The 54,150-nt window shown below is 40.9% G+C and overlaps 3 protein-coding genes across 7 annotated transcripts; 1 reads left to right on the top strand and 2 right to left on the bottom strand.

Moving 5' to 3' along the window:
* Positions 1–2,761: 2,761 nt before the first annotated feature.
* LOC101978393 (transmembrane protein 14C) lies at positions 2,762–9,560 on the bottom strand. Its single transcript, XM_005327475.3, has 6 exons — positions 9,410–9,560; positions 8,368–8,433; positions 7,955–8,031; positions 6,925–7,026; positions 4,110–4,197; positions 2,762–3,233 (listed from the first exon to the last, which is right to left on the bottom strand). Exons 2-6 carry the CDS (start codon positions 8,388–8,390, stop codon positions 3,179–3,181), a joined length of 345 nt encoding a protein of 114 aa, XP_005327532.1. The 5' UTR covers positions 8,391–8,433; positions 9,410–9,560; the 3' UTR covers positions 2,762–3,178.
* Positions 9,561–21,541: 11,981 nt separating this feature from the next.
* Pak1ip1 (PAK1 interacting protein 1) lies at positions 21,542–31,515 on the bottom strand. 3 transcript variants are annotated; one of them, XM_078020533.1, is made up of 10 exons: positions 31,345–31,515; positions 28,984–29,149; positions 26,665–26,785; positions 26,515–26,589; positions 26,013–26,065; positions 25,513–25,658; positions 25,331–25,428; positions 23,233–23,332; positions 22,180–22,303; positions 21,542–22,023 (listed from the first exon to the last, which is right to left on the bottom strand). In XM_078020533.1, exons 1-10 carry the CDS (start codon positions 31,426–31,428, stop codon positions 21,827–21,829), a joined length of 1,164 nt encoding a protein of 387 aa, XP_077876659.1. In that variant the 5' UTR covers positions 31,429–31,515; the 3' UTR covers positions 21,542–21,826. The 3 variants fall into 3 exon arrangements, with proteins under 3 accessions (XP_077876659.1, XP_077876658.1, XP_077876660.1); XM_078020532.1 differs by having other exon boundaries at positions 28,984–29,152; positions 31,345–31,514; XM_078020534.1 differs by having other exon boundaries at positions 28,984–29,238; positions 31,345–31,479.
* Positions 31,516–31,764: 249 nt separating this feature from the next.
* C8H6orf52 (chromosome 8 C6orf52 homolog) lies at positions 31,765–49,413 on the top strand. Of its 3 annotated transcripts, XM_078020535.1 has the most exons (7): positions 34,226–34,314; positions 35,000–35,217; positions 38,386–38,467; positions 38,778–38,868; positions 42,767–42,812; positions 48,653–48,801; positions 49,178–49,413. In XM_078020535.1, exons 3-6 carry the CDS (start codon positions 38,397–38,399, stop codon positions 48,793–48,795), a joined length of 351 nt encoding a protein of 116 aa, XP_077876661.1. In that variant the 5' UTR covers positions 34,226–34,314; positions 35,000–35,217; positions 38,386–38,396; the 3' UTR covers positions 48,796–48,801; positions 49,178–49,413. The 3 variants fall into 3 exon arrangements, with proteins under 3 accessions (XP_077876662.1, XP_077876661.1, XP_013215100.1); XM_078020536.1 differs by lacking the exons at positions 35,000–35,217; positions 38,386–38,467 and adding an exon at positions 31,765–32,518 and having other exon boundaries at positions 34,227–34,314; XM_013359646.4 differs by lacking the exon at positions 35,000–35,217 and having other exon boundaries at positions 34,227–34,314.
* The last annotated feature ends 4,737 nt before the right edge of the window (positions 49,414–54,150 follow it).

The raw sequence follows: 54,150 nt of genomic DNA, 5'->3' as shown, positions 1-54,150 counted from the left end.
AGTTTCATTTCTCTATGCCTTTGGTGAGAGTAGCACATCATGCAGGAGCATGTGGTGGAAGAGATCTCTCACCTCATGAACCAGGAAAAGGAGGAAGAGGCCAAGGTCCCATGATGCCACAGTTCCTTTTTAGGGGCACTCCCCCAGTGACCTAAGGACTTCCACTGGACCTCACTTATTAAAAGTTCCACCGCCTCCTAATAGCACCACCACTAGAGCCAGGCCTTTAACACACGGCCTTTGGGGACACATCCAAATTCTGGCAGAGGGCAGTAAGTCACAACTGAGTCATCTCCCCTTGGTCTGCACACAGTGGAAGTGTCTGGGGATACAGGTGTAAAAATGAAGGCCACCTTCCCACGCCGCCCCCTACACGCCCAGCCCAAACCACTCAGGAACACCCGTGCCATCTCCAGGTGTTCCCACCATTGTGATACTCAGGATCTCAACCAGTTGTTTCCTTCCTCCCAAATACATGTCCATAAAAATCTATTTTTAAAATATCCAAAGGACAATGAGGCATTTGCCTGACTTCTTCTGCCCCTTTTCCTTTATTCTACACAGGACCAACATTTAGAGAAAAGGTCTATCTTGCCTGGCTCATGGATCTGGAAGTTCTAGTCTAATCTGACTCTCCAGGGCAGGAAGCTGAACTCACACCACCGAACTGTTTACAAATCAATTTGTGTGTGTGTGTGTGTGTGTGTGTGTGTGTGTGTGTGTGTGTGTGTGTTGCTCGGGATCAAACACAGGCCCTTGCACATGTTAGGCAAGTCCTTTACCACTGAGTTACGTTCTCAGCCCTTGTCTTTATTTAAACTGTCGTGTTCCTATGACTAAAACACTCAGGGTCACTCCAGAACTGAGCTGCATGAAATAACCACACAAGAAGCAGAGATACCTTTTTCTTTGGGGTCCTGTGACGGCTCCTCTGACCTTACGGGTCCACAGGAAGAGAGCAAGACAGCACCACGTGCTGACCCTTTTATTGAGGAGAAGCCATTCAAATGAGGCCAGGGGTCAGGTTTCAGGGGGTTGAGTCTAGCTTCCTGATGTCTGCTGTCAGTAGGTTGACTGACATCTAGGAAGGCCACACCCAAAGGCAGAGCAAGAGAAGGGGACACCCAATGGGCATTTCCATGGAAACTTCTATCCCAAACAGGGCAAAGGGGTAGTATTACAAAGGAAGAGTGTGTAGCTCAACTCCATGGGTGACACGCCCACATCTAAAGACACACCCTCAGCCTTCAACTTCCTGGATGGGGACAACATCCAGGTCAAAATGTAGTGACTGGCCAAAGCCTCTGGCTTCAGGATGGAAGGCGCAAATCATTCAGAATGGCTCCCACATTAAACCATGAATTTGGTACAACTAACTATATGATGAAAGGCAATTCAAATTAGAAACTGTGGGACCATTTCTAATTTAAAGTATTTGCAAGTGTTTGCCATCAACCATCAATCATTTCACTATAGTGGCCACTGTCCATAGCACCTGGGGTCCCAGGAGACCAAAAGCTTAATGAGTCAGTGTTGTGATGGGGCTGCCCAAATTCTCATTTTGTTCTTGGCTACATTAACAGAACTGTATATCCAGAATACAGTACCCTGGTCACATCCCTCACAAAGTTCTAGGCACTGTGGTAAGGACGGCCTTGTCAAGCAGCATCCTGTCCGGAGAGCCGGAAGGTGAAGGTACACATTAAAAAAGGATGTCACATTAAAAAAGGATGAGGGAACTGGGGCCACTTTCAGGCTCAAGGTGGCTCAGCAATAGAACACTTGCCTAGCATGCCCAAATCCCTGGGCTCGGTATCACAAAAAAAGAAAAAAAGTTTAAGCAAATTATCTAAGTACCTGAATTACACATTCAATTCAACCAATGTAAGAGAGAAGTAAGTACCCACCCCCCCTTTTATTGGTACTGAGGACTGAATCCATGGGCACTTTACCACTGAGCTACATCTCCATTCCTTTTTAAAATTTTTTGAGATGGTCTAAGATGCTGAGAGTCTTGCACAATTATTATAGCTGGCCTCAACCTTGTGATCCTCCTGCCTCAGCTTCCCAAGTTGCCAGGATTAGGTGTGTGCCTCCCTGCCTGGCTAGCCTTTCCTTTTTTAAAGAGGGAAAAACTACCTGGTGGTGTGCGACTATAATCCCAGCTACTCAGGAGGCTGAGGCAGGAGGATTGCAAGTTCAAGGCCAATGTGGGCAATTTAGCAAAACCCTGTCTCAAATGAAAAGAGCTGAGGAAGTAGCTCAAAGGTAGAATGTTCCTGGGTTCAATTCCCAGCACTGTAATTAAAAAAACAAACTGTAAAAAAAAAAGAAAGAAAACCAAACAGGGGATAAGGTTACTAGGTTAATTCTCAATAATGAACATATTAAAGTAAAGCAAAATAAAATGTGCCAGTATCCAGCCACTGTGTCCAATGCTAGGTAATTCAAGCTCTGGAGAGGTCTTTCAGTTCCACATTTACAGATGAACTACTTAAGCAAAATTTCTTTCTTTTTCTCTTTTTCCTTCTGATAGTTCTTAGAAATCCTCAGAGATCATTATTAAAACAAACTCCCAGGCAATGTATACCAAAATAACTATCCTTGGTCCTTATTCAAAATGGGCAATTTAAAAACTTTCACATTTACCTCCTTTTATACTTCCAATATCCTTCTATATTTCTATCCAATCTCCTTCTATATTTCTAACCAATCTCTTTCTATATTTCTGACAGCTCTGGTAAAGAAGACACCAAGAAAGTGTTATTTATAGTAAAATTTATTTTCACTGATATTTCCTTTTACATAATCTCAGAGTAGGTCTGTGCTGTAAAATGAAAAAAGAACACACATCTGAAATCTCACCATGACACTTTTTCACACTGTTTCAGGACTCCCAAGGTTGACACCTCACATGTTACACCCTGATCTCATCACTGAATTGAACCATACAAAGGAGCCAGTATGGTTGTGCTATCTATGTCCTTGCCACCTCTGAAGGGCTGTGACAATAATGACTAATGTTTTCCCCCCAATGAATTCGGTGTTGTTTTGGTTTGGTTTTTGAAGTAAAATGTCAGAGCATGTAAATATGCTGTACTTCTTTCCCTCAATACACTGAGAACAGTGGAAGTCTGGAGATTTTTAATTCTTCATGAGTCGAAGCTGGGATGTGACCCTATGGTTCGGGTCTATTCAACATACTAATTCCAAGTTTGGCAACCATCAGCAAACTGTTCAAAAGAAACACAAACAAAGAACATCAGGAAAAGGACAGAACAGGTGGCCATTTTTTAAGGGACTAGTACTCTGCAGGTCACAGCTCTCCCTCACAGCTGCACAGGTAGGGAGGTACCAAGGTGGAACAATCCTCCCTGGGCAGAAACCAGAAAAAGAAAACAGCACCACACAGCAACACTGCACTTAGGTCTGAGAACAGCATGTGGTTCCAATCCAACTGCCAATGACATGAAGAGATGAAGAAATTGAAGGCAAGCAAAATTAAGGCCACCCAGGTCACAGAGCTAATTAGTGCAAAATCTCTAGTCAGTTTACAGCCCTTGCTTGACAGCGTACTACGACCAAAGATGGGGACCATAACATTTTCTGAATCAGATTTTTAAAAATTCCCTTGCCTTCAGGATGTCTTTATTATATATAAGGACTATTTAAGACAGTTGTGTTTGTTTTTGATAATAAAAGTTGATTACAAAACAGAGGAGTCCATCAGAATTTCCTTTTAGCAGTATTCTCAGTATCAAAGAACAAGTATACAACCAAGAAATGTGGAGCCCTGGCTGAAAGCCATGTGGCAGCCACAGTCACAGCTTTACCCTGAGGCTTCTGCACCCTAGGAAGGCACCTGGACCACCAGAGAGCAATTTAAAAGCAAAACCATTTCCATAGTGAATGAAGATCCTTAGACCGTTGTGACATATAAATCAATAACTGCTCTTGAAGCCTGTCCTATTTATGTATGAATTAATTTGAGTTGACATCTAGGATCAGGTAAAATTTACTCAAACATGTAAATTTCTGAATGAATAAAGTAGCTCTGGCAATAAACTGAACAGTGTCCTGGTAAGGAAGAGCAACAGAATGCAACATACCTGGCCCCTGCGATTAAACCCGCAGGCATGAACTTCCCAGAATGGTAGAACCTCATCCCCATGATGCCAGCCAAGGTTCCAGATGTAGCTGGTGAAAGAGAGTCAAAAGTCTTTGCATCTTCTAGAAGAGCATTGGAGTGCCAAGAGTCCCACCCTGCTTTCAAGCCCTGACTCCATCCTGCACTTCCTCCTCCTGCCTCAGGCGGGGCAGCTCCATGGCTGCCCACATTCTAAAGGTCTAGGCACAAATTCTGGCCAAAGAAGACCCTTCACAACCTGGGCCCAGCCTGCCTTTCTGGCCTCAATTTCCCAAAACTCTTCTGCAAAACACACACTTTAGCCATAAATGCCTTAGTTTTGTTCAAAATGTTACAGTATTTTTTTATGCCTTGTGTTTCTTCCCTCTCCATCTTGCTGCTGGGGATCTAACCAAACACCGACGACTGCTAAGCAGAGCACTTGGTGCTTGAGAAGACAACCGTATCAACAGGGTCTCTACCCTTTCAGAGAGTCTCAAGTCTGCGGGGCTACACCAGGGTAAAGAATCACACAAACCAGCCACCCATCAGCCATCGCACACCTGGAACTCCTGCTACTAGGAAGGCTGAGGCACAGGGAGTACAACCTCGGCCACTTAACAAGACCTTGTCTCAAAAAATAAAGGGCTGAGGACGTAGCTCAAAGGTAGAGGGCCTCTGGGTCCAGCCCTCAGTACCTCCCCCCCACCACACACACTCAAGAATCATACAAAAAGTAAGTAAAATTTGTATTCTGGGTACAATTAATGCTACACACATAACATAATGGGGGACCAGGCTTTCAGGGAGCTCAGGCAAGGCCGAGGGAAGAGTGTGTCACAGGCACTGTGGGGAGGAGGAACGCAGTGCACTCAAGGAAACAAAAAGAGGCTGTGGCACCCATGAAGACATGGCTAGTGAGGAAGAAGGGCCTGACCACCTGCAGCCCTGAAGGCCACACCAGACTGTGGTCCTCCTCCTAACAGCAAGCAGCCCTTCAAGGCTATTAAGCAGAGAGACATGTGAGCAGAGCTGCAGCCCCAAAATATAATTCTAGCTATGTCCAGAGAACAAACCAGAGAGAAACCAGAAGGCAGACACGCGTATCATTGAAGCAACTCCTTCAGGAATGCAGGCAAGAGGTGGGAAGAACTGGGGGTAAGAAGGTAGCCGTGGAGACAGAGTAGGGGACATTTTAGGGTACTGCTGGTATTGATAGGACTTGCCAGTAAATACCAGACAGGCTGCGGGAAGAGAGGAACCAAGACCCAAATGAAGGAAGAGAAGACCTAGTGAGTGAGATCATGCAGCCAGGTGTAGGCAGAGCCCTGAGACAGCTACAGACCTCTCAGCCAGCCAGCTGCTGGCATGGGAGCACAGCTAGGAGTGAGTCACTGGTGACTCCCTGTGAGTCTTTGGTGTTTACGAACCATCTTCCATGACACTATCAAGTCAAGAGAGTATGAAGAAGACAAAATGAGCCAGGTCTTAGGAATCAGTATTTAATGGATAGAAAGGAAGAGGGGTACACAGGAGAATGAGAAGATCAAAAGGAAAAATCAGGAACAGAAAATGACAGGTCACACGTGCTGGGAACGGCCAACAGCCCATGTAAAACGAGGACTGACAGTGGAGTCTGCACAAATGCAGGCCACTGGCAGCCTCAGGGACACCTTTCCACGGACAAGGGGGATAAAAATGGAGACTGAAGCAGGTTGACAACGTATGAGATGGAAAGAAATGAAGATGGAGTACAAATGGATTTTTAAGAGAAGTTTCTGAAAGAGAAGGAAAAGCCAGCAACTGTAAAGGGAAGTGGGTCACCAGAGGTCCTTTTGCTTTTTTAAATGGGGGAGAGATGAGCACATTTGAGCACCAATAAGAGGGATCCACCAAAAAGGGGGATCACAAATAACAGGAGGGACTCTTGACAGTGCACAGTCTGAGGAAAGCAGGGAGGAGATCAGAGCCCAGGTGGAGGGACTGCCCTGGAGAGGAGGGGAGCAGGGCAAGGGTGGCCTGGAGGCTCCCGGAGGCAGGGCAGTCTCCACCCGGAGGCCACTGGTTTTTCCCTTAAGTAGGTAGGAGGTGAGTGCTGGGAGGGGAGGATGAGATGGAGCAGAGCAGTCAGTCCAGAGCATGAATGAGGAAGCTGTTCAGCAGAGCCGAGCCCAGGCACACCCTCCTTTCTCAGCCTGTCTCCAGCCAGCCATTGCTGGGAAGGGAGCTTCCCAGGGAGATGTGCACAGACCACTGTGTGAACATGCCTGTCCTCCCTCCCACCCTCATAAGGGCCAGAGCAGCACCTGATACACTTTGGCTTGTGGAGGCACTCACATCCTGGCAGTGTCTACACCTGGGTGGAGCCCAACAAATAAGTGTCCAAAGCCACCCTGATAAGTAATCTTCCCTTTCCCCACACTCCTCCCTGCCTAGGAGCAAGGCGATTTTCAAATAGGAAAACGCAACATGGATGCAAAGCTAACTCAGACAATTCAATAATGCTCAAGTCGACCGTGGTTAATACCCAGCTGCAATGAGTAATAGATACATACTGCCTTATGCAAGTTTAAAATTAATCTCTCCGGGAAGATAGACATGAAACGCTCTCCATATTCCATACATGAAAGATAAACAGAAACCAGCACAAATCCCCATTTTAAAATTTGCCTAGGCCTTGGCAGAGGCAGGAAACTTGTGAGTGTGAAGAACCTGCCACATCCCACCAAACCAGGGCCTCCTGGTAAAAGGAAGGATGGATACAGACATGCTCTATGGAGACATCAGGGCAGACATACCTAGGAAAACCCAAATGTTCCTGGGATCCTGAGACAGCTGATATGCACCCAGGCCTGCTAAACTTCCAAAGAAGAGCCCCGCTGCCAGGGACGGCACACTACCTGGAGGGAAGCAAACACAAGGCTGTATTATGATGTCTGACATTTGGTTCATCTACCAAATCAACCAGACGCCCCTGGCCTCCAGGGGAGCAGAGCGAAGAGAAGCTTTCTTCACATGGTTCTTAACCAAGAAGTCCTTAAGCAGGAAAACGTCCATCTTACCAGAGAAGTCAGGGTCTCAAGCCCCATTCTGCTCTCCTTTAACAGTAGGGCTCTTCCAATCTAAGGAGAAATGGTCATCTCCATCCAAGAAAGGATGGATCCCTCCTAGGTGGATCTGTGGTTAGGCTTTTTCTTAACCAGCCATTAAAGGCTGATCAACCCACTACAGGCTGTGCACAGGCGGGACTTTATGAGAATCACAAAAGGGAAACAGGGTCAATCAACTATAAACAAGAGAGAATGAGAATGAGAGAACAGGAATCCCAGTGCATGCTTGCCGAGTGGGGACACAGGCAAACAAGCATACTGATACCCCCCCCATGTAGATTAATGAGGAGACTTCAAAAATGATTATGTGAGGGCTGCAGCTCAGAGGCAGAGTATGTGCCTACCATGAGCCAAGAAAGCCCTGGGTCTGGCCCCAGCACAAAACTTAAAAGAGTAAGTGAAGACCAGAGGTCTCATCCTACTCGAAAGGAGCAGAGATGGCATTCTGGGGTCAAGGCTGATGTATGGCAGGCAACGATAATAACAACCCATTACCACCCCTGCCTTTATCTTTAGATAAAGATGCAAAAACAAGAGGCCTGGCTCAGCTTGGCCAGATAAACAAAAGGCAAGTACAGAAGTCTGACTCCTTTGGTTGCACGCAAACTTTGGGGCCTAAGGCAAAGTGGCCCCACAACATTGCTGCTTTGAGAGCCTAGGGGCTCACTCTCCAATGAAACAACGAGAAGAATTTAAGCAGCTACGTGACAGTTCTTACCTGCTTTTGCATAGCCAATGATTCCACCAGTAGCGACCAGTGCTGCATAGCCAAAGCCAAAATAATGTAAAGGCACCCTGAAAATAAAAGAGGGAGAAATGAGTGTCAACTATGTTTAAAACAAATGAACAACAACAAAAAAAAAACCCCACGTATATCATTAAAGTCATGGTTCCAGAGAAATCTTACCACTATATAAGTCAAAGTAAAGCTCAGAGAGGTGAATGACTCACGGAGTCAACACAACTAGTCAGTGGCAGTGCTAGGACTCAAATCCAGGCTCCCAACCATGTGTTCAGTGACCCGCTCATACCCCCTACTGCTCTCAGGCAGTCCACTCTAGGGCTCTTTTCAGATGGAACTCTGGTTTTAGATGGGCCTGGCTATTCCACTGTCGTTGACTGTGCACTTACATTGGGCCAGTGTTCTTCTGCATTGCACTCTCAAGGCAATCAGCCAAGACTACGCCAGGCCTGCACCTGTGAAGAAGGGGCTGGATCAGAGGTGGTTAAAAGCCTGGATCTCCAACAGTCAGAAGGAGGTACAAGTTCCAGCTCAAGACCTTGGTAGCTAAGAATTAACTGGACCCTCAGGCTACACCTCTCCAAGCCTCAGTTCCAATGAAGATAACAATGGCACTAATTTCCTAAAGCTGTTGTGAGCACTGCACATGTCCGACACACAGTAAACGCTACCTCCAATGCCAACCATTTTTGCAACAAGCTCGTTTCTAACAGGCCCACAAGAAAGTGAGCAAGATTCACTGAGAGCTCTGGACAGATACCGGATTTAACCATTTTCATGAGTTAACCATTTTTATTAAATCAGAAAGCAAATACTCTGAGCCTAAAGTTCAACTATTTTTTTAATCTCTTTAGCGGGCAAGTGGGATGCTACTTTTCGTCTCTGCCCCCAAGAACTTCAATACTCAAGGCTTGTAACACTTGGAAACTTTGGATCTAACTCACTGCTCCTTAGACTGTGGGGAGGGGAAGATAAAAGAAGGAAATTCGAGCCATAATTACCTTTAACGCTGCGCCCTTAAAAAAGTTAACTCCTACCTTTCTTAAACTTTTGGCATTCATGGAGCCTAACCAGACTGAAAGCAACGCATACCCCTCTTGTCCTGTTTAAAGAATTAAGTTTCTACAGAAAGGGGAGGCCTCAGGGTCAGGCCGTGACATGGGTTTGAAGTGGCACTTTTTTAAGAAATGCGGGGGCGGGGGAATCTCCAGGAAACGGAACAACGCAGCGCTACACAGGTGAGCATTTGCTCCGAGCTCAGGAGACCGGAGGACTCCCAACCCATCTTAAGGAAAGCAGGAAATGCGCGAGGAGAAAAGCACCGAGACGCGGCCTAAAGCTCTCGCCAGGATGGTGGGGACGAAAAGCAGCTGGCAGCAGAGCGTCTTCCCAAAACTTAAAACTGGAATAAAAAATAATATTCCCGAGTACCCGAGCAGCTCTCGCGAAGGTCTGCACCGGCGGACGAGGCACACGAGCAGCAGGGACAGTGGACGCAGGTCCCAACCAAGGTCTCCGGACGTCTCGGCGCCCACTAGGCGTCCGGGGGCGGGGTGGGGCGGGGCCTAGGGCGAGTCCCGGGAAGGGGCGGGGCTTGAGGCCAGAACTCTGCGCGCGCGCCGTCTCCTGGAGGCGGGGCAGGGTTTGAAGCCTGAAGTGGCTGCGCGCGCAGTGTTCGGGGACCGCAGGGGGAGGAGTCCAGGGGGCGGGGCATGGGCGGGGCATTAAGGCTCTCGCTGTGCTGGGGAGATGGATTGGAGCTTGGCGAGTTGGGTTTGCGCCGGGCCGGTGGAGGCCAGTACCCAGCTACAACTATAGTGGACTAAAGCCGGAGACCGGAGACTGAGCGCTTAACACGCGTGTTGCGCCAGGCCAAGTGCGCTGGGCAGGGCTGAAGGTGGAGGCAGGAGAAGAGCAGAGGCTGGACTCTGAGGCCCCATTAACGGAGGTGTGAGCCAGATGCGGGTATCGGGGAGGACCGATAACCGTGAGGGGCCGCTTTCAATCATCAGAGAACATGGTGGCCTTGGGCTGAGAAATGAGGCTCGCAGCAGTGTTTCTGTTTGTTTTAGGGAGTGAGGTCATGCAAGAAACCTCTCTAAGAGGCAGACCGAGTAAGTTAAATACATCTGTGGGTCACGAGTCCACAGCATGGCTTTCTCTTTATTCCTACTACAGATTTCCTTCTCTGCGTTTCCTGCACACTCATTCACTCGTTTACTGTACACCCAAATTTAGTGTCGTCCATGACTTCTTCCTCCTTCATCCCTTACCATTATTGATATGCATAATCTCATAACCTTCAATTTAAGCATTATCATTTTTGAAGCCTTTAATATGTTGACTTTACAGATTAACAGCTCCCCCCCCAAAAAAAAAAAAATCCAAAACAAGTCCCAAATTGCAATGTTTCAAATTGGTTCATGGCTATCAAGTATCTACAATTTCAATTTCTACATTTTTTAGAAGTAGTTTATAGCTTTGTTTGAAAAGCAAAATGATCCATTCAATAAACTTTGCTCCAAGAAATTAGTAAAGAGTATGAAAAAAAAATCACCTATTTTTTCAATCTACCTGTCTGGCACATGCTTCTTGATCTAATGTTGAACCCATGTAATATCAGCATATGCACATGCCATGCTAATCTATGCTTTATATAGATTAACTCATTTAATTTTAACACCAACCCTATGCGGTAAGGACTAGGATTAGCTCCTGCTTTTCTTCTTGGAGGAAATTGAGGCAGATAGTACAAAGTCACACTGTTAAATGACAGCGCAGTCCTAACTTCTTTAGTGTGTTTGCAGTAGTGTCCACAGTATTCGTGTTATAAGTCTGACTGTGTCATTCCTGAGCTTAAAACTCTTCAGTAGGTCCTTTATCTTATGCCATGGCCTAGGAAGCCCTGAGCATGACTCAGCCCTATCTTCTCTCTCCTTCTTGCTCCTGCTGCCCCAGCCTTCTGGCTCCTGGAGGATTCATCTGCCCAGAATCCTCTCTCCAGGTAACTTCCCTGCTCATTCCCTCATCTACTTTAAATCTTTACTGTCACCTTCTCAGCAGAGCCCCTTCCTGATCGTCTATTAAAAAAAAAAAAAATGCAACTTTGGAAATAAAAGAAAAAATAATAAAAATTAAAATGCTACTTAGGAAATAAAAGAATTTTAAAAAAATACTAAAAATAAAAATGCAACTTGAGGGATGGGGTTGTAGCTTAGTAGCAGAGCACATGTCGAGCTGGCATTTATCCCCAACAACATAAAAACAAACCTTCAACTCAATTGCATTTCCCTCCACAGTATATTTTTCTTCATGGCACAGACCTCCTAACATGCTGACTTACTCATGGCAAAATTCACTTCCCCACTCCATGAGAGGGAAAACTGGTATGCAGCATTTAATGTAGGGCTTGGCACAGAATGGGTGTTCGATAAATACGCACCAGACAGACAAGGAGATGCAGAGTGAGAAGGGGTAGTCAGCAGAGGGAAGAACCAAGACAACCTGCAAAGTCAGGGACAAGAGGGAGAGATTACCCTGGCTGCACCCTCTCCCCGACTTTTCCTGCTTTAAACTTTTGATACTAAGAAGTCTCTGAAAATAAATAAGTGAGCTACACAGATGGTAGGCAAAAGGTTTTTGGACCTCCTGGAAAAAATTCCCTAACCCACCAGCAACATGTCCAAACAGCCTCTGGGAAAATGTTCACGGCACCTAAAGGGTCAGGGTGTTTTATGATAAAATTTTGAGAAGAAACATAAGTCATTTACATTGAACCCACATTGGCTAGACATAAGAGGGACAGGATAACAAAGTGTGCCAAGTCCTAGGATAGAAGGTTGGTCCATAAAGAATAGTTTTGCTACTCCTTGATTAGTTCCAAAAGTAGAATGAGATGTGGCCTTGTTGGGCAATATTCAGGATACAGGGGGAAAAAAATGTGTAGTAGTGTTTATTTGACTTGAAGCTGTGAGTTAAAATGACCTTATTTCTCTTCTCCCTGCATTCTCTGTCCTGCAACTTAATTGAAGACATCTCAGAATTCTTAGCACTTCCCTGGTCTTGGTCACACACCTGTGGCTTCTACAGATCCACTGCCACGCTTTGTTGAAGTCTAGGATAGCCAGAGGGCTTTAATTTCTTGAGCTGAGTCTTTCAGAACTGAGAAAACCACTGTGTGCCTTCTATCAAAGATGCTCTTTAATATGCCAGGCTTGGTGGCACAGGCCTATAATCCCAGTGACTCAGGAGGTTGAGGCAGAGGATCATGAGTTCAAAGCCAACCTCAGCAAAAAGCAAGGTGCTAAGCAACTCAGTGAGACCCTGTCTCTAATATAAAAACACAAAAAAAGGGCTGGAGATGTGGCTCAGTGGTCAAGTGCCCCCGAGTTCAATCTTCAATACCAAATATATATAATTATACATGCCTTTTAATATGAAAACTTACAATCTCATCATTTACAAAAAAAAAAAAAAAAATCAAGCTGCTCCTGATCACCCCAGGCCATTGCATAGAATACATTAATGCTATCCCATAGCTTTTGACCTTTGGGCAAGGATCTTATTTTTCCTTTCAGCACCCAGGATCTAGGATAGTTCCTGGCACTCCTGGTGAATACTCATCATATGGCTACTGAATTAACACTGGAAGAGGAAGATGGAGATGGCATATGGGACATTATAATATCAGGGAGAGGATTTATGATGAAAATTTGCTTCTACATAAATATTGAAGTAGATGGTTAGGAATAAATGCAAACCATACATGCCTGACAGAGACCTGACACCCCCAACATGAATTCTGTACTTTGACATGAACTGTCACATGGGAAATGCAACAGAGGCTTTCAAGTACGCTACCAGGCAGGCTCCCCAGAGGCCACTGAATACAAAGACTCACAGACTAGATTGAGAAGTTTAAATCACATAATTTATTAAATCAATTTAAAACAAAAAGGGAGCCCAAGTGACTCAGAGATTGGCAGGAACGCAAGTTTGCTGAGGCAGGATTGCAAGTTCGAGGCCAGCCTGGGCAATATAGTGAGACATTATCTAAAATGTCTCATTTTTTATTTCTAAAAATAGAAAGGACTGGGGATGTAGCTCAGTGGTGGAAAAGTTTCAATCACCAATACAAAAAAAAAAAAAAAAAGGAAAGAAAGAAAAAGAAGGAAAAAAAAGCCAAAAACAGGGAGAAGCAACTATGGAAAAACTAGTATAAGCAAATGCCATCAGTGTGTTTGCAAGCCTGGTGAAAGAGGCCTACTATCTAAATCCTGAGTTCCACAATGTCTTTGGACCTCCATCCTCCTCACACCCCTTCCCCAGCATGGCTCTCTGTATCATCAGCTTTTCTGAAGACAGATCTGAAGACCAGGGGATTTGAGCAGAGACCCTCAGGTGCCCCAAGCCAACCACACACACTTGCTGATCAGAGAAGAAGACTGGCAAACAGCTGCCCTTTGTCTGATGGCCTATGGAGCAGCCATGGGCTTTATTTAATTATTTTTTTACACAGGACACATGGGGACAAAATGAGAGATCTAATTAAGACCTCAAGACTATTGTGTACTCACCTTTTATGTATCTGACTATTCAGTGCCTCTTGAATAGTAATGTTATAAATCTTGAGTGCTTGGATATCTCACATATATTGAGTGCCTAGGAGTACTGGGTATCTTAGACCTAGTCTTACTTATGTATACCACAGGCTTCATTTACTACCCATTTATCTATTTATGCTTAACACATCCTAAAAGCTTTCCTATGTATTTTACAAAGATATTAAGCTTTACTAGAACCTAATTTTCTCAAAAGTAAATGCACTAACGTTTTTTAAATGTAACATTAAAAAAACAAAAAACACCTAAATCCTATTACCTGTCAAAGCCTAAGTTAAATAATGCAATCTGAGCCACATAATTAGATTATCAACTCCAATTCAGGAGCAAAGGAGAAATCCTAATGAATGCATTAAGGCAGAAGAGAGGAACAAATACATTTAGTAACTAGATTTTGTGCTGGTGACTTGTAAAATAGTAAGAGACAAGCTGTCATCAAATATGAGGCCTGGGAAGAGAACCTAGTCCTGTCCTTCACAAGTCTACTGGCGTGACGTCAGTCTAGTTTCACTAGACTAGCTATGTACTAGTTACAATGTGCATGAGAAAGCAATGACAGTGGGCTATCTTGTCAAGAAGTGTTTAAAAAGAATGTGAACAATTATAGATGGGTTGCATTAAAAGGCAGGTAATAGAGAAGAAAATATCTGTAAATCGTAGCTCTTAAAAGCCATGTACAGAATAAAGAGCTTCTATAACTCAAAAATGAAAAGACAACAACCCAGGTTAAAAAAAAAAATGGGCAAAGAACTTCAACAGATGATTCTTCAGAAAAGATATAAATGGCCAACAAGCACATGAAAAGATGCTCAACATTACTAGACATTAGGGAAATGCAAATCAAAACCACACTGAGATTCCAATTCACACCTAGTAAGATGGCTATAATAATTTTTTTTAAGTGAAAAAAAGTGCCAGTGAGGATGTAGAGAAATTGTAACTCTCAACACATGACTGGTCAAAGAGTAAAATTGTACTGCCACTCCAGAAAACTGGCAATTTCTCAAAACATTTTGATATAAGATTGCCATGTGACCCAGCAATTCCACTCTTCAGTATATATCCAACAGACTTGAAAGCTGGGACTCATGCAGATATTTTTATGGCAATGTTCATTACATTATTCATAATTTCCAAAAGCCAAAAAACATTCCAAGTGTCCATCTATTGATACACAAAGTAAGCTATCTACATACAATGGAATATAATTCAGCATAAAAAAGAACCAAGTTCTGAGACATGCTACAACATGGATAAACCTTGAAATAATGCTAATGACAAATACTGCATCATCCTATTTATATGAAGCAGTCACAAAAGGCAACTCCATAGAGACAGAAAGCAGGCCAGAGGTTACTAGTACTGGGTGAGAGGGGAATGGGAATGGTTACCTAATGATTACAGAACTGCTGCCTGTAGTGATGGGAATTTGGAAATGGTAGTGGTAATTGTTGTTCAACACTGATGATTAATGTCAGTCAGTGATTTGTACTCTTAATAGTTCAGGGTGCAGTGATAGTTCCTATTTCCAATGAGACCATCCCTCTATCATTATGGATATGATTATGGTTGAGACCACCAAGATTCTGGAAGACTGGAACAAAAGGGCCCCCTAAATAAACTGGGATCTGATGGTAGGTGCAACTCACTTCTCTGCACCAGGAAAGGGCTTAAAGTCGTAATCAAATGGCAGGAAATTGGCATTCAGAATTGCTACAAAATCTTTTGACACAACAGATTCCAATTTACATTGTTATTTACATATTAAAAATCCCTAAGTCTACAGAACCTCTTTCAAAATCATACTCACCTTTTATAATAATACCGAACTTTTATCATGTTACCTCTTTTTGATTTCTAATCATACCACCCCCATTGCAGCTCCTCACCCTTTGGTATCTGTTAAGGTCTGTAAACAAGTCAAAATAACACCTGGTATTTTGCCAGAGAAATGTTAGAGTTCGTAAACAAGTCTGGATGGTGCCTGGAAAAATGCCAGAAGGAGTGGTTTGTGAAGTAACAAAAGTGAGCCATTAAGTGTGGAGATTCCTTATTGGTTGACTGATGTATCTAGTTTATGCTAATTAAGATAAGCTGTGCAAAATGTATAAATAGCTCTGTTGTCCTACAATAAATGGCTCTTACTCCTGCTGTATCAATGTACACAAGTTATTCGTCACCCCCCGGTTATTTTGCTGCAGCCGGACTGCGGCAGGTATCTCAGACATACAGGTACTTAACACCTACTGAGGAGTCATTTTTTCCAAATGACAAAATATACCATTACTATAATGATAATGGTAGTAAAAGGGCAGCCTTTGTTGAGTACTGACAATGTGCCAAGCCCTATTCTAAGGGCTTCACACATACTGATATGTTTAATCCCAAGAACAATCCCGCGAAGCAGAGAGGGATTATCATTGCCATAGTTGGTCAAACTGAGGCAAATAAGAAAAAGAGCCCAGGGCTGCACCCAGGCTCTCTTGCTCCAGGACTCCTGCAGCCAACTTTGCAACTTGTTCTATAGCCCATGTTCTGAATCAGAAATTGGGCATGAGAACAGCGATTCCAAAGCAGCAACTCTCCAATTCTCAAAGAACTGTTTCCCAAAATATGTAAAAAACGACCTCTTCCAATCCTGTTTTCCCCAAATCTTGAACCTATCTTGAAACTATCAGAAATTTTAAAGGCCAATGATTAACAGAATAATTCACTTTCAAAAAATTAAGCTGACTTTATCATATAAACCAAGAGGCAAGTCAGTGCTGAAATTTGACTGCCACTGTGGTTGGTGGTGCTGGGATATGTGGCTTTTAAAATGTGATTAGGTCTTTGCCTTTTATTGCCTTCACTCTCTCTGGCCTGGGTTAGTTACCTCAAGGGTGGGCTGCTGGCAAGGCAGCCTCCTGGTTTTCCTCAGCGCACACACTGGCTTCCTGCTTTCTACCAAGAGGCAGCATGAGCACCTCACTGTCATGCTCTTGGACCTCCCGGACTCCAGAATCAACAGATTTGGCCAATCTGTTCTTTAAAAATTACTCAGCAGGGTTCAATCCCCAGCATGGGATTGGGGGGTGGAATTATGAGGTCTCAAGTATTTTGTTAAAGCAGCAGCAAACACACTACCTGTCTCCACCCTGTGGATGTAGGCATTTCAATTAACAAAGAGCTCATGGATCAACATCAACTTCTAGCAAATGTGGGTGTGTGGGGCGGGGAGTAGAGGCTCTAGACTTCTACCCACGCATGTCAACAGGTGCCTGCCTGTCAGAAGACCAAGCAGAGAGCTGGTTCATCCTTCCATTCCCAGTAACTGATATCAAGACCCCCTCATGACTGTGGTATCAGTAGAAACCAAAGTGAAGCCCAAGCCCCAAGCCCCACTCAGAACTAAGTGAGGAATCTCTCTACCTCCAGGGGGCAGTGAAGGTTAGAGAAGAAAGCTCAGCTGTCACCAAAGGTTCACTTCCACCGGCAGTATGTCTCTTGCCCTTCCTAAGCAATGTCAGAGGAAATCAATTAACACAAAAAGTTTCAATAAGATATATAAAACACATTTCAAAAATGTCCAGGTTTCCACAGAAATCACTCAACATGCCTAGAACCAAAGACGATCAACAGATACCAATGTGAAAACCACATACTATCATCTCACAAAGACTTCAAAGCAGCCATGATACATACATCAACAAGCAATTACGAGCATGCTCGAAACAGTAATAACAGACACATCAGCAGAGAAATACAAAGTCTTAGCAAAGAAACAGAACCATGTAGAAATTTTAAAATTGAAAAATACAATAACCAAAATAAAAATCTCATTGGATGGGCTCAATAACAGTACGAGGGCGGTGGGTAGGGTTTACAAAGAATAGAATCAGCAATAGAGAAAATAGAACAACAGAAATCACCCAATCTGAACAACACAGAATAGAGAGCCTGGGGAAAAAACATGAGTAGAGTCTTAAGAACCTGAGGGACCACAAGGAAAGGTCTATTTATTATGTCAAAGTCCCCAAAAGAACAAAGGCAGAGTAGAAAAGGTACTTAAACCAATGCCTAAAAATTCCCAAATTTGGCAAGAGACACAAATCTATGGATTTAAGATAAGCAAAACTTGTTAAAGGATAAAAGGGGCAGGGTACACACCTACAGTCCCAATTACCTAAGAGGCTGAAGCAGGAAAATCGCTTGATCTCCCAAGTTTGAGACCAGTGTAGGCAACATAGTGAGCCCTTGTCTTAAAAAATACAAAATAAGTAAATCCAAAGAAATCCAGAGCAAAACACCGATTAATTAAACTTTTGAAAATTAAAGACAAGGGAAAGACCTTGAAAGCAGCAATAGGAGGAAAATACAGAAGAAAAACAATTAAAATTATTTTTTTCATCAGAAACCATGAAGGCAAGAGGGAACAGCTTAAGAACTGTCAACTCAGAATTCTACATCCAGCAAAAATGTCTCCAGTGTTAAAGGGAAATCAAAGCATACTTAGATAAAGGAAAATTAAGACAATTTCACATCAGCTGACTTACCCTAAGGATGGCTAAAGGGAGTTCTCCAAATACGAAGTGATAAAAGAAGACATCTTGGAACATCAAGAAGGAAGAACATGGTAAAATCGTGTAAGTACAATAGGTCTTCCTTCTCCTCTCGAGCTTTTTAAAAGCAAAATTATGGCACTAATGCAATTCTAAACGTTTAAGACAATTTATGAGTAACATACAGGGTATAAAAGGAGGCAACGCCCTAATATCCAGAGTATACAAAGAACTAAAAAGAATTAAACAATAAGGAAACAAATAACCCAATCAACAAATGGGCCAAGACCTGAACAGACACTTCTCAGAGGAGGACATACAATCAATCAACAGTACACAAAAAAATGCTCACCATCTTTAGTAGTCAGAGAAATGCAAATTAAAACCACTCTAAGATACCATCTCACTCCAGTAAGAATGGCAGCCATTATGAAGTCAAAGTGCTGGCGAGGATGTGGGGAAAGGGGTACACTTGTACATTGCTGGTGGGACTGCAAATTGGTGCGGCCAATTTGGAAAGCAGTATGGAAATTCCTCAGAAAGCTGGGAATGGAACCACCATTTGACCCAGCTATTCCCCAATGACCTTAAAAGACTGCATTATAGGGATACAGCTACATCGATGTTCATAGCAGCACAATTCACAATAGCTAGACTGTGGAACCAACCTAGATGCCCTTCAATAGATGAATGGATAAAAAAAAAATGTGGCATTTATACACAATGGAGTATTACTCAGTACTAAAAAAAATGACAAAATCATGGCATTTGCAGGGAAATGGATGGCACTAGAGCAGATTATGCTAAGTGAAGCTAGCCAATCCCTAAAAAACAAATGCCAAATGTTTTCTTTGACATAAGGAGGGCAACTAAGAACAGAGCAGGGATGAAGAGCATGAGGAAAAGATTAACATTAAACAGAGACGAGTGGTGGGAGGGAAAGGGAAAAGGGAAATTGCATGGAAATGGAAGGAGAACCTCACTGTTAAAACAAGAGAGAGAAATGAATTTCAGTAGATGTGGAAGAGAGAGAGAAGATGGGAGGGGAGGGGGGATAGTAGAGGACAGGAAGGGCAGCAGAATACAACATACACTAGTATGGCAGTATGTAAAAACGTGGATGTGTAACCAATGTGATTCCGCAATCTGTATACAGGGTAAAAATGAGTTCATAATCCACTTGAATCAAATATATGAAATATGATATGTCAAGAGCTTTGTAATGTTTTGAACAACTAATAATAATTTTTTAAAAAAGAGGCAACATTTTTATACTCAACTGATAAAATGATAACACTAGTATACTGTTATAAGTTAGTTGTGTACTATCCGTGAGTGTTAGGGGGACAAAAAACTCTAAAATGAGATATACTCAATACCACATTTGGATACTAGGTAAGGAGGTAGCTGAGTGGCAGAGTACATGCTTAGCATACACAAGACCCTGGGTTCAATTAATACCCAGCACCCCCCACCAAAAAACCTCCCATATTGATAAACAAAAATGAAATTCTAAAAATTGCTCAAGTAACTTACTGGAAAGTAAAAACAGAGAAAAGGCCAGGTACAGTGGCACACATCTGTAATCCCATCAACATGAGATGTGGAGGCAGGAGTTATCACAAGCTGGAGGCCAGCCTCTACTCAACTCAGTGACTGTGCCTCAAAACAAAATAAAAAAAGACTGAAGATATGACTCAGTGGGAGAGTGTCCCTGGGTACAATCCCCAGTTGGGGTGGTGCAGGCTGGGTGTGTGGGGTAGGGTGCAGTCAATAAAAAAAAAAAAAAAAAAGAACAAAATTAAAATGGCAGTCTTAAGTCTAAACACATTATTAATAACACAAATATAAATGGTAAAAATATAACAATGAAAAGGCATACTATCAAAATGTATTAATAAATGACTCAAACTGGGTGTGGTGGCATACAACTACAGCCCCAGCAACTAAGGAGTATGAGGCAAGAGAAATCATTCAAGCCCAGGAGTTCAAGGTCAGCCTGGATAACACCAAAACCATTTTTCCAAAAGGGAAGTGGGCAGAGGGAGACAACTATTTGCTGCCTATGAAACTTCAGATGTAAAAGTATAGGCCAGCTAAAAGTAAAGTTTGGAAAATATCAGCTGAAGTAGACTTGAGAGCCAAGAAATATCAGACAGTGATATTACAAAATGAAAAAGAATCACAACGCCAACACAGTAAAAATTCTAAATGTGCTATATATCCCAGTAGAGATGCACAAAATGTGAAGCAAAAACCAGTGGAACTTGGCAGAAGAAATCAGCAAATCCACAACTGCTAGTTGGAGTCATTGACACACCTCCCTTCGTAATGACAGAACAAGTAGACAGAAAATCAGCAAGGACATAGAAAAACCTAACCCCATCAACAGTACAATCTCATGACATTATAGAATACTCTGGCCAACAACAGCAGGATACAGGTTCAAAATATCTACCATGACAGATAACATCCTGGGCCATGAAACCAATTTAAAAGAACTGCAGTCACATCAAGTATGGTCTCAAACCACAATGGAATCAAATTAAATCAATAAGCAGAAAAAAACAGGAAACTGAGAACTTTAAAATAATCTATGCATCATAGAGAAAAATTCAACAGAAAAAAATACATTGAACTGAATGAAAATACAGCATATTAAAATGAGACAACTAGCACAAATGATCTAAAAATGAAATCACAAAAAAGATTCAATCTGCAATAGCATAAAAAAAAGAGTTTAACAAAAATACAAAACTTAGAAGCTGAAATCATTCTTGAAAGATAACAAGGAAGACTTAAATAAATGATGTCCTTTGGCCAGGTTTTGACACGCAATATGCCCAAACTTCATCTATAGATTGAATACAATTCCTGTCGAAATGCTATCAAGATTTTTTACAGAAATGACAAGGTGATCTCAAAATCCCTATAGAAATCCAATGGATGAAATAGGCACAAAATAATTTTCAAAAACAAAGTTGCAAGAATCACACTCCTGGATTCCAAAGTTTACTACAAAGTTAAAGTAACCAAGACTATGTGACACTGGAGCTGGACTGAAATAAATTAGTGCCTTAGAACAGAATCTGAAAGTCAACCGCACACTTAGTTTTCTAAGACCACTTTGGTTAGATTACCCAAGTTAAGGTTTGATACCTGAAAGGGATGCAAAAATTATGGGAAATGTCATTTTCCTGCCCTTAAATTTTCTTGCCATTCACTGCTTGGAAGAATAGTTTGAAAAATAACCTCTATTTATCTCTAGTAAAGAATGTGTTCAGATGACTGGGGGTGCAGCAGCTTAAGAGGTACAGTGAGTGCTTGCCTAACATGCTTAAGGCCCTGGATTGGATCTCCAACACTATGTTCAAGATTTCGCATTATTTTAAATTGCCATATTTGGGGAAAGAGCTTTATTTTATACACAATAAAAATTACATATTATAATTAACATATATACCTCTCTATATAATTAATAACATGTAGGTCAAAGGTGCCAAAAATAATTTTAGCACATTAAAAAAAACATCTAAAAGTGGTATTCCAAGCTGTACATTTTCTCCAGGAAAAAGAAATTCCTTGCCTTTACTCAGAAAAAAAAAATTTAGATATATTTAAAAGATGATTCCATTAAAAAAAGGAGTTCTTTTGGGAACCAATCAATCTGGGATTCAGTGCATAAGTTATATTTTCTTTTTTCTCTTCTTCTTTTCTTGCATTTCTACCATCTTCCTCTTCCTGGCAGACAGGATATTTCCTTTCACTGGCTTATTACTGACACCACTTAAACCACATTTCTTTGAGTTAGGTTTTAATGTGTCTTCTTGTTGCACCATGTCACCTGAGTCCTTCTTGCTGATCTTGGACTGTTCTGTATTAACTAAAACACAAGAGACAGCACATTTAAAGACTGTTTTCCCTGTTTATTAATGAATTAAACAGGCTAACAATAAAGTAACATTGTGTGGATATCCGCCACTTCAACAACTCAAAAGGTAACAGAATTTGAATTTTTTAAATGACCAATTTCACTTACCAGAAGAAGGCTCTGCTGCTGGAGGAGGCCTCTCTTTTGTGTCTGTTCCTCTGTCTAACCATACTCCAAGACACGTCAGCCTGGCATTTGTGTTCACTCCACAGAGTAAAGATGGGGGATCGTTCTAAAACAGAAGAGGGGAAAACTCATATCTAACAGAGGAATTCTGAATAATTATTTTAAAGAACCAAGATATCTTAATTTAAAATTTATTGTACAATTATACACAGTAAAACAAGGTTTCAATCAATGACAGACTACATATACAATGGTACATGCCACAGGGCCTAGCTCTGTGGTTGCCTCTACCGTTCAGGTTTGTATATACTCCATGATGTTCACAAAATGCTAAAATCATCTACAACGCACTTTGTGGAATATAACCCCACCATTACAAGATGCATGCCAGTATTTTCTTGAGCATAAAACATGCTATTTAGAAATAATCTTTTGTTTTGATTCATGATTGGTTCAACTCTGTTGTTCACAGAGCAAACTTCTGAGAAGTATCCAGAAATTACAGATTCTAAGGAAACAGACTATGCCTTATTCATTTCTAGATTTAACAGAGAGGCTTGCAAAGTGCTCCCACTTGATAAACCATATCCACAGAATAGATATCAAAGAATGAAAAATAATAAACTAGATCTACAGAAGGAAATTGAATTTTTTAGTTATTTGGTTCTAAGCTACTGTTAGTTCCATAACAGACTAGAACCTTCCCAATTGTTTTCAGTAGTGGCAGTCCTCCCACCTAATACCTTACAGAGGACCCTAATACATTAAAAAAAAAAAAAAAAAAAGACCAAGTAGATGGAATGCAGAGGGAGGTCTGAGATCCTGAGCTCAGATTCACAAATGCCAGCCCTAAGGCAGCCCTGTGGGAACCTAACTCTAAAAGAATAAATATCAATCATTCCTGGAAGAAATTTATAAAATTTACATCTATGCTCTTTATCCTTAAAAAAATTCCACCTCGATCAACTTAAAATGGCACTAGCAGCAAGACTTGCATTACAGTGTATTTATGCTCTATTGTACTAAGATACTGACCTTCTCTTGCTTTAGCTTCCACATTTTGATGAAACCATCACTTGATGCTGTAACAAGAACATGATGCTCTGGAATTTGAAAACTGAAAATGTCTTTTACCCTAGGATAGAAATATTAATGCCATAAAAGATCTTTTCTCCAGAGTGTGATCATCATTATAAAACTTATAAGCTAGTCTCTTGTTTTCCAATGCTTCAGTATTTGCAAACTGCTCAATGAAGCCCTAAAATGTAATTTTGCCACACATTCCCACTGATCAGTGAGTTGTTTTCAGGCCAACTATAGGCTAAAATGGACTATTTGATTAAGAACAAACCAAAATGACGATAACTGTAAACAATCTCAGGAAGTAATGATAACAAAATCCTCACCTCAAGCACTTCTGAGAAGTGCAGTGAGGAGACAATAGGAAGGATGATCAAGGTTCCCTTTGATGCACCCAATTCCTTCATCTCCAGTGCCACTACTTCCAAACTGCTTTTTTCTTCTACATTATGGAGGTCACCTATTTGGCCTTTCTGCTTCTATTCTTCCCCCTAAGTTTTCTCTATTATTTTTTTTCTTTTAATGAAATCAAATCTTATTACTCTCAGGCTTAAAGCCCCCCAAAACTAAAATCTGCTTTAGAAGAATATGGGAGAGGAGGAAGTAGCTGGTGATATGAAAGAAGCCATACTGGCCCTAAAGTGGCAACTGCTAAAGCTGGTAGTGGGTCTGAGTTGGCTCTGAGTAAAATCTGCAAAGACACAGCATAAAATTCAAATTCCTCACTCTGCCAATAAACCCAAGCACCATTTGATCCCCAAAATCCTCTCCCTTGCTCACTCCGATAAGAGTCATGCAGGTCTTCTACTTGTTCCTAAAATACATTAAGTTCTTTCCTCCCTCAGTTCCTTGGAGCTGGGGAGTATATCTTAGCATCAGTATGCATGAGGCCCTGGGTTCCATTCTCGGGACCACGGGGAAAATAAACAAAAAACAAAAACATCTCACTCTTTTATAATGCTTAAGGACTTGCTTAACCCTTGAAATTCTCCCCTCATCAGCCTATCTAAGTAAATTATCCTTGTTATAAAGATCTACTTGTTTAAAACCTACTGCCTCATACAATAGAAGAGCCATAAGAGTGTAAGGTCTTGTCACTTTTGTTCATCTTTAAATACCTAGTGCAGAACTGAGCTATAACTCAGTGGTAGAGTGCTTGCCTAACATGCATGAAACCCTTGTTTCCACCTCAAGCACCACAAAAAAAAAAAAATCCTTTTACAGTACTACAAATTGGATGTTCAATGAACACTTGTGGAAACAAATGAACAAACAAATGGCTAAATATTCTTTTAGAAATACATTTGAAATGGCTTCCTTGAATGTGGTTTATTGCTAGTACAGGGAAAAAGTAAGGCCTATACATTGACTGCAGGATTCTGAGTACTAAGATGGATTTCTAAAAACAATCAAAAATGAGAATTAAAACTTAAGAAGTAGAAGAACATGCAGAAATGCAGATGGAACACATTAATATATAACTATTGTCACCTTTTCACTTTTATCATCAATTTTTCAAAATTACAGCGGAAAAAGCAGGGACACAAATCAGATGAACTGGGTTTGAACTAGCTCCTTACCTCTGGGGTAATCTCGGCAAGTTAATGAACTACTTACTGGGAGACTCAATATCTATTGCATTAAGAGATAGAATTCAATGATGGTATTACATTTTTTCCTTTAGGAGAAAAATATAGTATGGAAAGGAGAAATTGGACAAGGGGGACTAAGTAAAAGGACAAGAGTGGCCAGGGACAAAGTTCAAGACCACTTAGTTTATGATTTTTCAAATATGCTTATTTCAGGCTCCAAGTCTAACAGACTTATCTGAAATAAGTGCAAATGACTAGTTCTGATCACAACTTGTCCACTTTTGCATTACAAAATCCAGGAAGATAACATTTTCCACTATCTTTTTAAACTCCAGAAATTATATACACATATGTCTGATTATCTCTGTGGTTGTTAATAAAAACATTCTGCTTCATAAAATGATTCCATGTATAACATTTACTGAGACTACACATATACACACAGGTTGGGGGAAAAATACCTGTTTTCATGTGCTTTAAATTCACAGAGGCACGCTAGTGAATCACAGTCAAAAAACCTGACCACCTCTTCATCTCCAGCCACTGCAAGGACAGAGTCCTAGGACAGAAAATAATATCCAGAAAGTCATAAGCAGTTCTGACCATCTCCATAAACTTCCATCACTGATTTCTGATAACTTACTGAAAGAAAGGTAACAGAAGAAATCCTTTTTTCATTTGTGATGGTGCCACTAATGGATGCAGTGTCAAGCTGATAGACGTCTATTTTATTCAGTATAACAACTACATATTTCTCTCCCCTTGGGGACCATTCTACTATGTGAGCATCTGTAAGTTAAAAAAAGCCAAATTTACTTATTTTAAAAATAATGAGAAATAGTAAAAATATTAAGTATTTGTACTGCATTTTCACACTCATTTTCCTATTTGATCTTCCCAAGAAACTTAAGGAACACATTGTGAAAATTAAATTTCAGACAATGAAGTGAATTCAAAGAATTATTGAGAATACAGATGACGCATGACAGAGCTACAAGAACTCAGATCTAAAATGGTAGAAATAACCTAAAACATTTGTTTTCAGAGGCAACTATAATAATGCAGGAAATAAATGTATACACATGCGCATGTGTTCATACCTATTAAGTAACTATAAAATATATTTTAAACAAAAATACTCACTTTGTTTTATATTTTTTATGAAGGCTGATCTTCCCTCCACAAGATTCCAAGTTCTGCAAAATAAGAAACTTGCTTATGGTATGAATATCAATTAACATACTAAATGGAAAAGCATAAGCATGATAAAGCTTTGATCAAATTTATTAAATACTGGCAATTTAAAGGGCCTGCCTTCTTTAGTTTAGCAACATCTTCAATTTTTTTATTATCAAGCAGGATTAAAGTTCATTTCATTCTCATAGCTGTTTACTATTTCATATCAATTGTTATTTTCAAAAGGTTTCACCTCCACAAACATTCCTCTTTGGGAGCACCTTGCTCTTCATAGCTATTGACAATTGAAGCGTAACAGCAAGTTTTAATATGGACCATTTTTATCCCATTATCATGAAACAGTTCACTAACTTTCTACCTTTTCTTTGTATCTTTTAATGGGTGAAACTGGAACAATACAGAAACAACAGCCAACTGACAAAGATGCTTTTGAGAATTAATGACTTACCTTAATGTCTTATCTGTACCAACAGACAGGGCCAACTTGCCAGATGGATGTATAGAAAGGAAGGTCACATGTCCTCTAAAATGAAACCAACAAGTTAGGCCCCAACTTGACTGTCACAGTGAGAATGCCAATGGAAAAGAGCCAACTCACTTGTGAGCTCTGATTGACTTGAGGCATTCCCATTTCTTTGCATCCCAGACACAAATGAGTCCATCTTCTGCTCCACTGATTAAGTGCCTGCTGCCATAGAATTTCAGGCAAGTTATTGTACCTGTCAAAAAACCAAGATGGGCAAAATTATCTTCATTTTTAATACAAACTTTATTTCCAGTTAAGTACAACACTGGGCTGGGGATGTAGGTAAATGGTAAGTGCTTACCAAGCAAGCACCCTACAACTGAGAGAACACCCCAACTCAAGGACATACAGTTTTAAGTCTATGCAAATAATCTGAGATTCTTTCAGCTTTAGGTACAGATTTAAGCTAACTGGACTGGTTCATTTTCTTACTTTGTCTCCATAATCATATCATAGCCAGATGACTAGCCAGGATAATTTTAGCAGAAATAAAACAAAACCAACTGCCTAACCAGCTAATTTAGAGGACAGAACAAAGAAAAAAATTTACAGCCATGATTCTCACTTTCTAAATAACGAGTTATCTATATCAGCTATAATTCAATCATTATTGACCTAGAATTATCATGATTTGACTTTATACTCTGCTCATTCACTGCCATGGGAATATTTTAGAACAATTTTATAAAAAGATAATTTTCCAGCTATTCCTCTGGAAACTCCTTCCCAGGGTAAATAAATTTTCCATCATCATTTCAACCTATTAACAACACTTCCTTCTCTCCACCAAAACTGAAGCCTGGATCTCCCATACATTTCCACCATCTTTTAAATTCCAGAAATCGTATGCACATGTTGCATCAAATTCTAGTCCCAAAGTAGTCCATATCTTTAAAATTCTCTATTCCTTTGACATTTGTGTCACCTCACCTCACTCTACTGCTGCTCTATAGCTCAAGGGTCAAAAACTTGCTGCCTGTAGGCCAACTGTGGCTGGTATTCTGGCTCTGCAAATGTAATTTTAATAGAAAACAGCCCCAGTTCATTCAGTTAGAGCATATGGGACTGCTTCTGCACAGCAGCAACACAAGCTGAATGGTCCATAAATATTTACTATTAGGTTCTTTACAGAATTCAAATGAAAACCTGTGGGTCACATTACATCTATACACCTGCCGGGCAATTCTTTATACACTTGATATTGAAAAGAACCAGAGACCTCTAATGAATAATTTTGCACGTGACAGAAGCACTAATATGTGGGTTCATGTACACCTTCTTCTAAAAATAGGAGCCATTAACCACTTTCCTCTCTCCCTGTCATTCTATTTCTTCTTTGGAAATGCTGCTCTCCTACATCTTCTGCTCCTTCTGCCCATGACTCATATGCTCCCTAGAAAAGAGCTTATCTAATACTAAATGTCACAAAAAGGAGTTTCCAGGAATTATGCAAGGAAGAGAGGAAACCAGGAATCCTACTTCATTCCTCCCCCATCTAACTACAAGTAAATCTTTTTTTTATTCTGAATATTGATTTGAACTGATCAGATTTGTTTAGCTTATTTCTTCTAAGCCTAAGAAAGAAGCCTTCCTTGTTGGAACTAGGATTGGGAGACACAAGGAAAAAGGAATTTTATGTTGAAATCACTCAAACCCTAGCTTCTGTTGAGGAGCATGACACCAGTCAAAGGGTGAGGAATGTGCAGAAGAAGGCAAACATTTATCACTCCAAATTAAGTGCTAAAAATCAATGCCCAGTGACCTCTGAAATATATCAAAGTGAGGTGAGGAAAAGGGGAACACATTCTATCTTTCTTTGCCAGAAACCAACCTCATTGGCTGAGTTTCCCCAAACTAATATGCAGCTAATCAATTCTACTATTTTCAAGTTTCACCTTTACTTTTCTCTCCTGAACCCACAGTAAGTCCCTTATCTCTTTCCCCTGGAAAACTCAGTGACTACAATGTAAAATGTTTGGAACTGAGGGGAAAAAAATTTACCTATTCAGTCTCTCTACCCTCTGATCTTGCCACGCTCCTAGGCATCTTCACCGTCAGTGTGGTAAATCCAACCATGAATGGTTAAGTATTAATCCTTAACCTCCTCAACTCCAGTGCAGGAAAGTCTGCCTCCTCTATTTTAGTTTCATACACCTACAACAGTCAATGGGAACAGTGTGGTGCTCTGGGTGTACAGGACTAAATTACAGAAGAGACCATCTACCTCCCAATAGGACAACTGTAACCTACTCCAATAGGACTGTGAACAACCTTTTTTATCCCAATTCTTTACCTCCTAGAACAGAATCTGCTGACATATAACAAACAGTCCAACAGAAGTCTATACAGTAATAAAAGCTCCACATTATCTTAAAGGATACAACTTCTCACCATTGTGATGTACTAAGGCTCCATGTTCTATCTTCTTTTTCATATCATAAATGTGAATTGTTTCATCTTTGCTCCCAGTGACAACAAAACGACTATTCACAGCCACTGCTGACAAGGAGGCCGTGTGAGCATGATGAGTAAAGTCAGCCACAGGAGTCCATTGCTGCTGCTGAGTAAAACAGGAGATCAATACCAGTCACATCACAGTTCTCTAGAAACACAGGTTCTTCCATCCATAAAAACTACCAATGGATCCTACAAATGGGGAAAAATTACACAATGACATGTGGATTAAAACAAAGATCCTGAGAAGGGAATAAGGTATACAAGGAGGTGAGAAGCAATACTGAGTACCACGACTCCAGAACCCAATAATGGTGACAGAACTGGGTACTTTAAAATGCCACCCAAATCTTAAACTCTTATTATATCTACACGTGAGCCTTCCATATCACTCATTTATTCAAATATTTAAAATTTTATTTGAACTTATTTATTCAAATAATGACTTCCTACCATATGCTTGATACTACTTTAGGTAGTTAACTTAGCAGTGAACAAAAGTCCCTACACTAAAGAGCTTCCACCTCAGTGGGACAGACGTAAACACGTTAATACAACTTTACATAAAGATAAGTACCATAACAAGTCCTAGAAAGAGAAAAACAGTATGAGTACATTTCCATTAATACCAGCCCAAGCCCTAGAGAATCGCCAGTGATGAGGTCTCAGGAACTTATTGCCTCCTGCCATGTTTGTGTTGGTTTGAGAAGTGTGACTGGTTGAGTCAAAGAATGATAGAATACACACGCTTCTTAAAGGAGTCACATGAGGTGGGGGGGAGATTAGTAGCACAACAAATCAAAGGGGGAGGGGGGAAGCCACCAAACTTCTTTGTACATGATTAAGATGTATTACTGCAAAATCAGTCCTAAAGACCTACAGAACAGACACTCCTTCCATGAGTCAGGGCCAAGGAGCCTTTTCTGACTCCAGGAGGAGCTACTATGACTTTAAATCAAATAACCTTTATTTATTTGCATCATACAAATTATACTATATAGGCTACTATCTAGATTTAGAATCATTAATGGCCAATGGTTAGGGGATTGATGCAGGAGCATACATACTGAGGTCCCTGACATTTTGTGTCAACTCTGCCATACTAGCTGTGTAGTCCTGAGTAGTCACTTAACCTATCTATAAGAAACTTTCCCTTTCCTCATCTTAAAATGAGAATAACTCTATCTGCCTCTGAGGATTGCTGTGAGGACTATTGTGTGTTCGGAACACAGTAAACAATTTTTCTACAAAGAAAACACAGGAAAGAAGTACTCGGTGATATGGGTTTCAGGAGATACCTGGAATTGCATCAGGAATAAAATAGATCAGGACTAGAAGTTAGGACATCAGATTTCTAGTCCCAGGCATAGTCCTATCTACCTGTTTGACTACTGTGTTAGCAATTCTTTATTCCTACATCTATTAAAATATATCTGCTACAATTTCTCTCCATGTATTTGTCTCCCTCCTCTATCATTCCTTGTCAGGAATGTCCCTAAAGCAGGATCTGGACCTCTGGCATCTTTTCAACTGCCTCCTTACCTACATTAAGTAACCAATAAATGAAGGAATTGCTATTCCTTTTTTTTTTTTTTTAATCTATGAAGAGCTGATCCTGATCCAGCCCTAACTTTTTTTTTTAATTTCATTTACTTAGTCATTTTAATTGTTGATGGGCCTTTATTTTTTATTTACATATGGTGCTCACACATTGGAGGCAAGCGCTGTGAGCCATCGAGCCACAATCCCAGCCCACAGATCTAACATTTTCTAAAATATCAGGACAAAAACTTCATGAAAGAGCAGAATATTCTTTCACTGGATCCTGAATACATACACTCGTTGTCAACTTAAATCTACAAACTACAACTCACCACGTACAGAAACACCAGCTTCCTTCCTTTGTGAATACTGTCTTTATTTTAAATTTAGAAAACACAATGTGACGTTTCAATACTGTATTCATTGTGTAATGATAAAATCAGGGTAAGTGACATACTCCAAATCAAGCATCACATATTTGTGTTGGGAATATTCGAAATCCTCTCTACTAGTTGCTTTAAAGTACACAACTTTTTTTTTTAACTTTCCCCCTTAGCCACGTTATCTACTATAGTAAGAAAATGCTATTTCATGTTTCAAAATGTCTATTTTGTTTTTAAAAATGGGCTTTTATTCAAGCTTCCATCCGTGAACATCAGACGATCAACAGAAGCGCGGGAATGTTTACCTCGGCCGCGTGGGAACCTGGCCTTCCCAGCCCCCTCTCCCGCAGTCCCTCCACTCGCCGAATCTCACCTCTTTGTCGCCACTCGCCTGAGGCTCCGGATGTACTGTGAACCCGAAAAGGACTTGCTCATAGCTACCGGCGACCAGCTCCATTCAGCCGCGCACGTGCCTTTCCCGGGAACCCTTCGCGGCATTAGAAAGCTGGCGGAACCGGATGCGAAGCGACGTCCTCCCTGCGTAGGCGCTCCAATTATACGTCACATGGTAGGGCTGCCTGTTAAGCGCCTGTATCCGTGGACGTGTTTAGAGATCACGTGACCTTTCCAAGCGACGAATAAAGGAGGATGCCATGTGCTAATATTCTCATTGCAAGGATAAAAAAAATATTAGGAGCAAGCAGGCCAATTCTAAGAAGCTTTGAACCAGGCTTATCTTAGGGGAGTAGGGACGGGGCGTACCCTGCGCAAGCCCCTCACTTCCGCAACTCTCAGGAAGGGGCGGGGTCGTTTCCTGGCGGGCGGGAGGGCGACTGGGATCGCGTGTTAGATGTTGTGGTGTGATCAGTATCTCGGTGCTTCCTCACTGGTTGTGATTAGGTGTTAGGTTTTGTTTTTGTGCAGGCAGCGGTGGAGGGAGGACTTTTTTTGTCGTTACAGGACGAGAAAGAGTGGGACTTGAGCTTCCCGGTTCCCGGAGCCGGCGGTGCCAGCGCCGGGGTCGTAGCCACAGGCGTGAGCGCGCAGGACTCAGTTTGGGGCCCTAGAAGTCGGCCTCCGGGGTTCCTGCCGGCCCTGGCCGGGTCCTCCCGCGCGGCACACCTTTCCTTCTAGCTTGTTTCGCGCGTCTTCACCCCGGGGTCAGATCGGCCAACGTTATGGCGCATCTTGGAGAGGGAGGATGACCCCGCATCTGAAGAACAGATGACTCGAGGGAGAAGGGCACGGTCATCGTTGGTGAAGAATCTAGAAGGAAATCTGTCGTTTATTTCAGTTACCATCTCCCTCTCCCACCTGTTTCCAGTTTAAGGGCAAACGTTTTACAAAAGCATTTTACATTTGAGGTTTTAAATCGTAAGGTTTAAGTAGAGATTTAGAGATGTGTTGGGAATTGCAGCTTACTCACTAGGGCTCCCATTAGCGGAAATCTTAGGTAGTACAGTTCTCCTAACTCCCATAGCAGGTTCATTTGACAGGGGATCTTGCATAAGTCCACTTCTAATCTTCAACCCTACCCCCTTTGAATGGTAATAAATCCTTCAGTGCTTAGAGCCTTTTGTTTCCTAATGTTTTTGTTTTCTCTGGTGTTCTGAATTGCCCATACCTATTTAACTCGGTACATATCTTAAGTGATGCATGTTTGGGTCTTGTGGGAACGATTTCGCTTTGATGCTTTGTCATGGCAGGGCCAGGAAGGGCCTGTATTCTGCCAACTTTGGCTACTCCACCTGTAAGCACTCAAGACACTGAAATGCTATAAACAAACTAATCTGTTCACTGTTACAGAGCATTTCCTTGAGTTAATACCAATGTTACTGTTACAAAAAGTCAAATTACTTGACTTTAGTTTCTATTTACTGTAATGACATCCTCCAGAACACCACTAGAATCCCAGGAATGGGATTTGACATGGGACAGATAATGAGTAAGGATTTTTTTTTTTTTTAGAGAGAGTGAGAGAGGAGAGAGAATTTTTAATATTTATTTATGTTTTTTTTTTTTTTTTTTTTAGTTCTCAGCAGACACAACATCTTTGTTGGTATGTGGTGCTGAAGATCGAACCTGGGCCGCACGCATGCCAGGCGAGCACGCTACCACTTGAGCCACATCCCCAGCCTCAAGGATGTTTCTTTGAAGTCTCATTTTATCTTAAACATGACTTTTGGCATCTTACTCTATGGCAGTTAATGCAATAGTAGTAGTCTCCCATTCTAAAAGGGAAAAGAAACTTTTAATAAAATTTTCAATATCACATACTTATAGTGTTGCTTCTAAAATGTCCCTCACCCTGCCTTATTTCCCCCAAAGAAGTCTCAACTGCTTTTTGAGAAGTAATGGTACTCCTTAATATTTATTGGAACTAAGTTAGCACACAGGATAATTACTGTTGTTAAAAGGAAAATTATTTAGATCAATAAGTGTAGTAGTTTATGTGATTAGCAGATTGGGCAGGTCCCAAAACTAGAGCAAGTTCTGAGAATTCCAAACAATGTGATCAGACAGCAATAATAGGAAAATGGTTGTGGGACATGAAAAATAACTTACTTAGTTATAGGTTCGTCCACTGACTGGTCTGTTTATCATAACTTAATCCTTTGATTGATTGTAAGGCCTCCAATTACCAAAACTTGGTTACTGTGATTAAACTCTATTGGTTTGGTCTGTGGGACGTAGTGCAAGTACCCACTTCAAACCCATTGCCTCCCACAAATTTTAAGATTATAGCACCTTTTACTGTCAGATTTTTACCTGTAGAAATATTTGTTAAGTTTTAGAGTACGTTACAACTCAAAAAACAACTTTTGCTTCAACCAGGGATCTTAGAATATAGTTGGTTCTACAGTGGAAACTGTAGCATAGGCACCATAAACACAACAAAGTGATTTTCCTCTTTAAACTGTTAGAGAATCATGAAAATTATCAGTTCAAAAAACTTAGCATTGGGCTGGGTTTGTGGCTCAGCGGTAGAGTGCTCGCTCGCCTAGCACGTGGGAGGCCCTGGGTTGGATCCTCAGCACCACGTAGAAATAAATAAATAAAATAAAGATGTGTCCAGTTACAAACAAAAAATAAATATTAAAAAAAAACTTAGTGTTTAACACAATGCTAAAGATAGTGAGCAGGAAGAGGTTGTGGAAAAATTTCAGGGGTTTTGAATCCCTTGAAATTAAATGCAAAATGTGCCTATAAGTTTGAGGAGGAGAATATTGATAAAATTTCATCACATTTTCAAAGATATGCCTCCTGAAGGGTAAAACACCCTAACTCAGACTTTGGTGATAAATGCTGAAATGTGTCCAGAATCATTTTCAAGATCACACAGGTAAGTATCAGCCACTATTGCTTCTGCTGCTGCTTTTTACATTTCCTTCTCTTGAACCTTCTCTTCCACAGAGAACAAAGCAGCAGCATTTCATTTCATCCACAGCCATGGCAGTATGTTCATAACTTGCTCAGGTTAAAATATTCACTGAAGAAGAACAATGCAAAATTACACTTCTGTTCAACTGGATTTGAACTGAGCTTATTTCCTTTAAAATCTGTTTTCTTCCAAAAGATGTTAAAAAAAAAAAATCTAATCGCATGAAAGCTGCCAGTTGCCAAAAAATAACAAACTAGAGAAAGTTCTGTAACCAATAGTAAAACAACAAAAATTTTTTCCAAATTTTAAATTACTGATTGAAAAGGTTTTTTTGCAACTTGAGTCATGTAATGATTTGTTCATTCATTCATTCAACAGGTAGATATTGAGCACCTGGCTTTGATTTGACAAGGAACCAGCTAGTTTCCTTTTGGGGTGGTGGTGGTGGTGATAAGGTGGATATCTTAGGTTAAAAGCTGTATATAGTGGAGAAAAATCAGCTCTTTTAGAAATATCAAAAGTCTAATATTCCTGTTCAAATACCTTCCTTTCTTAATGTGAAAAGTAGTAATTTTAATTTTTTTGCAGGACTGCGGGGTTGCCTGTGGTTGTATTTCCGGAGGACTTTGATCTTTGTATTTTACAGCTAAAGGAAGCAGAGATAGTGCCTGTCAGTTTCTCACTGCTGTGACAATATACTTGTGGAAAACAGGAGAAAAGATTTTGGGAGGATTCAGAGTTTCGGTCAATAATCAGCAGGCTTCATTGCTGTTAATCCTATAGCAAGGCAGAAACTTGGAGAAGGGTGTGGTGGAGAAAAGGTGCTGTCGTCCTGACAGCCAGGAAGCAGAGAGAGAAAACAGGGTGAGGACTCCCTAAGAACCTCCCTTTAACTAGGTCTCACTTCCTATATTTCTGTCACTTCTCAATAGTCCATTCAGCTATGAGCCCATCAGTGGATTCATCCATTGATGAGGTCAGAGCCCCATGATCCAATCACTTCCCCAAAGTCCCACTTCTGAACATTACTGCATTGGGGACCAAATCTTCAACATGTGAGCCTTTAGGAACATTCCAGATCCTAACCATAACAGTAGCCAACTTTCCCTGGACACTTACTAGTGTCTATTGTCCATCCCTATATAACCTTATTTCACCTGCTTCATGGGAGTACATAAGGTTTGCAGTTGAGGATTTTAAGAGTAAAACATTTGTGAGTACTCTATCACTCACTTCCAGGGGCCCTAAATGCCTATTCTCATCATGGAACCTTGCTCACAGTCATCTATTCCCCAGCTCCTGTCATCTTGGGTGGTTTTAACACTGTATGTTGGCTTCTACCTTCCTCAACCTCCTTACACCTTATCAATGTTCAACTTCCACATTCTAGCTGTGGGCTCAACTCTGACCCATTCATAGCCACATTTCTGATTTTCTTTCTATAAAATAAAACCAGTCCTGAAATGATAAGGAAAAAAATAAATTTTTACAGAAAGAACCTTTAATATGTTTTATTGGATATCTAAGCTGTTGTAGTTAGAGATTTTGTTTATCGTTATGTTATAAAACAATAGTGGAAGAAACCAGTTTTGGTCGTTAGGGAGTCAGACCTGTATGTCTTCCAGATTGTTAAAAGATAATGTTCACTGATACTTGCAAAAGCACTGTTCAGGATTATGGGGTTGGTATAAGGACCCTTATAACCGGGTCTAGCAGTGGAGGAGATTGGACTGAACTCTGAATTCAACATTGGCAAGTAGGAATTTATAGTTAAGAAGCAAGGTGAGGATCAGTGGGTGAAAAATCAACTAAGATGAAGCATTAGGGGTGAAGGGGCTTCTGGCTAAACCCATCTAACAGGATCCTTGCTGAAGACAAGCCAGGGTGATCAGACATCATCTGGGAGATGGTGGAGGGTGAGGAATCAGATCAGATATTGCACATGATAAGATATCCAGGATGAGGGGTTCTGGCTAAACTGCTTTAATGGGGTTCTTTTGCTAGCACTGGATTTTATAATTGTGTGTACAAATAGGCCTAAGAGAAGGGCCAGAAGCCTGAGTAAAGTTTGACTAAGCCAAAAATAATAGTAATAAACCTTTAGGACCCAGTGTTCTTGTGTATAACTCCTCCTTGTGTCACTTCAAGGCCCAAGACAGCTACAGAAGCATTTTGGCTCCAAGCTTCATATCTGTAATATCTGCATTAAGCCTGGGAATAGGATGGAGGACAAAGAGACTTCCCATCTAAGCAAATGTTATTTGTCCACTTAGCTTTCCTCAGTCCACCTGGCCATATCCAGCTTCAAGGCAGGAGCTAGGAAAGAATATGCATTTCTTGAATCTATTATGCTCCAAGTAAAACAAGGTTTCTTTTATTAAGCAAGAAAACCCCATTGTACCTAGCAATGTCAGCCACAGGTGACATTAAAATATATTCAATAAAATATATTGAAGACAGAGAGATCAGCTAGAATACAAACTCCAGTTACCACCATTGCCCTTAGTCCTGCCTTGCAGATGGTGGGAGCTAAGGAAATAATTGATGAATAGTTACATAATCTGAATTCATCATGTTTATTGTTTTTCACATTATAGGTCAATATAGACTACATTAAGCATTTGAATAGCTATTGACAAGCTTCAGGGTATGGCCCAACCATAAGTGCCTTATTTATACCCAAAGTTATGTCAAATTTTCACACCTTGCTACTCAAAGTGTTGGAAATTGACTAGAAATGTAGATTCTGAGGCTCCACTTCAAATCTGGATGGTTTAAGACCTGTGTTTTAATGTGCATGGTAATTTGTATGCACATTAAAGTTTGAAAATACCATTTGCTTTATTATGTTTTCACCTTTTAAAAATTGCTCGGGAACTAGGTGCAGTGGCACACACTTGGAATCCCAGCGGCTTGGGAGGCTGGGACAGGAGGATTGTGAGCCAGCCTCAGCAACAGCAAAGTGCTAAGCAACTCAGTGGGACCCTGTCTCTAAATAAAATACAAAATAGGGCTGGAGATGTGGCTCAGTGATTGAGTGCCCCCGAGTTCAATCCCTGATACAAAAAAAAATTGCTGGGGTTTGGGGATTTAGCTCAGGGGCAAACACTTGCCTCATATGCACAAGAACTGGATTTCAGTCCTCAGCCCTAAAAAAACAAAAACTGAACAACAGAAATATTGCTCTAATTTTTAAAATAATAATAATAATTATTATTATTATTATTTGCAGTACTGGGGACTGAACTCAGAGGCTATCACCAAGCTACATCCCCAGACCCTTTTATTTTAATAGTTCTGGGATTAAACCCAGTGGTGTTCTACCACTGAACTATACCCTCTGCCCTTTTTATTTTTTCTTTTGAGACAGGGTCTCCCTAAATTCCCTGGGCTGACCTCAAACTTTTGATCTTCCTGCCTCAGCCTCAGGGTTGCTGCTGGGATTATAGGTGTGCACCACCATGACTGGCCTCTTTAAAATTTTATCCTGTCCCTGCATTAATGTAGGGTGTGTGTGTGTGTGATATACACTTCTCTGCCTCTTGATTTTGCAGCTGGTTAGGATAATGATTTCAACCTGCAGGGGATTAAAAAGATCATTCAGTGCCAGTTCTAATAGAAGATAACTTGGGGAAAGAATATCAGATTCTGGTAGTTGTCTTAAGGTTTTAGTTATTAAAAGTGATTCTTACCTATGGCAAGGGTGCTGTGGAGACGTCTAGGTTCTCTATAGTTCTCTCCCTCTCCACCCCCCCCCACTTTTGCTGGCTTCCCAGGCCTGCCATTTGGGAAGGGCGCTGATTGCTGGAATTGAGGAAGTTTGCAGAAGTTTCCCCAGCTGACAGCAGTGCACCCTGCCTCTACCCCACCCTTGCCCGCTTGTCAGGAAAGTCAAGCAATTAATTGCCTAGCAGGAATTGCCACTCAATGTAATGACTCATGGGTTGTAAAAAAACTGTTTGTAAGGATTAGCACATGCTGACATTTTTGACACAGGAATCAAACTGTGGATTTCCATCTTCCTTTGTCAAGTTTCTAGATAAATGGCCAGATGGGAGAATTTTGCAAGTTTTGCCATATCTCAACAAAATAACTATTACTGCTCCTGGAAAAGGTGAGTTTCTCCCCTCTCCTACTTTAAATGGAAATGAAAGCCATTACGTTCTAACTAACATAATACTTTTGGCAACTGATAGACTAATTGCTTTGAACATTAAGTGTTTTTGAACAATTGAAGTAGAAATCATTCTTACCTGAAACTTCCTTGAAAGAAAAAAGCATTGTGCGTGATTCTGCCTAGGTTTGGCATGGTTGTCATTCCTCTGCTATTAGAGTGGGCAGCCAGAATCCCACACTGGCCAGGGTTACCATAGTGGTGACCGATATGAGCAGCCACAGCTCTCTTATCCTCTTTCCTGCTATAGCTACAGCTGCGCAGTGAGGGGGAATGGACCCAGCCTTTTTCCTGCACCCAAGATTCCTGAACAGCCAGCTGGAAATTCACTTATGCCTCAGGTAACCCTCCCTAAAATGGATCTTGTCATTTGTGTGCGCAATGGTGTAAACATCATTTTTCCTTCTTGACACATTCATGTCCTCTCAAAGTCTCACGCCCATGACTTTGGCTCTCTGTTTTTGTTTTGTTCTGGTTTGGTTTGATTTTGGTGCTAGGACTTGAACTTGAACCCAGGGACACTTTACCACTGAGCTACATCCCCAGTTCTTTTTATTTTTTTACTTTGGGATGGGGTCTCGCTAAGTTGCTGAGGCTGGCCTCAGATTTGCAATCCTCTTGCCTCAGCCTCCCCAATTTGCTGGAATTATAGACGTGCTATGGTGCCTGACTGGCTCTCTGTTTTAATACCAGACAGTAAAGCTGATGACCTAAGGGGAAAGAAATTAACAGGCTTATTGAGGTATAATTGATATAAAAGGCCCCTGAAAACTTCTGCACATATTGATCTGTATATGTTTCTCAAATTGTATATAGTTGATATATTTGGCCATATGCATAACCTAAGAAATTTTGACTTGCAAGTGATTTAAGAGAAAAGAAAGCTCTTTTCTGGAAACAAAATAATGAGCTGGTGAACTCTTGACCTAAATTCTTGGTACTAAAGTGTGTGTGTTGCTGGAACCCAGGGCCTTGCACATGCCAGGCAAGTACTCCACCGTTGAACTACATCCCAAGCCCTCTAAATTGTATATTATCATCCCAAAATAGATTTTTACTCTTTTCACATTTAAACAAGGATAAGAAGTAGCTTTGGGATTTGTTTGACTATAACAGAAAACATGAGCACCCTTTAGAAACATTTTAATATTGCCATTACTAGAGTAATTTTTTTTTTTTTTGTACCAGGGATTGAACTCAGGGGCACTTCACCACTTACCACATCCCCAGCCCTTTCTATTTTTAATTTTGAGACAGGGTCTTGCTAAATTTCTTAGGGCCTCACTAAATTGCTGGGGCTGGTCTTGAACTCACAAGAGTTGCCTCTTGCCTCAGCCTCTTGAGCTGCTGGAATTACAAGCACACTCCAGTCTACCCAGCTAGAGTAACATATTTCTAGTAAGGAAAATCTTCTCCATACCCCCCATACCCTCCCTCTTCTTCATTCCCTCCACTTCGGAAAGGAAAAAAAAAAAAAAAAAAAAAGCCCTGTTGGAGTAGATCTAAGTCTTAGATCTTTCCCCTTTACTCTTGCTGAATCAGTGAGGTTAGGCCCTGTTTCTGTTTGGGGGTCAGGTGGGGTGCTTTGGTTAAGAATATAGTATACATATGGCTTGTTTCTGGCTTCTGTTTCTACGTTGTTTGCAGAGAGCTTTCTTTAAAATTTTCTAAAAATCCCCAATCGAGGGGCTGGGGTACAGCTCAGTGGTAGAGCTTGTGTTTACCATGCAATTCAATCTACAGCACCAAGAAAAAACCCCTAAAATCTCCCATTTAGATGTTCTGTGTTTTTATCTCATCCTTTATCTGACTTTGGAAATGTTTTCAGTGCTTCAAAAAATTTCCTTCAACCTATCTTCAAACATGTGCCTGAATGTTTTGTTTCGCTAAGAATAGCTTCTCTGGAAGAGGAAGGGCTGGACTAAAGGATATAACATTCAAAATGTTAAACAGGAGATTAGCCATGAAAAAGCCTTCCCTTTCCCTTACCGTTTGGGCTGTGCTTATTTCTCCTGGATCTGTGTGTGATTAGCCAGTCTCACAGGCAAGGGAGGCAGGGCCTACTGTTCAGGGCCAACATCTTTTATAATGTTCACTGGTATCTGTGTCCCATGACCTTGTTGCTGTCCTTTATCTATTTTTTCTGGTTGAGGGGTGTCCCCTTTGCTTGATTGCATAAGTTACTTGTGGAAATTCACACTTTGCACTCAAAAGGTTATGGACTTTCCTTCTGGGTTTGTGGTGATTGTGTGATGGCCTTGGCCTTAACATCAAAATTGAATTTAACATCTATCTAGACCCTTGGTTTCTAAAATTTACATTTGCTTTGCATCTTTTTTGCCCAAACTCTCATTTTCAATTTTGTTTTTAGTCTGTTTTAGGCGCCTCTTATGTAAAAATTTTCTCTTTAGATTTCTCATCTCTTTTTTTAAACTCAGTTTGGGTTTCTCCTTTTTAGCAGATGTTCAGTATTGCATCACCTTTTACAAGAAAACAAAAATCATCACTTTAAGTGTAGTGCGCTTTTCTTTCACATCTTCCTTTCTTTTCCTCTTAGTGGTTACCCTTTATATCTTTAAATAGGGAGATCTGGGTATGAGTATATCATCAGCTTCAGAAATTGTTTTAAAAAATTTCTCTTCCAATCATGAGAACGTTAAAAAAAAATTAACATCCTTTTTTTCTCACCCTACTAACCCTTCCCTCCATTTTTCTAACCATTTTAGAGTTTTTTGATCCCCTTCAGGATTTTTTTGATCCCTTTGTCTAGTTGAATTATTACTTATAGAATGCACTTGTTCCTTTAATTATTACAAATATACCGTCAGTGACTAGTTACCACACTGCCATCTGCCAGTCATCCTCGTGGGTATTCCTGAAGGGAAAGCTGGAAGGCTCTGTGGTGGGTTTCTCACTCCCAAGACCTTATTTTGGTCTTGTCTGATGACATGTATTCTCCACGAGATGCTATAATTTTATTCCCCACCATGTTCTGCCTGGTCCATGAATCTGCCCCAACAGATTCATGGGTTAGTCCAACACCCCAAAGAGGCCCCTCCTTTACATTTTGACATGGTGACTTGCCCAAGATCAGAGGAAGTAATGTGTTCAGAATGATTCTCAGGTCTTTGGGGTCCCTCAGCACAACTTCTCTAGGCTACCGCCAACCATTTATATAGGCACTTTTCTTTAAGGACGACCTGGATGGGAAAAATGCTTTGTCTCCAGGTAGTTTCTGTTTATCCCTGGCCATTTAGGATTCATGTTCATCAGGGCACACATTGAAAAGGAGGACATGTGAGATCTGGACCTTATATTTTAGGAAAGACCTCCTTTAAGCAGATTTTGGTGATATTGGCCATTTCCAAATAGAAAAAAGACACAGATCGTGTGATTAGATTTATGATAACTATATCTTTTATTTTCCAAACCAAGACATATTTCAGAGTAAAGAGATGACATACTTTCAGATGCACCGAAGAGAGAGATCTTTGGCTCTCAATATCATCTTTTTCTTATTAGCAAGGGAGGTTTCATTAAGCATTGTTATAGGAGTTAATTTCTGGGTTAGGACAGTTCCTTGGAACAGCTGCACGTGCTTGAAAATGAAAGTTCCCAGCAGGTGTTTAGAAGGGGTCATTAACATTTGTGCTGCTCCAGAAGCGCCAATAGAGTCTGAGTTAACCAACAGAGATTGACTTCAGGAGCGCTTCTGGAATTTACTTCTCTCAGGTAAAAACCATGATTGATTGGTCTGCTCTTCTGCAGCCTCTGCATTTCCTTGAAAACTTTAATGTCCCCAAACTTAGCTGAACCGTGGGTCTGGGTCATGAGGAAAATGTGTTTGTGGAGACTGCAGGTTGTGTTTTGGAACAAAAGTCGGGGTACAGGTAGAGAGAGTGCCATCTAGTTCAGGAATAAGAAGTCAGGATGCCCAGGGATCCAGCCAAAGACCTAAAAGGTCAATTTTCAGAAGCTACAGACAGGCCAGAAGCCTCTGTCAGGCATGTCCCTCCTTAGTGACTTTTCTTCTGTTGGCTCAGTTCACTCATTTCATAATTGTAGTGTTACAATATTTAAAGATTTTTCTGATCAAAATTCAACCTAAATGTGCTTAGTGGAGCTTAGACTTTTAAATTTTATTTTTGAGAGCTAAATATTTTTTCCCAAGAAAGCATGTATTGATGTTCAGTCTTTATAATTTTCTTTTTTTCTTAAGATACCCATTTTTCTTTGTAGGAGACCACAGCTGCATCTGAACACCAAGATGAGGACCCACTAGAAGGTAATGTGAACCTTGTGTCACCATGATTGAAAACAAAACTTAACCATGTTTCTTGCTTCTTCACCCACTCAGCTTGCTGGAAACTGTGAGATCTTCCTGGAACATTCCAGCACAAGTTGCTGATGCCTTTCTCTTCAGTAATTTGTCCTGTTTGGGGAATCTGTTTCTATAGAATCAATGTCAGCTGATCCACCCCTGAGGGGGTTTCTGAAGGATGGGGGGAATAGAGACATTTCCAAAAACTAAGACAACGGTGTGTAGTTTAAGATCCGTTCCCTCCATATGTTTAGATTTTGTGTTCTGCTGAGTTCAAATGGTGTCTGCCAAAGTTTAGGCGTTGTCAGCCTAAACTCTAAAGCAACAGTGTTGGGAGGTGTGCCCTTTAAGAGGTGACCAGATCTTGAGGGTTCTGTCTTCTTGCAAGGGTTGATGCAGTTACTGTGGGAGTAGATTCATGACAAAAGGATGAGCCAATCCTTGTCACCTGTTGTCCTTCTGCCATGGGATGATACTGCAAGCAGAGCCTGGCCAGGTGCTGCCCCTCAATCCTGCACTTTTCAGTCACCAGAAAACGAGCTAAATACATTTCTGTTTATTATAAATCACCCAGTCTCAGCATAAAATGGAGCATGACAGGTGGTTCTAAAATGACAGGCAGGTGGTGGTTTCTATTGTTCTACTTTGAAAAGAACAAAGTTTTTCTACTCGGGGAAGGACCTAGTTTTCTGAATGTGTCCCTTTTGAGGAAGGAAAGAAAATATTTTGCTTGTATTTTAAGTAATGGGAAAGAGACATAGAGGAGAAATACAGAGAACGCTGTTGCCCGATTCTTGTCACATGTCTCTCTGGTCCCTTTCTCCTACGTGAGCTGCTGCCTGACAAACCCACACACTGCCTTTGTGATCCCCATCAAAGATGGGAGCAAACAGAATTTGCAGATGAGTGGGTACTCAAAGTACTTACTTTAAGGACAGGAAATAGTTGTTTAAAAGAAATCTTTACATGCTATTGGGCAGTTCTAGTTTTTAGTACTTTAATTTACATATTTACTTATTTAGCTTGCTGGGAGTTTCTTTGGGGTTAAAGTATGAGCTATTCTCCATGCCTTCGTTAGCTATGCAGACATTAAAAATAAAAGCATAAGAGCTTATAGGAAGAGTGAGCTTTCTGAATCCACAATGCCAGGACTCAGATCCCACTGATTAGCTCTGTAATCCCCCCAAATCTCCAGTGTATGGGTTTCCCCTATTTTAAAACAGGGACATTCATACCCCTCTCATAGGGTAGCTAAGTGTGGTTTCTTTCTTTCTTTCTTTCTTTCTTTCTTTCTTTCTTTCTCTTTCTTTCTCTTTCTTTCTTTCTTTCTTTCTTTCTTTCTTTCTTTCTTTCTTTCTTTCTTTCTTTCTTTCTCTTTCTTTTTCTTTTTCTTTTTCTTTTTCTTTTTCTTTCACCAGAGATTGAACCCAGGGGCACTTAACCACTGAGCCACATCCCTAGTCCTTTTTATTCTTAACTTAATGAGAATCTGTCTCAGAATAATCCAGGGCCTCACTAAATTGCTGAGGCTGGCTTTAACCTCTCCATCCTCCTGCCTCAGCATCCTGAGCAGCTGGGATTATAGGCGTGCACTATGTGTGATATCTAAATCGCTCTTAAGTGTCTTAGCAGAAGCTGGCACCTAATGACCAACTGTTAGCTAGTCATAGATCTGAAGTAGCATGGCTCAGTGATGTCATACAAAAAAAAAAAAAGAAAGAAATATCTCTAAAGAAAGGTCCAAAGAGTTCTCAGAAACAAGGTGGAGCTCAACTCAGAAATAGCAGTGTTCTTGTCATAGTTGATGGAAAAACATTTCAGCAAGTGCCAGTCAAAGGCATAGACAGAGGTTTTTTTAGGAAAGCAGATATATATAATTAAGAGAGAATAAGGGCAATGTCAAGAGAGAGAAAGACCTTTGGGTTAAAGCAAGGAATATATGTTCAAGTGAGATTGTGGGCTATTTCAAGAGAGAGAGGTGAGGTTTGGGGGGTTCCCGGCTGTTCTTTAAAGGAAACTTGATGAGAAGTAGGTATGGAAAGGTATGTGGGAGTGATATTAGTCCAGTGATCTCAAGACGGGTTCTCAGGTCCCCAGGCTGAAGTGGTCTTTGTTATCTGATCAAAAGATATTACTGAAAAGTTCCCTAAGTTATAGGTTCCTCAAGATATCACATCTATCTATTGGGGAGTTAATTAACAATGCCCAGATAGATTTACAGATTTCACAGAAATTTGGGAATAACAGAACTGTAAGAGAAACTGGCTTAGGAAGTGAGCCTTGGAAACCATGTGGAACTTCTGAATTAAAATTCTATTTTGGGGCTGGGGTTGGCGCTTGCCTAGCACATGTGAGGCACTGGGTTAATTCCTCAGCACCACATAAAAGTTAATAAACAAAATAAAGGTGTTGTGTCCGTGTACAACTAAGAAAAATATTTTAAAACATCCTATTTTCTTGTCCTTCCTTTATGTCTCCTTTATACCTGTTTCTTATTCTACCTCAGTAGAAATGTAACACAAAACATCAAGCCATCCAGATAGATAATTTAAAATTTCCTAGAACTTTTAAGAAAACTAAAGAGACAGGTAGAATTAATAATATTTCTTTTTTATTCTTTCCTTTTGTTATTTGGGATTGAATTCAGGGGCACTCTACCACTCAGCTGTGTCCCCAATCATTTTTTTAAAAAAACTTTTTTTTACTTGAGACAGGGTCTTGTGAAGTTGCAGAGGCTGTCCTCGAACTTGCCATCTTCCTGCATCACCCTCCCGAATCGCTGGAATTCTAAATGTGTGTCACCACACCCAGTTTAATAGTATTTCTTTTACTTAACATATGTCATGGAATGAATGTTTGTGTCTCTCCTCCCAATTCTTTTAGGGAACCCTAACCCTCCATGTGATGGTTTTAGGGAACAGGGCCTTCTAGGGGTGGTTAGGTTTGGATGGGGTCATGTGGTTAGTTCCCCTATAAGAGTCACTAGTGAGCCTGGGTCCTGGCTCTTTGCTCTCCACCATGGGAGGACATGACATCTTGGCAGTCTGCCACTAAGAAGAGGACCTTCTCCGTAACCTGACCATTCTGGCACCCTGATCTTGGCTTCCAGTCTCCAGAACTTCGAGAAATCAGTCTCTGTTGTTTATAAGTCATCCATATTTATGATTCTTTTATAGCAGCTCAAACTGAGTAGGATAATATCCCAAATATTATTTCAATGTGTAGTCAAAATACAAAGAATTAAGGAGACTTTTACATTTTTCTGCCAAGTCTTTGAAATGTAATATATTTTTTTCCAATTTTTTATAGTGGTAAAACACACATAACATTACATTTTTCACCTTAAACATTCTTAAGCATTAAGTGGATTCATTATCTTGTGCAACCATTACTACTTTGCATCTTTAGCCCTCTCTTCATCTTGTACAACTGAAAGCAAATCCAGTGATAATCTCTCTTTCCTCCTTCCCCTAACCCCTGGAAACTATCATCTTTCAACGAGGTGTGTATTTTATCCTCATATCCCATGCATGGATAGCTGTGTCCCTTATTCTGTAGCCACCTGTTGTTAGTGGCTATTGTGTTGAACACTGAAGGAGTTGGGTAAATATGCTGCTTTGTTGAGCTGGTTACTTCAAACCAAGGGCACCTGGGGAGCAGCAAGTGCAAGGAAAGGCTTTCTTTGAACTTCCTTTATCTGCTTGGGGACAGATCCTCCAAAGGAAATGGTTTTCCTGAAACCCACCTCCCCAGGAATTTGATCAACCAAAGAAGCTTACCTACATCACTGGAAGGGAGGCTGAAGACAGACACCATACCCAGACATTCTTCTAAGGGCCCATTTATCTTTCCCAGTTATTATTTACTTTCCTCTAAGTTGTCTACTTCCTTTTTTCTCCCCTATAAAGAAGGTATATAGATGGTGAGATGGTGCACGCCTGTAATCCCAGCAGCTTGGGAGGCTGAGGCAGGAAGACCACGAGTTCAAAACCAGCCTCAGTAATTTAGTGAGGCCCTAAGAAACTCAGCAAGACCCTGTCTTAAAAATAAAATATAAAAAAGGGAAGGTGATATGGCTCAGTGGTTAAGTGTCCCTGGGTTCAATCCCCAGTACCAAAAAAAAAAAAAAAAAAAAAAGGCATATAAAAAAGCTTCTAGATCTCACTGTGTTTTCAGTTATTCACTTTTCTTTGATAGGATGCCCCACACATGCATGTGATCAGTTTGTATGCTTTTTCTCCTGTTAATCTGCCTACTGTTGTTTTCCTTCATAGGTTCAATTATCAAATTCTCAGAAGTAGAGGGAAATTTTTTTACTACCCACCCCCCTCACAGCAGCATAGGTCTAGAAGGCCCACGGGTTTAGGGAAGATGTAAGCAGTTTGCTTTCATAGACTTCTGTTAGAGCTGTGGCCAACACCTAGACCACAGAATATGGGGTTTGTAGCTGACCACACTGTGTCTGTTTTCTTGTCCACAGGTTATAGGAGTGAGGGAGGGAGAGAGGGAGAGAGGGAGAGGAAGAGGGTGGAGACAGGGAGGGAGGGAGGGAGAGAGAAGTGCCTTTAACTTGAAGGAATGGAACCTAAGGCATGACTTTTAGAAAGAAAATTTCAGAAAGTTCAGGGGTTAAAAATAGAAACATAATTTCACAACTAGAAACTCTCAAAGGTTACAGGACTCAAAAATGTTAGGAAGCTCCCCAAATCAAGAATCGGACAACACAGTCACCAATGCCTATTTATGATGATCTCTGTCATAAAAAGATTAATAACTCAGGGTGCTGCATCACAGCTAAGGACAGCTCTAGGCTGGGTGGCTTAACCAACAGAAGTTCACTCTCTCACGGCTCTCCAAACTGGAAGTCCAGTTCTGGCCAGTTTGGTTTCTGGTGAGGACTCTCTTCTGGCTGTCAGGTGACAAACCTCTCACTGTCCTCACATGACCCCTGCTTTGTGCAGGCTCTCTGGTGTCTTTCCATATAAAGGCACTAATGGCGCTAGACCAGGATTCTACTCTTATGACCTCATCAAATGCTAATTATCTCTCCAAGGCCCCATCTCCAAATTCTACCCTATCAAGGATTAAATCTTCAATATATGAATTGGGGAGGAAGTGGGGACACAGGCATTCAGTCCCTATCAGGCACACAAAGGACAGTCCTGGAATGCATTTAGACTTCCAAAACGCACAAAGGAAAACAGAAAGGGCTTCTTTAGTTACATTTAGTACAAGGACAAAAAAATAAAACAAGGATAATGTTAAAAAAAAATCTGTAACATTGAAAGTCTTAGATACCTTTGGAAATCTGACAACCTGGACTGCAAACCCAGATCTAATGCCTTCATGATAACACCATGCCATCCCAGGTCTTCATGTGCTTTTGAATTAGTTACTATATAAAATGTATTCACTTCATCTGTGAAATAAGCAAATAAAGTGGCATCTCAAAGCAGGATCCTAGGAACCCTCGGTTTGGCTCACTGTGCTTAGACCAGGAACTCGAGGCTTACCCGTGACCTTCTCTTTCCCTGTTTCCCCGAATGGAATTCATCTCTAGAATATCACTTGAATCTCCCTTTTTCTCCTCCACCACTTATGTTGAGTTTGATGATATTGCTGCTTCTATAACTTAAATTTCTATCTTCACGTCTTACTGAAAGATCACACGGAATTTTAAAAAGTCAACCTTTAGTGTAATTCTTCCTGCTTGTGCTTTTTACAAACTCTCTAGTTTCCAGCCCTTTCCAATACGTGTTCTGTAAAACTCTATTTTCTTTGTGTCTGTTATTGTCTTCTTGCAGATTCACATCTTCATTTGGATATTGAAGAATTAAACAAGGAGTTTATGTTGAGAAGTGAAGAACTCTATGACTCCCTCATGAATTGTCACTGGCAGCCTCTGGATACAGTCCACTCGGACATCCCAGATGAGACCCCAAAGTGAAGCAAGGTGTTCAGTATCTATCCAGATTAACTGCATTTGTTTTTGTTTTTGTAGGGAAAAAAAAAAAAAAACCTCTTCCATGAATGTTCTGGATTCTGGATGTAAATAAAAACTTGCAGTACCTAAATGTTATTGATATGATGGATTATGAGGTACACTAACTCATCAGCCCCTCCATTCCTGGAAGTGTGTTACTTTAAATAAATGCCAGAAGAGATGCTATGACTATCTTGGTAGAACAAGTTGTTCTCCGAGACAGAGGAAAACAGGTTTAATATAAGTTGGACTTAAATTTAACTGATGGTGACATTAGCTACTCTGTTTTGTGGACTTCCTGTAACATTAATTTTCATGCAAGGTTTTTCATTTGTATCTTGTCTAGAAAATGTCAATTGGAACTAGATGTTTGTTCTCCACTGACCCTGGGGTGCTCTGTAAGAAAGCTGGTGTGACGGTGGAAGACAGTGGAGATGAACTTGTCTCAACTGAACAGAAAGATTCCTAAGCATGGAAAAAAAAAATTGCCTTTTCCAGATTGTTGATTTTCTAAGAGGAAAGAATTGGGCCTTTGTAAAAGCCAGTTCTGGAAAATAAATAAAAGTCAGTGCAGAAACTTCAGTGAGTCTTGACTGTGCTCCTTATTTAAAACAATATTTTTTTGTCCTGAAGTTGAGCATTGTGTCCTGTTTTATTGCTTTACCTTGCACGGAGACCCCTTGGACTGAGGTGGCTGACCTGAAGGCCAGAAGGTGTATGCTGTAGAAGGAGAGTTGATCAGAATTTGAGATCCCTTCTACTCTGGAGGTGTTTAACAGATGCTAAGTCTTGTACCAACTAGGCTCAAAGACCTGAATCCCCAGTGGAAGGCCTGGTGGTCTGCGCCTGGGATGAAGGCACTGCCTCTCCTGGGGCAGGGCTTCTCAACCTCAGTCCTGTTGCCACTTTGTCCTGGACACTTCTTTGCTAGGGAGACTGCCTTGTGCCTTATCCTGCCCTCTACCACTAGATGCCTGCAGCACCCTTGCACTCCACTTGGGACAACAGATGTCTCTGGATATTGTCAAATGCCTCCAGAAACAAAATTGCCCTGATTTAGAACCACTAGGAAAGGGCAATGTTTTTCCAATTGCAGGGTCTGTCAGAGTCGCCTGTAGGCTTTTTTAGATTCAAATTCTTGTATACCATCCTCAGTCCACTTCAGTAGATCCAGGGTGGAACTCTGTGTTAGTTAGCTTCTCATTGCTGTGACAAACACCTGAACAAAATGGAGGAGGAAAGGTTTTCTTGGCTCATGGTTTCAGTCCATTGTTGGCTGACTCCATTGTTCTGGGCTAGAGGTGGGGCAGGACATCAAGGCAGAGGAAAGCAGCTCAGCTCAGAGAGGGAGGGGCTGGGGACAAAGTATACCCTTCCAGGGTACAGCCCCAGTGACCTACTCCCTCCAACTAAGTCCTACCTCCAGCCTCTACCACTTCAAAATAATTCATTCAAATTATTGATCCACCAAATGGATTAATCCACTGATGAGGTTAGAGTCTCATGAACCAATCAGTCATTTCCTAAAAGCCCTGCCTCTGAACATTGCTATACTGGGGACCAAGTCTTCAACATGAGTCTTTGGGGATACTTCAAACCATATCAGGCCTGAACATTTTGAATTCTCAAGTTGTTGGGTAAAACTTCTGGTGGTGGTACAGATACCACTTCTAAAAGCTACCAGCTCAGGAACTTTCCTAACCGCTTCAGTTTAGTTCTGCCTGGAACCAAGGGTGAAGAATTCCTCTCACTCCCATCCCAGCACAAGGCCCTTGCTTTCCCACAGGGCCCTGAGTGGTTCAGGCACCCACTCCCCCTCTCCAGCTGTGTGTTTTAGGGACCAGCACCAGGTCCATCTCCACAGAGTGGCTCTTGCAAAGTCTGAGCCATGGGTAGTGATCCTATTCCTCTTGTAAAACCTTTGTTTAGGTGGAAACAGGATAAAATCTGCCATGAGCTCTGAGGACAAATTTTCCTCATTTTTAAAAAGGAAAAACAAGAGGCAGCTTCTATCTCTTTCTGAGCATCAGGTTTAGATGTGATACCTGGCCCAGCTGAAGCCAACTAGTAACCATTAGGGTACAACCTGAAGGTAGTGCTGGTACACTTAGGACGGTGATGACATCTGTGATCATAATAGTGGCCTTGTGCTGTTGATTAGCCAACCCTAGTGTCTCTCTGCTTGGAACTTGTTGTGTATAATTTACAGATGTTCCTTGACTTCCAGTGGAGATTATGCCACCACAAATCCTGTCCATTAAAAAAAAAAAAAAAGCTAAGTCAGAAATTTATTTAACACAATGACCCCATTGAACATCATAGCTTAGCCTGTCCTACCTTAGACATTCTCAGAACACTTGGCTTATAGCTGGGTAAAATTGTCTATTACAAAGCCCATTTTATAACAGTCCAATAGTTGTGTATACACACAGATGGGCATTTTGAAGATATGATGGGAAGCTGTGTTAGCTTTTCATTGCTGTGACTGATTTCATCTGACCAGAGCAACTTAAAAGAGGAAATGTTTACTTGGGGCTCATGGTTTCAGAGGTTCAGTGCATGGTTGGCCAGCTCCATGGCTCTGGGCCTGAGTGAGGCAGAGCATCATGGCAGAAGGGCATGGGGAGGAAAATTGCTCAGCCCATGGCAGCTGGGAAACCAGATGTGCAGGATCCAAGGGCAAAATCTAATCCCTGAGGGCACACCCCAGTGACTTGCTCCCACCTGTCTACAGTCACCTCCTGGTAGTCCATTCAAATTACTAGTCCATCTAAAGAAAATATGGCATATATACACAATGACGTATATATGACTTTCTGCAGTCATAAAGAATGGAATTATGTCATCTGCAGGAAAATGGATGGAACTTGAGAGCATGATGTTAAGTCAAATAAGTCAAATAGAAGTTAAAGGGCCATGTTTTCTTTTACATATAAAAGAGAGGGAAAAAGGGAAAAGAAAGGTGAAGGGAGTAGCTCATGGAAATCTAAGGCAGATCAGTTTTAGAGTAAAGAAAAGGGACAGGGGAGTGAGGGAGTAGGGAAAGGGAGGTACTGGGGAACCAATATTATAGATCAAATTATATGGTTATATCATGTGCATGTATAAATATGTAACAATGAATTGCACTACTATGTATAATTTAGATACACCAATAAAAATATGAGAAAAATGATTAACCCATCAAATGGATTAATCATCTGATGATATTATAGCTCACACAATTACATCACTTCACCTTGGAATATTCCTGAATTCCTTAACACAGGAAATTTTTAGAGAAAAATCTCATATCCAAACCATAACAGAGGCTAAAACACAACATCCAAAAAATGCCGGCAACATAGTTTGCTTTAAAATATTGGTATTTACCTTCATGATTACATGGCTGGCTGGGAGCTGTTGCTTGATGCCACTGCCCAGCATCACAAGAGAGGATTGTACCGAATTCCAAGTCCAGTTCTACTGAATGGGTATTGCTTTCACGCCACTGTAAAAGTCCAGTTAAGTTGAACTGTGGTAAGTTGGGGCTGTCTGTATCTTCTCTTTAAGCCACTCTGAATTTTTGTTATTTGTAGCAAAAGTATCCTAATGGATACAGATAAAATGTGTAAAGAATTTGATGTCCTTAAGTCCAAAAGACGCCCATCAGTATGGACAGAGCGTGTTGTCTAACATGGCATAGCTATTAACCACGTGGGCTATTGTTGAAACTTCTTAAGTTTAAAATGAAAAATCTAATGTATGATATGTCAAGGTCATTGTACTGTCATGTGTAATTAATTAAAAAAAATAAAAATAAAATGAAAAATCTGCTCCCTCATTTACACTTGCCATATTTCAGTATTTTAATAGCCATATATTTGACCAAATTAGGCAGCACAGATTGTAGAATATTTCTATCACAGGCCAGTGTCATACAATAAAAACTGTGCCCTTAGGAGGAGAACAGTTAGGTTCACTTCTCAACCTTTATTTAGACTTTTCCCCTAATTATCCCCTCCCTCCACGAAATGTCCATTGCATAGATACATCTACTCTATGTCCTTTATACATTAGAATGAGCCAGAATTTTTTTTTATTTCATCCCCTCTAGAGCCATTTGTCACCTCCATGGGGTGCTATTGTCACCTGTTGAGAATGCATGGGTCAGCATCATGGCCATAAATAAGTTCAACAAGGCTTTTAGGTCACCATGAAGAATGTGGATCTTACTAACACTATCTGGTCTTTGTATCTTTATTTAGTTATTTATTTAGTTATAGGTGGACACAATGTCTTTATTTTACTTTATGTGGTGCTGAGGATCAAACCCAGTGCCTCATGCATGCTAGGCGAGCGCTGTACCTCTGAGCCACAACCCCAGTCCTGTACCTTTATTTTTATTTTTATTTATTTACTTATTTTTCTTGAGACAGGGTCACACTGTGTTGCCCAGGCTGGTCTCAAACTCCCAGGCTCAAGCGATCCTCCTACCTCAGCCTCCCATGGAACTGGAATTATGCACTGCACCTAGCCTAGACCTTTGTTCTTGAAGTTCAAAGTTCCAAAACGATGGGGATATATTTGCATTAATATTAAAGAAAAAATAACACACACACACACACACACACACACACACACACACACACGGATATACCAAGAACTAGGTAACTAGTTTATGCTTGTTCTGTTTATGCTTGTTCATGTTCCCCTAAGTATTAATTAATTAATTAATTAATTAATTAATTAATTAGTGGGGCTGAGAATTGAACCCCGGAGTACTCTATCAATGAGCTACCTCCCCAGTCCTTTTATTTTTTATTTGAGACAGGGTCTTGCTAAATTGTCAAAAGACTGGCCTTGAATTTGTGATACTCCTGCCTCAGCATCCCAACTTGCTGAGATCCCAGGTGTGTGCACTGTGCCTGGCCTAATTTGGTTTTTATAACAACTAATGGGAGACCTAAACTCTCTTGCTGAAATTCTCTTTGGCCTACTCCAAAAAGAAAAGGATGGCATCCCCCTACTCCAGTGTTCTTATTATAGATTGTTACGTTAGTGGCCCCAAATGAATCACTTCTGAGTGGCTATGCCACCGTCACATTAATGCTGGGCTTGACAAGGTTTGTTTTAACCAATGGGCCATCAGCAAATGTGACGCAAGCAGAGGGTTGATGAACTCTTTCACACTGGAGTTTGCTCTTTTGCAATCCTTTGCCATCACATAAGGAAGCCCCCTTAAAGCTGAAGTAGGAGAGGCCAGATAGAGGAGAACTGAGGAGACAGCCAGCATCACTGATAGACATGTGAATGAGGAACTCAGCAACTGCGGGGGAC

This window comes from Ictidomys tridecemlineatus, chromosome 8, assembly GCF_052094955.1.
Source record: "Ictidomys tridecemlineatus isolate mIctTri1 chromosome 8, mIctTri1.hap1, whole genome shotgun sequence".
NCBI lineage: Eukaryota > Metazoa > Chordata > Mammalia > Rodentia > Sciuridae > Ictidomys > Ictidomys tridecemlineatus.
Note: the sequence above shows the minus strand (reverse complement) of the source record. Positions and strands in the feature narration are given on the sequence as shown.

Bases quoted from the DNA above. Each gene is read 5' to 3' on its own strand.
- LOC101978393 (XM_005327475.3), bottom strand. From the start codon at position 8,390: ATGCAGAAGAACACTGGCCCAAT. The intron at 8,032-8,367 runs GTAAGTGCACAG...TTTTATTTTCAG, and splicing joins CAGAAGAACACTGGCCCAAT to GGTGCCTTTACATTATTTTG. The intron at 3,234-4,109 runs GTATGTTGCATT...TCTTTTGAACAG, and splicing joins GGTTTAATCGCAGGGGCCAG to TTTGCTGATGGTTGCCAAAC.
- Pak1ip1 (XM_078020532.1), bottom strand. From the start codon at position 31,428: ATGGAGCTGGTCGCCGGTAGCTATGAGCAAGTCCTTTTCGGGTTCACA. The intron at 25,429-25,512 runs GTAAGTTATCAG...TTTCTGTCCTAG, and splicing joins CTTCTGTTACCTTTCTTTCA to GACTCTGTCCTTGCAGTGGC. The intron at 23,333-25,330 runs GTATTTTTCCCC...TTTCTATCCTAG, and splicing joins TTTAAAGCACATGAAAACAG to GGTAAAAGACATTTTCAGTT.
- C8H6orf52 (XM_078020535.1), top strand. From the start codon at position 38,397: ATGGCCAGATGGGAGAATTTTGCAAGTTTTGCCATATCTCAACAAAAT. The intron at 38,468-38,777 runs GTGAGTTTCTCC...TTCCTGCTATAG, and splicing joins TATTACTGCTCCTGGAAAAG to CTACAGCTGCGCAGTGAGGG. The intron at 38,869-42,766 runs GTAACCCTCCCT...TTTTCTTTGTAG, and splicing joins GAAATTCACTTATGCCTCAG to GAGACCACAGCTGCATCTGA.